We start from the raw sequence: 72,089 nt of genomic DNA, 5'->3' as shown, positions 1-72,089 counted from the left end.
GGAAAGGAAAGAGAAAGAAAAAGGAAAGAGTTTATAAAAGTGAAGAAACAAATGACTAACAGAATAATAGAAAATGCCTTTTTGTGGAAAATTTTTGAGAAGGCATGAATGTAGACCAAATAACTCACTACATTTGAGTCTGGATTAGTGAGTAAAGACCCACTAGACATAAAAAGGCATACTTTCTATACTGTAAGGATAAAGAGAAAAGCTTTTAGGTTAAAAGGGTAAGTTATCTAAAAATAAAAATGACATTGGACATCTCTTTTGTAATGTTGGAAGCTAAAAAATGTTCAATAGCAGTATAGACTAGTAGGCTAAAGGGGCTTCAATACATCAGCCAAAATATCATTTCTCCCTAATGTAGTGAAAGAAAGGTTTAAGGATTTTCAAGAATTCAGAGCCTGTATCACTCAGATGTCCCCCGAGTTAACAATTCAAGAAAGTACTCCAAATAAATAACAAACCCAAAACAGAAATACCCCACAAAAAATTATAGACAAGGAAACAGAGAAAGCTATGATATAAAATAAATAATAAACCAAAAGTTGCATGTATAAAGAATGCAATAAATTATTAGTCATTGTACTAAATGTGAATGGACTGAATTTTTCAATAGAAAGAAACTCTCAGAGTCACTCAAGTAAAAAAATCCAACCATATGCTGTTTTCGAGAAACATCTGTGAAGTAAGTAAAAAAAGATACCAGGCAAATGAGCAAAAATTTCAAATAATCGAAAGTTAATTTAAGAACTAAATAAAGAGATTGACCTTATATTTTGATAAAAGATACAATTTATGAAGAAGTATAATGCCATCAAACCCGCTAAATACATGGAGCAAAAATGCATAAATTTGACTACTTGATTAAAAAAATACAGTTCTATGGGGAAATTCAATATATGTGTTTTAGAATTAGAACTAGGATACAATAAAATAAAGCCATGCACAGTTTGAATCGTGTAATTAATAATCTGAATTTCAAAGGTATATATAGAAATCTTGTAACCTTAGAATTGATGGTATATTTTGTGTCCATAGAACATTTTCAAAACTGATTATGAGTTTTGCCATCTTCATCCTCAACTGTTGAATGTGTTTTTAATTGCTCTGAGAATATAAGCAAAGAGAACTTCCATACCCTTGCCCATCCACACAATGCATTCACACACCTACCTGCATCAGTGCCCCTTTTCAGCTAGAAGCCTGTTCATGTAGTGACTAGTTTCTATCCATTCTTGCTCACATGACCTAACTCCAGTAATTCCCCTCCCTTGCAATGTCAATTTTTCCCTCTATACTATATCCTTCCCATTATCAAGTATGCTGTCATTTCTCCAAAACAAAACAATAAAATTTTCTATGGCCCTGTTTTAGTTAGTGTGGGCTGTTATAACAAAATACCATAAACTAGATGATTGACAACAACAGAAACTTATTGCTCACAGTTCTGGGGGTTGGAAGTCCAAGATCAAGGCACTAACAGATTCAGTTTAGTGAGGGGCTATTTCCCAGTTCATTTATGGCTGTCTTCTTGTGGAGACCTCACATGGCAGAAGGGACCAGGGAGCTTTCTAGAACCTCTTTCATAAGGGCACCAATTCCATTCATGAAGGCTCTGCCCTCACAACCCAATCATGTCCCAAAGTCTCCACCTCCTAATACCATCAGACTGAGGATTAGGTTTCAGCGTATGATTTTGGGAGGACACATTTAGTCTATAGCAGGCCCACTTCTCCCTCAGCTACTGTATCATTTCTGTCCTTCCTTTTGAGCCAAACATCTTAGAAAGTAGTCTATTGTCTTCCATTTTTTCTCCTTCCAGTCTTTTTTGGCCTTATTTCAATTAGGGTTTCACCCTACCGTCTCACTGAAACTACTCTTCTCAAAATCACTGATGGTCTCAATGTTGCTAAATTCAATGGTTAGTTTTCAGTCTCATCTCATTCTATCAGCAGAGATTGGCACAATTGATTTCAAGAATTTGGTACAATTAATCTCTCTTTCTACCTTGAAACATTTTCTTCACTTGGAGATTTAGATAGCACACTCTTCAGGTTTTCCTCTCCGGATGTTCTTTTCCATGCTTTTTTGAAAACAATTGTATTGCCGCCTCCCAGGTCTGCTCCCTCTCTGTGACTTCTAAACAGTAGAGCGATTCCTCAGGGATCAGTCTTTGAATGTTCTATTCTCACTCCCTGAATGATCTTCCATGGCTTTAAATTCCACCTATAAGCTAGTGACTTATAGTTTATATCTCCTGCTCAGACTTTGAATTCTAATTCCAAACTCCTTCTTTGTCAATTTGACTTCAATGTTTAATAGGCATCCCAAATTTACCAAAAATGTACTCCTGAAATGCCTCACAAACTTGCTTTTTTATTTTTTTGCAATCTTCAATTTCTCTTCCAAATTCCCAAGTCAGTATCTTAGATTTCCCTTTGACCCCTTTCTTTTCTCTTACCTCCCAATCTGTTCTGTCAGCAAATCTTTGCAGTTCTATCTTAAATACTCAGAATACGACTACTTTCACTACCACGACTGCTACCAGCCTCGCCCTAGCCATCATTTTCTCTCATCTGGATTATTATAATAGCCTCTTAATTGGTCTGCTTGCTTCTGTCATTACTCTGCTCCAGGATACTTCATATAGAACCAGGATGATTATCTTAAAACATAATAGTTATTATTCACTTTGCCCCAAACCCTCAGTTGGCTTCCTAGTTTACTCAGAGTGAAAGCCAAGGTATTACAGTGGCTTATAGGGCACTACATGATATCTCTCTTCTTACCTTTCTCATTTCCCCCCTGTTTTTCTGATTCGTATTCCACTATTTTGCTCCCTTATCCCATATTAGCCATTCTGGACTAATTGTTATTTCTTAAACTTGCCATTCTTGTTTTCACTTTACTCTCTTCTTTCATTAATGAAGTGCTGTTGATTGATTCATTCACTGCTTTAAGTGCTGAGAATAAAAAACAGAATGAAATAAATAAAAATCTTTCTTTTATGGATCCATTCTCTAGGTGGGGAGGTGTGGAGTAAGGAAAGATCAATAGCCAGTAAATAAATAAGTAAAATTATTTATTGGATGAGAGTAAAAATACAAACAAAAGAGTAATTCAAATTTTGTTATTCATTGTATTTGTGTATGTGACTGTTAATTTAATTATGCAGCATGAAAAAAAAAATGTAAAAGGATACATACCAGAGAATTGATATGTTTAATGTGTATTGTTTATTGGGAGGGCTTGATGTAAGTACAGACAGGAAGAAATTAGGGGCCTATAAGGCAATCTCTCAAACTCTTAGTAAAAATGGAATACTACCACTTTTATTTTGCCTTTATGCTTGTGATAGAGAAGCAAAGTGACAAGTTCTTTCAATTTGACAAAGAAATCCTACAAGCATTTTTACCTTTTTACAACACAGAGATGTCATTTAAAGTATATTAAGAGCAATGAATGAACAAGTACTACAGTCACTCATATTTGCAGACCTTTTAGATATTAAAGATCACTTTCACAAGGCATTGCAATAATTTCAAAAGTCCAGGTTTCTTATAAGATCCCTCTGAAGAAATAACACTTCCAAATATAAGTTTACATATAAACGCCTCTATCCTCTTCCACACATTTACCACAGAAGATATAGTGTTCAATATAGGATCCTCTGTGCTCAGCAAACCTGTGGGCGCACGTCCTTCTGAAACGAAAATAGAACAAGATAATAACAGTATGAATATTTATACAGATATCCTTCATGGGACAGCAAAAATGTTCTATTTCGTGGTTTTCTGTGCATGTTAGAAACAATTTCAAAACCAAACCTTCTAGAATTTATAGTTTCTCTTCAGATGTACATATTCGTGAATGTAATATTCAGCACATTAGCACATTATAGCAATTTAACATAGTATGTTGGAACCAAACTAAAAAGAGTTTGCCTTTTCTCTCACCCTACACTTGGCTATCCTTTTGAGGTAGTTTTTGTATGAATACTTATAATCTAAACCTCTGATTTCTGGCTGTTATTGAGGTTGTTGGACCTGTCTTGCTAACTAGCATGCCTGAGTCCTTAGTATCAGTTGCCTAGAGTGCATATTTTCTTAATGCCAACGAATACTGGCTCCTCCTTTGTCAATAAAGCTTGAAGTTCTCCATGAAGAGTCCAGCTGGAAAAATGCTACCTTAAATAAGGATAAATCACCCAAATCTTGCTGCTATATGAATATGAAAACTTGTTCCAAATGGGTAATCCTTAGAAAAAGGAAGCCATCCGAACAGAGCATCCATTTACCCATGCGATCCAGAGGTTTCTCATCTGAGAGGCAATTCTCAATCCTGAAGCTCCTAGATCTATTAGCTTCTAAGACCGTCTTCAGGGTCCAAGGCCATGAATTCATCTTAGAACAGTTCTAGTCATGTGGAATTTGAATGAAATTGCACTATCCATAAATCAACACAGAGCCTTGGTGACTACTGTGGTCAATTTGACTCAGATGTTCCTTAAATATGTCGAGTAGGCTCTTAACTGAGGGTCTCTGCGCTTGCTATTTCTTCCTCCTGGAATGCTCCATCTCCCAGATATCTGCATTGCTCACACTTTCACGTTTTGCAAATATCACCTTAGTAGTGTCTTCTCTTCCTATTCAAAGAGAAATAGGACCCATCTCCCACTTCTCACCCCCAGCGCTGTATTCCTTGCCCATTCTGATTTTCTCCACAGCAATGATCACCACCTGGTATACTACAATTCATTATCTGCGCCCCTTCAACAGAATGTAAGCTCCATGGAGGTAAGGGCTAGATGAGCAAGACTTTGGATATTTTATTCACTGCTAGACAGGGCCCAGAAAACTGACAGGCACAAATAAGATGCTCAATAATTGTACGGATATTAGATGGACGAATAAAGGGACACTGCTTATTGGGAGTCAGCCAGTCTGGGAAAGGTCCTTCAAAGCTAGGGTTCAATTCCCCGACTTCCTCTTCCCCACATCGGTAAGGCAAGGAGGAAGGACGTGCGTCCACAGGTTTGCTGAGCGCAGAGGATTCTATATTGAACGCTGAATCTTCTGCGGTAAATGCGGGGAAGAGCATAGAGGTGGAGAGTGAGAGCAGCGTTCCCTTGGCCCCTCCAGCCAATGGGAAGAGAGATTCGCTAGGTCAGGCGGTGGGGTCCAACCACCCAGGCTGGCCCGCAGCCCTCTTAAAGGGTTTGCTCCTCTCGCAGGGGAGAAGGGAGATGAGGCATTAAGGGCCAGAGTGCGTTCCCCTTTGTCGTGGAACAACAAGTGCCTGTTGATACTTTCCTGTCCCTCTGAGGCCTGGCTTTCGGCGCTTTTACCCTTTGACACCAACGCCTGGTGAGACCGAGGTATGGAATGACTCTCCTCTTCTCTGGATGCGTACTTTGTCCACTTTAAAATGGGAAGTTGGGTTCTCTGTGAGTCCATCCAGCGCCCACATTCTGCGTGGAAAATGAAAGGAATGTGGACTCAGGGCCCAAGAGGATGAGTTGCCAGGACATCCCAGGGTGGGACACTTTGGGGCATGGCGCCGGACACGACCAGAGTGGAAAAGCGACCTTGAGGGTGCGAGTCCACGGTCACCTGCAAGTAGCCTTTGGCTGGAGACCTAGTGTGGCCTGTATCCATTTGTCAAATTCCAAAGAGATAAAGAAATGAATGCCTGCCAACTGTACTGGAATTTGGCAGGCACTGCCTGCGGTGCCCACTTCTAGAATCTCCTGGATTAAAACGATATGAATAGTCCCACTTTCACCAGGCTTGACGAATGCAGGCAAGCCCCTCGCCTCTCTACCCAGGAGCAGGTGTTCGTCCTTCAGTCTGAAGCTATTCCCGCCACCTGTGTTCTGCCGTCTTTCATTCACTCTGGGTCTCCTCCTAGCCCCTCTCCCTACTGAAAACGAAACAAACCACCTAAAAACTGCTCTGCAGGTGCACCAGGTTATCAGTATCTGTCTCTCCACCTCTCCCTAGCAAAGTTCAAGAAATATTAGTAAGGTAGTACATGCTTGCTCCCTGCGTTGGTATTCCTCTAGCCTATAGTGCTTTAGTGCTTTAACACCCCCACTCCCTCCACTCCAGCAGTGACTCAAAATTGCTCTTTCTATGCAAGTTAGCAATTATTGTCAACACGCCAAATTCAAGTAGAGATGCCAGGCATTCATTTCTTTAACTCTTTGGAATTTAACAAATGGATATTGCCTTTTTACCTTTTTATTTCTCCACTTATTTAAGGAATGTATTCTGATGAAAGATAATTGTCACAAATTGTCCTAAACTCTGTTGTGTTTTGAGTTAGGACAATTTGTGACAATTATTTTAAGTACTTTTTTATGTAGAGGTTTTGATTGCTTAGTTGTAATCTTCATATAATTGCCATCTGTTTTGCTGTATGATGAGGACATTTTAATGACTAAAAAATCAAGTGTGTGCTATATTTTTATACATTTATTATAATTGAATCCTTATTGTCAATTATTTACTATTCTAAACAAACACTCTTATGCACAAAACTTTCTTTTCTGTATTTAGGATTTTTTTTTCCCAGTGGATAATTTACCAAAGAAGATACTGCTTGAAAACTCATGCATGTTTGTAAAATTCTCAGTAGACATGCAGTTTTTCAAGAGTGTAGCAATAACATATTAACTCCTTACTTTTATATGGTACTGTTTTTTAAAGCTTATTTTTGTCATTTTGAACTTTGAGAAGGGCTGTTTCCTGGTTTGCATTAGTTGTGCTAAATGCTTAAGTTTGAAAATTTTCTGAAATACTTGTTAGCCATTTGCTTTTTGCTTTTTCCCCCTTCTATGAATAGGCTATTCACAATAAATTTGCCTTATTGCTATTCTGATCTATTTGTATCATGTCATTTTAGGGATATGAACCTTTTTAAAACAATATTTTAATGTGAACTGTAATTCATAAAAGACTGCACTAAGTATAAACAAGCACCTTAGTAAATGATTACCAAGTGATCACTCATGTAAACCATCTGCAGGTCAAGGAATAGGACATTAATTACCAGGACCTAAGGCCCCCTTCATCCTCCTCCACCTCATCTCCACAGGGGTATTAGGAAACCGACTTTTATGATAGCTACTTCATAATCTTGTTTGATTTGGCTTCTTTCACTAATTACGAGATTTATTCTAGTGGCATACAGCTGCAATAATATATTTTCTTTGCTGTTTAGGATTTTGTTGTATGAATTTACCACAGTGTATTGATTGGTTCTACTATAGATGAACTCTTGGATCTTTTCAAGTGCTTAGGAATTACAAGCAGTGCTGCTGTAGTTATTGCATATCTCCTGCTATACCTACACACATATTTCTATTGGATGTTTTCTAAGAACTTTAATTGCTATTTCATAGTGTATGTATATTTCCAGTTTTAAGGAATAACCATTTAGAATAGTATTTATTAGAATTACAGAAATTTCTTGTGTACCTGTCACCCAATTTCCCCAATTTTTAATATTGTGCATTACAATGGTATATTTGTCACAATGAAGACAATAAGGCAATTAAGTTGCACTTAATTTGAATTTCACTAATTTTTCCATATTGTTCTTTTTCTATTCCTGAATATTACATTTAGTCATTTTGTCTCTGTAGATTCCTCTGGTCTGTGAAAGTTTCTCAGTCTTTCCTTGTTTTCTGATGACCTTGACAGTTCTGAGAAGTACTCGTCTGGTAATTTGTAGTTTGTCCCTCACTTTAATTTTTTCTTATGGCTAGACTAGGATGCTGGGTTTGGGGAAGGAATATCACAGTGGTAACATGCCATTCACAGTGTCAATAGTACATGCTATCACAGTGACTTATGGCTGATAATAGTAGTCTTGATCTTGGGAGAGTGTTTGTCAGGCTTCTCACTAAAAAGTTTCTCCACTCTCCCCACCTACTCCCATACTCCTCTCTTTGGGAGGAAATCAATAAGCACACTCAGTGCTCTGGAAGGTGGGGTGCAGTTGGGTTAAGAGCCATTTCCTGGAGGGGAGAATATCCTACATAAAGTATTTGGAAATCTTCTCTAAGAGAGATTTGTCTCTTTTCTCTCATATATTGGGACATTTATCTATATCTATATGGACTCATGGATACTTGCTTTGTACTTTGGGCTATAATCCAATACTGTTGTTTATTTTGGCCATTGGGAACTCTTTCCAGTTGTATCTTCAGTCTCTTTGCATACCCCATTATTTTCCTTTCCTTATTTCTGGCACTATGAGATGCTATAAGCTCATCGTATCTATTCCCTATCCTAGCCCTAGAATCAGCAGTTTCTCAGAGGATCCCTGATTCCTTTTATTGGCAAATGGTACAGGTTAGAAACCAAAATTTGGACCTGGGTGGACATCTCCAATTTTAGTACTTAATACAAACAGTTTTAAAGTGGTTTTATTAATTTACACTTCAACTGCTTATTTGCCATATTCCCTGTAAACATTTTGCTGTTTTTGTTTGGCCATTTGTGTTTGAATTTTAAGGACAAGAGGTTTTAATTTCAGCATCGTTAACAATATGTCTTCAAATATTCATTGTGGTTCTTGGTCAGTTCCCTTATTGTGTCCAAACTGGTAAGTCCCATCTTTCCTAAGTTGTGATGAATGTTCTTTGCTGTTTTCTCCTCCCTGGTTTGAAGTATTAATGATACTTTCCAGATATAATTATACCTGGGATGATTTAAGAGGATACTAATTAATTGTCAAAATGGTTTACAAGTTGTCCTAATGAATGACACTGAATTCTTTCCTCCCAATTTTGGTATCTCTTCTATAATATATTGAAATCCAATGAGAATGTATTTTCTTGGCTGTCTACTCTTTTTCTTTGATTTAATTATTATGATAGAATTAAATCATTTGTACATTTAGGCCAGGCACCATGGCTCATGCCTGTCACTGTAATTCCAGCACTTTGGGAGGCCTAGGTGGGCAGATCACTTAAGGTCAGGAGTTGGAGACCAGTGTGGCCAACATGGTGAAACCCTGTCTCTACTAAAAACCCAAAAATAAATAAATAAAAAATTAAATTAGCCAGGCATGGTGGCAGGCACCTGAAGTCCAAGTTATTTGGGAGGCTGAGGCATGAGAATTGCTTGAACCCAGGAGGGAAGGCAGAGGTTGTAGTGAGCAGAGATCCACCACTACACTCCAGCCTGGGTGACAAAGCGAGACTCCATCTCCAAAAAAAAAAAAAGAAGTTGTACACTTAGCAGTAGTGGTTAGACTCTTGAATTTTTTTCAACTGGGGGGCAGTTTGCTGCCCTGGGGTCCTTTGTCAATATATAGAGACATTTCTTGTTTGTCACAACTGTAGAAGATCCAGGGTTCTAATTGGCATCGAATAGGTAGAAGCCATGAATACTGCTCAACATCATATAATGCACATATAGTGTCCCCCAAGGAAGTATCCAGCCTAAAATTTCAGTATTACTGAGGTTGCTATAGGAGATTTAGTTAGAGCGACCGAGAAAGGAAATCAATCCAGACTGTATGAAAAGGGTGGAAACACCCGACTTCCTAGGTCAAATCTTACTTCCCTGAGACCTCCATATTTCTACCCTCTCTAGATAAGAATCCCTTGTCCCTTTGTGTTCTCCTAGAACTACTCTGGCCCAAATGATAGTCATGCTGTATTTAGAGGTCTTCCTCTTCCAGTCGTGTTCAGCACAGGGTCTGCTATCACAGAGCATGGCCACACAGATTTTGTATAACTCTGAATTTCCAGTGCCTAGGAAACTGAAGTGAAATTAAAAGGCAATGCTATGTAGTAGAAAGAGAGTAAGCTTTGTAGTATGATAGGCCATTTGTCAACTTTATGACCTGGGCAAATTTCTTAATTTCTGAGACTCCGTATCTGTAAATGTGGATAAAATCTAACTTTCAGGTCTGTTTTAAAGTCTAGAGAAAATTTTTATAAAGAACCTATACACACTAGGTCCTCACAAATGTAGTCATTAATATGAGCTAATTATTTTGAACAAATATGTTTTGTTATAGGCAAAAATTTACATCAATTTGCAAATTGAAATCCTTGTAGACCATGGGTTCCCATTTTAGTTCAGGGCATTTTTGAATGAATGAATGAATGCCTTCCTATAAGAGAAACAGCGCCAAACATGTGTTCCTTTTTCTAAAAAGGTAAAAAGACAAAACAAAACAAATTTCTTCAAGAACAGCATAAAACCTTTGGGAAGGAGACTACAGTATATTGTACTCTATTATAATTGTAGATATCATATAGTAGAAAGCTAATAGGATTCAGACTCGTATAGATCTCGGCTCAAAGGGACACCCAGAAAGGAGGAGGAAAATGAAAAAAGTGTGGGATTACAACAGCAAAGAGGCAAGTAAATATCAAGATGTAAGGCTTTGTTAAAATAGTATTATTGACGTATGGCACCTTGTTGAAGTTAGGTGCATGCATTAGCTTTTTCAATCCTTGCAGAGGTAGGTACTCTTGCTACTCCTGCTTACAGATGGGAAAATTGAATCCCAAAATGCCCCTTGAATTTTGTAACAGGGAAGTTATTGGTATGAGTTATTTCAGTGGAATTGTGGTGGCAAAAGTTCTATCGCAGTGGATTGAGGAGGTATAATAGGTGATAGAGTATAGAAGACTGAAGGAGTTTGACTATGAAGATGAAAGGGATTTGGAGTAAAGGGAAAGTTTGTAAAAGACTAAGTTAAATTTGGGCACATTTAAGTGCTAATGAGTAGGACTTAGTGGACAGGGAGAAGTTGAAGATCAAGAAGATAGATTTCTTTTTTTTTTTTTTTTTTGAGACGGAGTCTCGCGCTGTCACCCAGGCTGGAGTGCAGTGGCCGGATCTCAGCTCACTGCAAGCTCCGCCTCCCGGGTTCACGCCATTCTCCTGCCTCCGCCTCCCGAGTAGCTGGGACTACAGGCGTCCGCCACCTCGGCCGGCTAGTTTTTTGTATTTTTTAGTAGAGACGGGGTTTCACCGTGTTAACCAGGATGGTCTCGATCTCTTGACCTCGTGATCCGCCCGTCTCGGCCTCCCAAAGTGCTGGGATTACAGGCTTGAGCCACCGCGCCCGGCCTAAGAAGATAGATTTCTAATGGATTAAATCCCTTTGGGAACAATTGCTTATGAGATTTAGATAAGAGGTGGAGAAATAAGCTATAGAAAAGGGAAGAGAGCTCCCCTCATTTGTTACAGGAAAGACAAAGATAAAAATGAACCCACATGCAGTGATATCTGTAGATTTCTAGATAGGAAGTAGAAGATGTGTTCTGTGCCTTGCTTTCCCTCACCTACCATATTCTGTATGTCCTGGAGAAATTTCAGAGTTCTTTTTTGAAGTTTCCTCAAATCTTTTCCTTTTCACTTTTTAGAAAATTACTATAGGACTTGTTTTGTCAGATTTATCTGTAATCTAGATTGTTTGTACCATGTAGTTAAACAAACAACTTTAAAACAGCTGATAGCTCACCAATTACTGTAGGATAAAATCCAGATTTACTATATAAGTTTGGAGATAATTCACCTTCTGTTGAAAAGGAAAACTCTCCCTTCTATCTACTTTTATTTCCCCCATCCATCTTTCTTTTCCAATCATATTAGCAAGAATCGGGGGAGACATTATGAAAGACTGGAAAGGGCAGGAATTTTAGTGAAAGATCTAAGTTGAGTTCCAGCTGCACCCTTTACTAGCTCTATCTCTTCAGGCAAATCACCAAAAAAGATTAAGAAAACTTGATGGTGCTTTGGAGAATATGGATTAAGTGATTAACTGGAGCACCCATGTTGACTAAGAAATTGAATAAGCTGATGAGGGGAAAACACAGGGCTCAAAAGGATTTGATGGTGTTTGAAGAACTGTCACCGAGTAAGGGCATGAAACCACTCAATTAACCAGAAGATATTAATAGAAAATGGGTTATAGGAGTTTGCAATTTAAAAGTCTGAGTAGTCATTGATAAAGCCTAGGGTGAGAGCATCAGAGTAAATTGCTGGAGAGCAGTAAGGTCATGGGAGTTGATGTCAAAGACATGAGATGAGGATGTTTTGGATGAGCTTTAACACTGAACTCACCCAGAACAGCTGTGGTGTTGGGGAAAGTATACTAAAGGAGCTTGTGTGCTAGGGAAGACTATTAATAATTATGTATGAATTTATGACCAGAGATGACATGACAAGAAGAGGTAGATGGTAGCATATTCTATTGCATGTGTTTGATGAATAATAATGTGTTGGCAGGGGTGCAATAACAATGTTTTATGGACTGAGATATATATTAGATGTTGGTGGGGGATAGAAGGGATGAGGAAGGGCAGTTAGCAATACTTAGGAGGAGCCAGTTCTGTGCCAAGTGATATATGAACCCTACCTTATTTGATCCACATGAAAATTAGAGGTTGGCTCTGTTTTCTCCACTTAGTAGAAGAGTAAATTGAGGTTCAAAGAGAGGAATTACCTTTATTTATATCGCTCATAAGTGGTAGGACTGGGAATAAATCCTAAGAAGATGGAATAAATATACAGTATAGTGGTCTATATTAGAGGAATGGTTTGTGAAAGAAGATGTATTACAGAGGACACTAGGTCAGTACCAAGCCTAATACAGTGGGCTTCTGCACATGTTTGTTAAATTAATCTATGTAAGTATTTCATTTTCAAATCTTTTTCATGTGTCCCATTTATTCCATGTGCTTTTGGTTATTTTTTTCCCCCACAGAGGCCTGAATATTTGGACAAGATGGCAGATTCATCATCATCTTCCTTCTTTCCTGATTTTGGGCTGCTATTGTATTTGGAGGAGCTAAACAAAGAGGAATTAAATACATTCAAGTTATTCCTAAAGGAGACCATGGAACCTGAGCATGGCCTGATACCCTGGAATGAAGTGAAGAAGGCCAGGCGGGACGACCTGGCCAATTTGATGAAGAAGTATTATCCAGGAGAGAAAGCCTGGAGTGTGACTCTCAAAATCTTTGGCAAGATGAACCTGAAGGATCTGTGTCAGAGAGCAAAAGAAGAGATCAACTGTGAGTGATGCTGGGGCAGATCTGGGGCTAGGCAAGAAGGAAGTGTTTCCTGGAGTCCAATGGAATGTTTCTGTAAGAGGGATTTAGGCATTAAACCATGTTGGGGGACATAAGCTCCATGGTGGTCTTGTGCATGGGGAGCTTGTTGGATTATCTGAGGAAGGAAAGGCAGATGGGTTTTGAGTACTGTTACTCAGCCTAGCTCCTTAATCGGGGGCAATTCATCCATCTTGTACCAGTTGAAATGATCAAAGGAATTGAGTGATAGGAATTGTCCCATAAAGTGCCTTCACCTAAACTACAAGTTATAAGTTAGGCAACATTTTGAGAAATCAAATATGATTTAATGTATTTGCTGAAATATGAGGAATGGGCTGAAAATTATTATTGGACATAATCCAAGCCAGTATTTATAGTCATTCTCAGGTATGAAATGTAAACATCTAGAATTCCTTACTCATATACAAGGCTTTAGATATATATGTATATATCTCAGGAAACTGAGGCTTACACTACACTATTTGCCCTGGAGCTACAGGGTGGGGGCCATGGCAAGAGGTCTCCTACTTCAGTGTTGTCTGTATCACATTGTTTCTTCTCTCAACTAAGCTTATGGAGCCTGAGGCTCTGGCAGCTTTAGTTTTCTTAAACCCAGATAGTCATAGAATTGGACCACTGATGAGAATGCTGGCCTCTGTTCTAGGCATCGTGAAAGCTCACTTTGTTTTCATTAAATATCATGATCCTATTGGAACCTGTTGCAGGGTCAGCCCAGAGTATAGGACCAGATGATGCCAAAGTTGGAGTGACACAAGACCAGGAGGCAGTGCTGGGTGAGTAGTTAGGCCTTTCATCAGATTTGGGAGGCATTCAAAGTTTTGATACAGGATGGGGATTTATCTCCCAGAGGACTTTTGTTCAAATCTTGTTAACTTCTTCTAATACCCCACCTGTTCCCTGAATGTCACCCAAAAAGAATTAGCAAAACACTCTCTGGCCAAAGTCAGGATCAGGGCCTTGTTAATTCGGGTCCTCAAGAGAACAGTGTTTAGAATGCCTGCTAAAAGAAGGGCTGATGCACAAAGGTATATTAATGTTTATATTTTATGTACTAAAAGTCACTGAGTTGGCAGGAAACTTTTCATTTATCACACCTACTTTCTTTAAAGATGGTACCGTAATTAAATTCTAGGAGTGGTGACCAACTGGTTCATATAAAAACTCATGTCTAGAACTGAGTCTTCTCAGTCATAGTTAACACAGGGGTCCCCAACTCCTAGGCCACAGACCCCTACTGATCAACAGCCCCTCAGGAACCAGGTCACATAGCAGGAGGTGAGTGGTAGGCCAAGCGAGCCTTACCACCTGAGCTCCGCCTCCTATCAAATCAGCAGCTGCATTAGAGTCTTATAGGAGCACAAAGCCTATTGTGAATTGTGCATTCAAGGGATTTAGGTTGTATGCTCCTTATGAGAATCTAATGATAAATGTAATGCAATTGAATCATCCTGATTCACCCCTGCCCCCTACATCCATGGAAAAATTGTCTTCCACGAAACTGGCCCCTGGTGCCCAAAAGGTTGGGAATTTCAGACCACTGGCTTATTAACACCATTTCCCTACTTTGTTTTGAATTCTACATAATTTAATTCCAATTTATATAAGTGGAATTACAGTAGAAAGAAAATTAGATCAAGTGAGAAACCTTTATTCTTAACCCAGCCACATTCTAACAAGCCACATTATTTCATTCAAGAAATAATTGAAAACTTCATCCCAAGCACTAAAATATAAAAATTGCTTGTTATATTAAATGACCTTCAATATAACTTCCCACTGTGACTTTCATTTCTGATTCAATATAAAGAAGTTTATCTTTGTGGTATGAGAAAAAAACTCACGGGCTAATAATTTTTGTTTTATTATTTCAAACCTAATGGCTATTTCCCTCTTATGTGCAGATAATTGCACACAGATAGCTAATAAATGCCTTCAAATTATTATTTGGAAATTGTGATAAAAGTAAACTATTCATTATAGGAACTTTGGAAAATACTGTAAGTACAAAATAGAAAATAAGAAGTACAGCAATGATTTACTGATTATTTTCTCTGTGAGTGTACCAACATTATGCTGTTTGAATTACTATAGTTTCATGGTAGGTTTTAGTTCTGGGTAAAGAGTGTTTTTCTTCTCTCTGCCTGGCCAATCATTAGTTTTGCTTTTTGGAATTTCTTAGTTATCATTTGTTTATGTTTTATCTTTGTTTTTAAACTTCACATAAGCAAAATGAGCTATTTTTTTAAAAAAAGATTCAAATACTGTAAAAGTACATAAAGTGAGTTTCTCACTCTGTCCCACTCCCCATCCCCAATCCTACTATTCAGAAATAACCAGTATTAATGTATTGGTGTATATGGTATAGGTTTTCAGATACATAAAGTTTGTTCATTTTATTTCCAGGAGAGGATCATATTTTACATAATTCCTAGAAACTTCATATCTTTTCTTGTTATTATTTGGGGGATATTAGTACCTATAATTATACCTTATTCAAAAGTTGTAAAGTACTCAATTATATGATTGTATTCTCTCGTTTTTTTATTGCACAAATGTATTTGACACTTCTTATGTGCAAGGAGATGTGTTAGACACTGAACATGCAGTGATGAAGCTGCCAGCCAAGTGCATCATTTATTTAAACAATAAAGTAATTATAGCTAGTGACATGTACTGTGAATGAAAAATATACTGTTTTGAGAATATATAAAAAGCGGAAATACTCTAGCGATGAGGTTCAGAGAGGTCTTGCCTGAGATCCTGTATTTTTAATAGAGATCTGAAAGAGAGATCCGACTGAAACAGGTAAAGATTAACTATATTTTCATTCTATTTCACTTAGGATGTTTTTCTTTTTTTCAAAATATTATTTGAGCCATGATTCAATGTTTATTTCTATTAACTTTTTACTTGTACAGAGAAAATTATTTTGATCTGTAGATTCAAATCTGTCTTGGGGTCTTCCCTATTATTGCTAATGGTTGCCTCTGCTCTTTTTTTATCTGGATGACACTTCTGTTCTCCACGTCTGTCATCTTTTTTCTCTGTAGAAGGAAAAGTACAAAGAAGAAAAAAATATCTCTAAAGTATATCCAGTTTTATTTCCCATCACAAATTAATTTTTCTGCATCAATTCTGGTTTATATTACAGTATCTAATATAGGTTTTAAATCTATAGGAATATTTTTATTTGATTTATATTATTTAAAAAAAATCAAAACCAGCTCTGATTTCAGCCTACATTCTTTCTTGTTCCTAACTGCAAGTTCGGTATTCTTGACATTACATTTCATAGAATTTGTTTTGATTATGTGGTTTTTTTGTTTTTGTTTTTGTTCTGTTTTTACCTTTGCCATTCTGACTTAGGTGATGGAACAGAATACAGAATTAGAATAAAGGAAAAATTTTGCATCACTTGGGACAAGAAGTCTTTGGCTGGAAAGCATGAAGATTTCCATCATGGAATTGCGGAGAAAGATAGAAAACTATTGGAACACTTATTTGATGTGGATGTCAAAACTGGTGAACAGCCACAGACCGTGGTGCTTCAGGGAGCTGCTGGAGTTGGGAAAACAACCTTGGTGAGAAAGGCAATGTTAGATTGGGCAGAGGGCAATCTCTACCAGCAGAGGTTTATGTATGTCTTTTATCTCAATGGGAGAGAAATTAACCAGCTGAGAGAGAGAAGCTTTGCTCAATTGATATCAAAGGACTGGCCCAGCACAGAAGGCCCCATTGAAGAGATCATATCCCAGCCAAGTAGCCTCCTGTTTATTATTGACAGTTTTGATGAACTGAATTTTGCCTTTGAAGAACCTGAATTTGCACTGTGCGAAGACTGGACCCAAGAACACCCAGTGTCCTTCCTCATGAGTAGTTTGTTGAGGAAAGTGATGCTCCCTGAGGCATCCTTATTGGTGACAACAAGACTCACAACTTCTAAGAGACTAAAGCAGTTGTTGAAGAATCACCGTTATGTAGAGCTACTAGGAATGTCTGAGGGTGCAAGAGAGGAGTATATTTACCAGTTTTTTGAAGATAAGAGGTGGGCCATGAAAGCATTCAGTTCACTAAAAAGCAATGAGATGCTGTTTAGCATGTGCCAAGTCCCCCTAGTGTGCTGGGCCACTTGTACTTGTCTGAAGCAGCAAATGGAGAAGGGTGGTGATGTCACATTGACCTGCCAAACAACCACGGCTCTGTTTACCTCCTATATTTCTAGCTTGTTCACACCAGTAGATGGATGCTCTCCTAGACTACCCAACCAAGTCCAGCTCAGAAGGCTGTGCCATGTCGCTGCCAAAGGAATATGGACTATGACTTACGTGTTTTACAGAGAAAATCTCAGAAGGTTTGGGTTAACTAAATCTGATGTCTCAAGTTTTCTGAGCAACAATATTATTCAAAAGGACACAGAGTATGAAAACTGCTATGTGTTCACCCACCTTCATGTTCAGGAGTTTTTTGCAGCTATGTTCTATATGTTGAAAGGCAATTGGGAAGCTGGGAACCCTTCCTGCCAGCCTTTTGAAGACTTGAAGTCATTACTTCAAAGCACAAGTTATAAAGACCCCCAACTGAGACAGATGAAGTGCTTTTTGTTTGGCCTTTTGAATGAAGATCGAGTAAAACAACTGGAGAGGACTTTTAACTGTAAAATGTCACTGAAGATAAAATCAAAGTTACTTCAGTGTATGGAAGTATTAGGAAACAGTGACTATTCTCCATCACAGCTGGGGTTTCTGGAGCTGTTTCACTATCTGTATGAGACTCAAGATAAAGCCTTTATAAGCCAGGCAATGAGATATTTCTCAAAGGTTGCCATTAATATTTGTGAGAAAATACATTTGCTTGTATCTTCCTTCTGCCTTAAGCACTGCCGGTGTTTGCGGACCATCAGGCTGTCTGTAACTACAGTATTTGAGAAGAAGACATTGAAAACAAGCCTCCCAACTAACACTTGGTAAGTGTATTAGGGCCATTCCCTGGAAGTGCCCTGTAAGGCAGAGAAGAAGTAGATTTTGTCAGAGGGAGGAGTTGTTTAGCTGAGGTCCCAGAGCTGAGATAATCCTTCAGAGTTGTCCCATCTTGAGGCAGGGAGGCTAAGCATTTAAACCCCTTACTGACCAATCATGGCTACTGGTGAGGAGTGGGCAAAAACTTTCCTGAGATGGCTTTTTTGGCCTGAAGGCAATACCAGGAGAGGGACTGGGCTGAGGACTCTCAATTGTTGACAATCCCAACAACTCAGGGGGAATGAGCACTTCAGTCTTCAAGGAGGAATGTGGCACGGCACAAACTTGCATCCATGATAATAAGTATGTTTAATTTATAAAGATAATGTCATCCAGAATAATAAGGGACCAGAAATTTCCTTCTGAACCTGGTAAACACAGGTTATTTCTCTGTATTACATTCCTCTGCACTCTACTGACCTAGCTTACTTTCCCCATTGCCCAGACAATGATTTTGGCCTTTGTTTTGTAGTTTGTGAAAGGTCTCAGCCCTTTAACGCCTATCTGAAGACATTGGAGGTTAGTAAGAAAGAGTAGGTGCTAAATAAACATTTTTGAAAAAGGAAATGAACCTTAAGTATTTTATGTATATTCTACTCTACCTCCTTTCTCAAGTTGCCTTTTCTGACTACCTGTCTAAATCTGAGGAAAGAATTGAACTATGGAATTCATTCCCAGATGTATATAAAATTAATTGAGGACTTTCCATGTGCTATATAGTTGTATAGTGAATTGGATATTTAACATAATATCCAATTTAATGTTGTTGGCAACCATCTCTATGTATTTTTAAGATTACGAAACTCAGAGACATATACCTAGAAAATTTCTTGATTCAAACACACGTCAAATAATAATTAAGTTGCTGAGTGCTTGTCACATAACCTGACAGTTTTCTAAGTCCTTGATCTCGTTTAGTCTTCTGATAGTCCTATTAGGTAGGTGCTATTTCCATTTTACTTAGGACACACAAAATTGTGGTACCAAGAAGGCATATAACTTGACTGAGTTCACACATCTGATTGTAATTTCTTGGTTTGCTAACTTTATCCAAGCTGTTTCAGTACCATTATATACAATTCAGAAGCACTCATTTCTTATAAGAGCATACATTTCATTTATTTGCAAACTGTGGGAGTAGAAATTGTGGGCCCTGATGCTATGACCTTTACCTACCTTGGAAAATTGTGAGTAATCTTCAGTCAATTTTCTTAATTCTGACTTCAGAGTTCTGTTTAAAGAATATGTGATTTAACAGAGCATTAAAACGTCTTTTATGCCTAATAGTAAATGTTAGAACAGTATTCTGGCCACTAGATTGCCAGTTCTCCTGCTAGCTTTCCTTACCTATGTTGTAGAGTTATCCAGTACTAGAGTTGGCATTGTTGCTAAAATAAGGAGCCAGAGAACCCAATGTTTTGAAAGAAAAACTGTAGGTGACCTCAATCTCTTCTATAATATAACTACATCGTAAGCTTTATGAGAGCAGGAGCTCTGTTTGGTTCACCATTTTATCTAGTGTTCGCACAGAGGAAACACTTGAATGCTTGAATGAATAATTTATGATCTTGTTTTTATAAATTTAAGACCTCAGGTGATATAGAACATCACTATGAATTGTCATTCATTCCTACTTAAGATATGGGAATGAATATTTACTGAGTAGCTATTATATATAAGGCAACATACTAGACTTTTATATATTTTAATATATATTATACTTAATATATACACATATATGTATATAACAGTTACTGATTACTAGGAACACTTACAGCATGAGACATTTGCTAAGCATTTTCTATATATTGCCTTATTGAATCTTCACAGTAATCCTAAAAAATAGATACTGTTACCTTCATTTATCAAGATGATGAAGCTGAGGCTCACATGGGTTAGTAAATTTTCCAGAATAACTCAGTTTAGTGAGTGGCCGAGCTGAATTGGGACTCAGAGCTGCTCCATTGTTGAGCTTATAATCACCAGGTTGTCCCCTGTTTTATTACCCTTTATTTGTTCATGAGTTTATTGACAATATTTCTAATAATTAAATCATAAAGTATTTAAAGTTTACAGTGTGCTTTTGTGTACCCTTTAAAATGCACTATTAAATTTCCACAACTCTGTGAAAGGAGATAACATTTCCATTTTATAGATGATGAAAACTTGTAACTTAAAGAATTGATGCAACTCTCTTAATATGGCTAGTAAGTGGTAGACCTGTGTCTCAGGCCTGTGGTTTTTAATCTATACCACTTTACACCTAATGTCTACCCACTAATCCTAATCATATTCTTTGTGACCGAATTTTATTTTTCTTTTTGATATTGGCTCTTCAAGTATTTGAATACTTCTCTCTTATCCCTCCTGAGTTGCTTCATCTAAAGTAAAGCCTCTCTGGTTTTTATTTTGTGTGTGTTGAGGGGAGTGGATGGGAAGTGGGAGAGCTGTTGGACAAATAAGGCCTCTAGAGTGCCCAGAGGAAGACTTCCTTATGGACTGTGCCCATGGTGGAGCTGCACTGTATGCTCTTGCCTTTCCAAAATACACTTACTTTTACCCCAATACTATCTTCTGAGAGTTGCCTAGGCTGAAATAAAATCAGCATTGTTTTTCTTTTTTTAATTATTTATGCAAAGGGATGGTGATCGCATTACTCACTGGTGGCAAGATCTCTGTTCTGTGCTTCATACAAATGAACATTTGAGAGAACTGGACCTGTGCCATAGCAACCTTGATAAATCAGCAATGAATATCCTGCATCAAGAACTAAGGCACCCAAACTGTAAACTACAAAAGCTACTGTAAGTCTGGTATGAGAAAATTTAATGGAGTAATTCTAATTTCTTTGTGTTCCACCTTCCACTCATACTCGTTAGGGGAAGCCAATGCTAGCAAATACTTACAAGCCACTGTGTAAAATACTCAAACAGGAACAACAGAATCCTCTGGGGACATGAGATCATTACTAACTTGTTCTCAGAGTGATTCCACAGGGCATAGGAGCTGTTTACATGGGTTTTTCAGGCTTGATTAAGAACTTTCTAAGTGAAGAGCACAGAGCTAAAACATTCTAGGCAGGTCACCAATGCACTTTCAAGGACATGTTCTGGAACTTACTATCTTCTTAAATTTTTTCTGTTGAGGAAAAATTTGCATTTAATAAAGTGCACAAATAATGTTCAGTTTGTTGAGTTTTGACAAATGTAAACATCTTTGTAATCAACACATCCAAAACGATAGAAAATATTTTCATTTATCTCAGAAAGTTCCCTTATACCCCTTTTCTTTTTTTTTTCTTGAGACAGGATCTTACTCTGTTGCCCAGACTGGAATGCAACAATGCCATCACAGTTGGAACTCCTGGGCTCAAGCAATCCTGCCACCTCAGCCTCCCAAGTAACTGGGATTACAGGCATGTACCACCATGCCAGGCGATTTTTTTTTTTATTTTATTTCATAGAGATAGGATCTCACTGTGTTGCCCAGGCTGGTCTGAAACTTCTGGGCTGAGGAGATCCTCCTGCCTCAGCCTCCTAAAGTGCTGGGATTACAGGCATGAGCCGCAATGCCCAGCCTATCCCTTTCTGTTCAATTTTCTCACCCCATCCAGTCCCAGAGACAATAATTTGTGTCTTTTTGGAATCATTTTGATTGATTCCACAGCATGTATTTTTTTTTAAATTTATCTTCTTTCTTTTTCTTTTCTCTTTTTTTTTTTTTTTTTGTGACAGTCTTGCTCTGTTGCCAGGCTGGAGTATAGTGGTGCAATCTCAGCTCACTGCAACCTCCGCCTCCCAGGTTCAAGCCATTCTCCTGCCTCAGCCTCCCGAGCAGGTGGGACTACAGGCACGTGCCACCACACCTGGCTAATTTTTGTATTTTTAGTAGAGACGGGGTTTCACCATCTTGGCCAAGCTGGTCTCGAACTTCTGACCTCAAGTGATCTGCCCACCTTGGCCTCCTAAAATGCTGGGATTACAGGCATGAGTCACCACACCTGGCTGTATCCATCTTCTTGTGCTCAACAAAACATCTTCTAAAATTTATCCATGTTGTTGCAACTTTCAGTAGTTTCTTTTTTACTGCTGATTAGTATTCCATTGTATAACAATACTATAATTTGTTTATTCATTCTCTTGTTAAAAGACCCCTGGCGGTTTCCAGTTTTTAACCTATTAAGAATAAGGGTAATCTTTGCCAACATTTGCTGCTGTCAGTCTTTTTAAAATTTTATCTTAATTTGATTCTAGATACTCAATCACTTTAAAACGTTGAATGTTCACATGTCTCTTACCCTTTTCTGTAAGGACTCCACTAGGAGCTGAAACTGATCCTAATCTCTGTATTTTGTGTCTGTAAATGTGTGCAAGGTACATTTGTCGTTTGGTATGAACTGAATGCTGAACAAATGATAGATCTTTGTTTCCATTAGTACTAAAAATAGATGTTATTTTGGGCGGGGGGTGGGGACAGGCTTCTCATCAAATATTTTCCTCCCAATCTCAGTGTTTTTAGTGAGTTCTGACCTTGGATTTCAAGCATCTAGAGTAGGTCTGGCCTTCCATATAGATGTAGTAAGGCAACTAGATGTATGTTATGATTAAGGGGTTCCTGGAAGTCCTTTCCACTCATCCCTAAACATTTACCCCATATTGTCCCTTCACAGGATGTCATCAATTCAGATCTTCACCATAGACAATCCCTTCTGGGTTAATTGACTTCCTTTCTTAGAATGGGAGGGTTGCATCAGTGGGAGGATGCCATGATGACTGTTCTCTGTCTGCCACCTTAATGTGGTCTTACTGTGGTCTCTTTTCCCTAATAAGTGAGATGGTGCCATTTATATTTACTGAGTGCCTTAGGCACTTTTATTAGATGAGGATGGTTAGTGCTGTAAATGGGTAAAATCTTTATTTTCCTGTGTGTACTTGCCTGGGGTGAGGGGAGTGAGGGTGGGTGGGGGGCAGAAGGGAGGAAAGGTGGTGTTACAAAGCAAGGTTTTGGACAGTGAACAGAAGGGCATTGGGGACTAGCAGAGACACTATAGAAGAATCAGAAATATCTGACATTGACTGAGTTAGTAGGTAGAAAGTAGGACAAAAATTGGCAGATTTAACTTCATTATTTTGCTTGGGCTGCCTCTGTACACCTGCCTCCTAAAACTAGCAAAGTCCCCAAGATGACATAGTATGTTTTGCAACAGTGTTTTGTTATTACTGCACATCAAACAGTTGATGCTAATTGTGAATTAACCTTGGATTATTTAAAGATTTGGCTATTGTGAATTAATGTTATTTTAGTACTTGGAATGGCCCTGATAATTTTTGATAGTCATTCCTGGGATTACAGGTTTAAGAGGCTCCTCTTCTGCTTTTCATGATGTTATCACCTTCTTTTGCCTTAAGGTAAAAAAAACTTGGGAGTGTCAATTATCAGGACATAAATAGAAACTGAAGTTATAACCCAATTGTTTTAGATGAAAATAAGATAAAAGAATATTCATGTAATATCCAAGAATTAGATTGAAAAGAAAGAGATCCTGTAACCAAGGAGAGAAATGATTTTGTAATACCTCCTGCATGCTTTTCTTCTGAAGGTTGAAATGTATCACTTTCCCTGATGGTTGTCAGGATATCTCTACTTCTTTGATTCATAACCAGAATCTGATGCATCTTGACCTAAAAGGGAGTGATATAGGGGATAATGGAGTAAAGTCATTATGTGAAGCCTTGAAACACCCAGAGTGTAAACTACAGACTCTCAGGTAAGCTTTGAGTTGTTTTCTCTTGTTTTGTTTTTATAATTGAGGTTTTTGTCTATCCAAGTAGACTCTTACAGCCTGGATTTGCTATTCATAAGACTGGCTTAAATCTACTTTCATGATATGGGGTAGCAAGCATCAGTAGAATCAAGCTGATTTCGTTCTGGTAGGACTTTCACTCCTCCTATCTCCCCAGGAAGATTTCTCATTGTGTGGTTCTCTGTGTCTCCTAAATCTGCTGGTGGAGGGAATAAGAGCACATTCAGAATTTATAAACATTTAACACCTCTAATATTTAAGTGCTGGAATAGATTTGTTGTATCTTTGAACTCTCATAGAAAATAACACACTGGGGGATGTTCTTTAAGTAACTGGGGGCAGTGCTGGGACAGACTCACTTTTATTTGATTTTTGATGGTGACTCCCCCTCAATTTAGAACTGCAACTCAGTGACCAGCCCAGAAGGCTGAGAAAGAACAGCGTGGAAATGGTTCTCTTTCGAGGTGTTTGCTGGCTACCACACACTATTGATCTTAGTGGTGACTCTTCTTTGGCTGATGAAAGCGAGAGGATTAGCAATCATACTGTTCTCCACATTGTGTGACAGGTTCTAAGAAATATTTTATTTTCCAATGAAAGGCAATGAAATAGGTTTCTGACAAAACCAGACAAAACAAATAGTTACAGTAAGTTTTACATTAGAAGTTTTTATAAGCCCTGGACTCAGTTCAAGGTGGCCAAGACTGAAGCTTGATGCATGAAGGGCCAAAGTAGATCTGTATTTGTAGGAAGCTAATTACAATCCAGGTGTAGGAAAAGTAAGTGAAGTCTGGAATAAGACTTTCTTTGACATTTTTAAAACTCTTATCAGTTTTTGTAAGATGGAATTCACTTACAGCATATCTGGAAAGTTGTTGGATAATTCTCAAACATAGGTTGAGTTCAGTTGTTAGCAAGACAGGTCAGAGTAAAGGTTTTACCTACTAAGTAGTTTTAAGATATTATGAGGAATTTTCTGTAATCTACATCTCTGGTCTGAAACTCAGGTGAGAAGTATGTCACTGATTCCTATGTCTAAAAATAAAATGTATTAGTAGCAAAAAGCTGTTAAATTGAGGAAAAGAGGAAAGATGTTTTCTTACAGTGGGAGCTGTGGATCCAAGACAAAAAAAGCTTGGCGCTTGACAGACCAGTGGGACTTGATAAGGTCCCTTCCATTTGAGGTTTGAGTAATGTTGTCTGCTGGTAAGCCTTGATACAGACCAAGTTGCCAGGATTTCAAATAGAAAACCATCTTTCTGAGTCAACTAGTAGGGCTCCTTGCAACAGTGAATACAATGCTTTGGCAAAAGTCATCAGAGCTTTGTAATAATCTAATACTCCATTATGTGGGACTGCATGTTCCCCCAGTGTGGGTGGCCACTGAGGAGTAATCAGTGGCCTTACTAACATTTCCTGTGGGAGAAGGTCCAGTTTTCTGTTTGCTTCGTATCTCATGTTATAAGAGTCACAGGTAGTATGAATATCCTCATTAGTTTGGTTTGTGTATAGACCATGCACAAGTTTCTAGAATTGCATTTTGGTGTTATACTCTCTCTGTTTCTAGATGATGTAAGCAATGTTGATACATCAGTAGTGTTGATACATCAGTAGGACTTTGCCAGCCTGTCTTGCAACATATGATCCCCAGTTATTATTAGAACTTGGCTAATTTATAAATAAAATATCTTTTAAAACTTTAAATTGCTCACATGAGCCCCTGTACATGAACATACCGAAAGGATACATAATCGCTAATTTTCTTCTTTCTTTTTTTGAAACAGAGTCTCGCTCTGTCACCCAGGCTGGAGTGCAGTGGTGTGATCTCTGCTCACTGCAGCCTCCACCTCTGCCTCCTGGGTTCAAGCGATTCTCCTGCCTCAGCTTCCTGAGTAGCTGGGACTACAGGCCCACGCCACCACGCCCGGCTAATTTTTGTATTTTTAGTAGAGATGGGGTTTCATCATGTTGGCCAGGATGGTCTCAATCTCCTGAACTTGTGATCTGCCTGCCTTGGCCTCCGGAAGTGTTGGGATTACAGGTGTGAGCCACCGCACCTGACCCATAATCACTAATTTTCATGAGAATACCTTACTATAATATTTACCAAAGGCTTCCCTCAAGAAGAGGAGAAAGATCTATTCTCTTTGTCTTGATAGATTTTTCCACAGTATAGGCCTTATAATGGGTCTTAAAATATGCTTTAAGGTGAGTTCTTAAAATTTGCTGAGCAAGGAGAGGCCAAAAACAAAAACAGAAACCTTGGCATAGTCCAATAATTTCTAATTGTGACCAGAATCTCTTCTTAGTTTGCATATGCTCTGCCACTGGGGCTTCGTAAGCAAGGTAAGGGAACGATTGTTGCTTCCACAGCACAGCCACCTGAAGGGTACCAAAATGGCATATAAATGCAGAGCACTCTCTATATCTTCATAGACTTTGAATTAGAAGACTAATATTTCAGAAAGGGGGCATCTAGAAGAGTTAGATAAGGCCAGGTGTGGTGTCTCACGCCTGTAATCCCAGCATTTTGGGAGGCTGGCCACTCTGGATCACTTGAGGCTAGGAGTTCAAGACCAGCCTGGCCAACATGGCAAAACCCCATCTCTACTAAAAATATAAAAACTAGCCGGTCATGATGATGCACACCTGTAATCCCAGCTACTCAGGAGGCTGAGACAGGAGAATTGCTTGAAACCTGGGAGGCGGAAGTTGTAGTGAGGCAAGATGGCACCACCGCACTCCAGTCTGGGCAACAGAGCAAGACTCTGTGTTAAAAAAAATGTCAAAAAGAAGGAAGAAAGAAAAAAAAATAAGCTGGCTAAGAGGAACTTGCCTGAGAATGGCAAATATCCACAGCTGTGTCTCATTATCAACTAGCGTGAAATATTACTTAACAGGTAGATAGCATATGGACCAATAGAAATTTTTGCTTTTTCGGGAGTGAGGAACCTTTGTGACTCATTACAGTTGTTTATAATCATGAAGTGTCTAATGAGTCATCATAAATGTAAACAGAATTTGGAGAAATGAGAATACACACTTTAAAACCGAGGTTCTGCCACCTGGGCAGACTACCCAGCAAGCAGAGATTAAACTAACAGTCTTCTTCTCCATTCAAAATGTTTCTTTTATTCATTAATAAACCATGATATATATAGTATACACAGCTTCATAATCATACCAAATAAAGTTTAAGTGAAATATCCTTTAAAGGTTGAGATCATAACATTTTGAACAGAAATAATATGGATTATAAGGCAATATATTGATTTTTGCTGTCTTTATTTTAATATGAAGAACAAATTGTGTGGTAAGACAGTAATTTATTTTCCCACTTTGAAATTAAACCTCTCTAGAAACATTTAGATAAACTGTGAACTAATCTTTAAAATACTATATTACTTCAACATTTCAAAATCAGTAAGTTTGGAAACTGTATTTAAGTTAATATTAGGAATAATATAACCACTGTTGATAACTAACAATATAGCCAAACAATGCGATACCTCAAAACTTGACCACTTGACCCAGATAGTATAAAATATTTATAATCTTGGCTGATTCCCAGATTTATAAGCTTCTGGTTTATAAGATGCTGGTCATTTATTTAACTCATTTAACTCATATCTATATCTATATCTATAGTTATAGCTATATATATATAGCTATATATATACACTTTAAAATATAAGTGTAAGTAATATGTCTACAGGAGAATTGTAGGATACTTAGGAAATGCTTTAATTTAGATTTCTCATTAAAGAAATGTAGAACATTTTGTGATCTCAAAAGCTATCATTTGTATTTATTTCTGAGAGGATTTTGCATTTTTTTACTTTCACTTTTGTATTTTCAATTTTTGTAGATACATAGTAGGTGTGTATACTTATGGGTCACATGCAATATTTTGATACAAGCATGCAATGCATAATAATCACATCAAGGTAAATGGGGTATCTATCACCTCAAGCATTTATCCTTTGTATTAAATAATCCAAGTATACTCTTTTAGTTATTTTAAAATGTACAATTATTTTTTACTATAGTCACCCTGTTGTCCTAGCAAATACTCAGTCTTATTCATTATTTCTAACTATTTTTTGTACCCATTAACCATCCCCTCTTCCCCTCTTTCCCCCACTACCCTTCCTAGCCTCTAATAACCACCATTCTACTCTCTGTCTCCATGAGTTCAATTATTTTCATTTTTCACTCTCACAAATAAGAACATGGAAAGTTTGTCTTTCTGTGCCTGGCTTATTTTGCTTAATATAATGATCTTCAGTTCTATCCATGTTGTTGCAAATGACAGTATCTCATTCTTTTTTATGGCTGAATAGTACTCCATTGTGTATATGTACCACATTTGCTTTATCCATTCACCTTTTGATGGACATTTAGGTTGCTTCCAAATCTTGGCTATTGTGAATAGTGCTGCAGTAAACGTGGGAGTGCAGATATCTCTTCAATACACTGATTTTCTTTCTTTTGGGTATATACTCCACAGTGGAATTGTTGGATCATACGGTAGCTCTAGTTTTTTTTTTTTGTTTTTTTTTTTTTTTTTTTTTTTTTTTTTTTTTTGAGGAACCTCCAAATTGTTCTCCTTAATAGCTGTGTCAATTTGCACTGCTACTAACAGTGTAAGAGGGTTCCCTTTTCTCCACAACCTCACCAGTATTTGTTATTGACTGACTTTTGGATAGGTCATTTTTACTGGAGTGAAGTAATTTCTTGTAGTTTTGATTTACATTTCTCTGATGATTAATGATGGTGAGCACCTTCGCAGATGCCATTTGTATGTCTTCTTTTGAGAAATGTCGATTCAGATCTTTTGCGCATTTTTAATTGGATAATTAGATTTTTTTCCTGTAGTGTTGTTTGAGCTCCTTGTATAATATATTCTCATTATTAACCCTTTGTCAAATGGGTAGTTTGCACATATTTTCTTCCATTTTGTGGGTTGTCCGTTCACTTTGTTGGTTGTTTCTTTTGCTGTGCAGAAGCTTTTTAACCTGATATTATCCCATTTGTCCATTTTTGCTTTGGTTGCCTATGCTTGTGGGGTATTACTCAAGAAATCATTGACCAATCCAATGTCCTGGAGCATTTCCCCTATGTTTTATTTTAATAGTTAAATAGTTTGAAGTCTTAGATTGAAGTCTTTAATCTATTTTGGTTTGATTTTTGTATATGTTGATAGAAGTCTAGTGTCCTTCTTTTACATATGAATATCCAGTTTTCCCAGCACCATTTACTAAAGAGACTGTCCTTTCTGCCATGTATGTTCTTGGCACCTTTGTCAAAAACGACTCCACTGTAGATGTGTAGGTTTATCTCTGCATGTTGTATTTTTATTTCTCATTGTGGTAAAATCAAAATCTCAAATTACAGAGCCAATCAGTTTATCTAATGATTCACCTTGATTTAGAATAGGCACATGAAGCCTATCCTGTTAGTGGAAATGGTCCTTCTCTTGGAAATATCATTCCTCTGTCACCTGCAGTACATTTATATTGATCCTTAGAAACAAACAGGTCCTGAAACCATATAGCTTCAGCAATAACTCTCCTGTTATCTCTTAATTTCTAATACATATCAGAAAAATAATCTCATACTCAAAAAACAAAAATAAATTATGAAGTTCTTGAGAAACCTGGAAATTACACAGCAAACATTTTCAGAAGGGAAAAATACATTTACATGGCTTCTCTGAGTTCCTGGGAGTTCATCTTCAGGAGTAGCAGTTCCTCTTTACTGAGGAATGGCCCCTTTTTCAGGTAATGGCAGTTTTCTGATTCTTGTTTGCTAGCAGGACAGGAGAACTTACTCCAACAGGGCTCAACTCATAAAGAAAGCTCCAGTGTCTTGCATCATTTAAAATCCTACCCTGGCCAACTCTCAAACTAAGAGCATATTCCAGGTAGATGGAACATGGGTTCTCTAAGTCGACAGCATCCGTACCATCTTATGGACCTATACCCAATAACAGCCGGTCAGTGCTACAGACAGCAAGCAATAAGGACAACAAAAACATTCATAACTTGCTTACTTTTAAGGAGCTTTGGGCTTTGGAAATTTTTAGCCAAGGGTGTCATTTTGGTAGCACTATTAAGAGGAAGTTGTGCAGGCTCCTAAGAAGGACCTAAATATAAGTGATAAACTAATTTGTCTCCCATTTTGCTGGCTTATATTTAGGGGTCAGTTTGGAGCCATAATCCTCAGCTTTTGGCTTCCCTTTTGATTGAATCACTGGTGATTGATGTTACATATTAATACAGGTGAGAAAAAAACCTCCAAACTCTAGAAAATTAGGAAAGGGTTATATTTTTTATTACTTTATACATGTGAGAGGAGAATGTTAATGATTTTTTTCTGATTTGAAAAAATCTTTTCAATATTTGTAAAATTTAGGAATTCAGAAATATCAATGTGAATATTACACCAGTGACACAAAGTAAGACAAATGATAAAAAGTACAGACTTAATAGTAGGTAAGGGTTGTTTTCACAAGGCATAGCAATAATTTCTAAAGTCCAGGTCTCTTATAAGATTTCATTATTACAATAAAACAAAATTATCCTTATAAAAGATTTTCTGATTTATAATACTCTCTGCTTTTCTTTGCAGCTGCAGGGGAAACAGGGCACATTTTGTTTTAATGAGGCTAATATTTCATACATAAAGAGTTAGGCAGTCCCATAGCTGAAATTCTATTACCACTAATACAAAAAAAAAAAAAAAACCTCAAGAAACTCATAACATGGGAAGGATAACAGAAAATGAACTACCAACTATTTAATAATTGTATCTACAGTTAGAAACTTTTTGTTTTGTTTTGTTTTTTATTATTATACTTTAAGTTCTAGGGTACATGTGCATAACGTGCAGGTTTGTTACATATGTATACTTGTGCCATGTAGGCGTGCTGCACCCATCAACTCATCAGCACCCATCAACTCGTCATTTACATCAGGTATAACTCCCAATGCAATACCTCCCCTCTCCCCCCTCCCCATGATAGGCCCCGGTGTATGATGTTCCCCTTCCCGAGTCCAAGTGACCTCATTGTTCAGTTCCCACCTATGAGTGAGAACATGCGGTGTTTGGTTTTCTGTTCTTGCGATAGTTTGCTGAGAATGATGATTTCCAGCTGCATCCATGTCCCTACAAAGGACACAAACTCATCCTTTTTGATGGCTGCATAGTATTCCATGGTGTATATGTGCCACATTTTCTTCATCCAGTCTGTCACTGATGGACATTTGGGTTGATTCCAAGTCTTTGCTATTGTGAATAGTGCCACAATAAACATACGTGTGCATGTGTCTTTATAGCAGCATGATTTATAATCCTTTGGGTATATAATGGGATGGCTGGGTCATATGGTACTTCTAGTTCTAGATCCTTGAGGAATCACCATACTGTTTTCCATAATGGTTGAACTAGTTTACAATCCCACCAACAGTGTAAAAGTGTTCCTATTTCTCCACATCCTCTCCAGCACCTGTTGCTTCCTGACTTTTTAATGATTGCCATTCTAACTGGTGTGAGATGGTATCTCATTGTGGTTTTGATTTGCATTTCTCTGATGGCAAGTGATGATGAGCATTTTTTCATGTGTCTGTTGGCTGTGTGAATGTCTTCTTTTGAGAAGTGTCTGTTCATATCCTTTGCCTACTTTTTGAATAGGGTTGTTTGTTTTTTTCTTGTAAATTTGAGTTCTTTGTAGGTTCTGGATATTAGCCCTTTGTCAGATGAGTAGATTGCAAAAATTTTCTCCCATTCTGTAGGTTGCCTGTTCACTCTGATGGTAGTTTCTTTTGCTGTGGAGAAGCTGTTTAGTTTAATTAGATCCCATTTGTCAATTTTGGCTTTTGTTGCCGTTGCTTTTGGTGTTTTAGACATGAAGTCCTTGCCCACGCCTATGTCCTGAATGGTATTACCTAGGTTTTCTTCTAGGGTTTATATGGTATTAGGTCTAACATTTAAGTCTCTAATCCATCTTGAATTAATTTTCGTATAAGGAGTAAGGAAAGGATCCAGTTTCAGCTTTCTACTTATGGCTAGCCAATTTTCCCAACACCATTTATTAAATAGAGAATCCTTTCCCCATTTCTTGTTTTTCTGAGGTTTGTCAAAGATCAGGTGGCTGTAGATGTGTGGTATTATTTCTGAGGACTCTGTTCTGTTCCATTGGTCTATATCTGTGTTTTGGTACCAGTACCATGCTGTTTTGGTTACTGTAGCCTTGTAGTATAGTATGAAGTCAGGCAGCATGATGCCTCCAGCTTTATTCTTTTGACTTAGGATTGTCTTGGCAATGCGGGCTCTTTTTTGGTTCCATATGAACTTTAAAGCAGTTTTTTCCAATTCTGTGAAGAACCTCATTGGTAGCTTGATGGGGATGGCACTGAATCTATAAATTACCTTGGGCAGTATGGCCATTTTCACGATATTAATTCTTCCTATCCATGAGCATGGTATGTTCTTCCATTTGTTTGTGTCTTCTTTTATTTCACTGAGCAGTGGTTTGTAGTTCTCCTTGAAGAGGTCCTTTACATCCCTTGTAAGTTGGATTCCTAGGTATTTTATTCTCTTTGAAGCAATTGTGAATGGAAGTTCATTCATGATTTGGCTCTCTGTTTGTCTGTTACTGGTGTATAAGAATGATATTCAATCGCCGATCCTCTTTCTTCCAGTTGATCGAGTCGGTTACTGAAGCTTGTGCATTTGTCACGTATTTCTCGTGTCATGGTTTTCATCTCTGTCAGTTCGTTTATGGCCTTCTCTGCATTAATTATTCTAGTTATCAATTCTTCCACTCTTTTTTCAAGATTTTTAGTTTCTTTGCGCTGGGTACATAATTCCTCCTTTAGCTCTGAGAAGTTTGATGGACTGGAGGCTTCTTCTCTCACCTCGTCAAAGTCATTCTCCGTCCAGCTTTGATCCATTGCTGGCGATGAGCTGCGTTCCTTTGCAGGGGGAAATGCGCTCTTATTTTTTGAATTTCCAGGTTTTCTGCCCTGCTTTTTCCCCATCTTTGTGGTTTTATCTGCCTCTGGTCTTTGATGTTGGTGACATACTGATGGGGTTTTGGTGTGGGTGTCCTTCCTGTTTGTTAGTTTTCCCTCTAACAGTCAGGACCCTCAGCTGTAGGTCTGTTGGAGATTTCTTGAGGTCCACTCCAGACCCTGTTTGCCTGGGTATCAGCAGCAGAGGCTGCAGAAGATAGAATATTGCTGAACAGCGAGTGTACCTGTCTGATTCTTGCTTTGGAAGTTTCCTCTCAGGGGTGTACTCCACCATGTGAGGTGTGGGGTGTCGGTCTGCCCCAGTGGGGGATGTCTCCCAGTTAGGCTACTCAGGGGTCATGGACCCACTTAAGCAGGCAGTCTGTCCATTCTCAGAACTCAACCTCCATGTTGGGAGATCCACTGCTCTCTTCAAAGCTGTCAGACAGAGTCGTTTGTGTCTGCAGAGGTTTCAGCTGCTTTTTTGTTGTTGTTGTTGTTGTTTAGCTGTGCCCTGTCCCCAGAGGTGGAGTCTACAGAGACAGGCAGGACTCCTTGAGCTGCTGTGAGCTCCACCCAGTTCGAGCTTCCCAGTGGCTTTATCTACTTAAGCCTCAGCAATGGCGGGCGCCCCTCCCCCAGCCTCGCTGCTGCCTTGCAGTTAGATGGCAGACTGCTGTGCTAGCAATGAGGGAGGCTCCGTGGGGGTGGGACCCTCTTGGCCAGGTGTGGGATATAATCTCCTGGTGTGTCCGTTTGCTAAGATCCTTGGTAGAGCACAGAATTGGGGTGGGAGTTACCCGATTTTCCAGGTGTTGTGTGTCTCAGTTCCCCTGGCTAGGAAAAGGGATTCCCTTCCCCCTGGCGCTTCCCAGGTGAGGCGATGCCTCGCCCTGCTTCAGCTCTGGCTGGTCAGGCTGCAGCAGCTGACCAGCATGGACTGTCCTGCACTCCCTAGTGAGATGAACCCAGTACCTCAGTTGAAAATGCAGAAATCACCTGTGTTGTGTGTCACTCGCGCTGGGAGTTGGAGACTGGAGCTGTTCCTATTTGGCCATCTTACTCCGTGTCTAGAAACTTTTAAAAATGTTTTCGGTACCATTTTTGCTTCATAAGTGGTATATATTTTCTTTCATTTTTCTTTCTGTACATTTATGTCCAGAAACTTCCAAGTACTATTGCCTGTTTTTAACTTAAGGTGATTATTAGTTATGGGTTGGTGCAAAAGTAATTGTGGTTTTTGAGCAAGCTGAGCTTTTTCAGCCTTAGGCTATGTTCTAGGTCATCCATTAAGATCTAATTCTGGGCTTAGGAGGAAGCTTCTCCTGTTCCTTCCTCTATATATCCTGATTTTGATGAAAAGAAACAATTCTTGAGTGACTCAAGTTGGTAAGTCCTTGATTAAAGGGAATACCCAGAGAAATTCCAAATATCAGAAATGCTGCTGCTGCTGCCTGACTCATTACAATGGGTTAGTATTACTCCCAACCATGTACAAGGCACAAGCTGTCTCTAAATATGAGTCTCTCTACATGTGCTTTTTCTGTTTCTCTTAATCTTTAGAAATAGTTTTGTTTTATTTATGATTTACGTATTGTTTTTCACTCTTAAGGACTGGATTCCTCAGAAAACATGGGCTCATGGATAAATGAGCTCACGGGAGACACAGCTTTTGCTCCCAACTTCCTATCTATTTCTGTTCTGTTTCAGAAGTCAGAGTATAGAAGAATACACTCATCCTTCAAGCCATATCTTCCAAGTTGTAGTTAGAGGAAATTCCTCCCAGACTAAAAACTATTATCATTTAAAGATATTTTTGAATGCTCTCAAATATATTTTTATAGGGAATTAAGGGGGTGGGAATGTGATAAACAATCTCTTTCCCTTCCCTCCTTAACTCTGTCAGAGCCTTATGCTTTAGTTAAACAACTTTTTTCCATGTAGAGAAGTTGGATTTTCAGGTAAGATCCCAAAGATTAGGAAACTTCCTACCTTTGGGCTCGGTGGGTGTTGGTTGTACTACTTCTCTAAGGATGGTCATTCTTGTCTTTCTGTGTTGTTTTCCAGGTTGGAATCCTGCAACCTAACTGTATTTTGTTGTCTAAGTATATTTAATGTTCTCATCAGAAGCCAGAGCCTGATATTTCTGAATCTGTCAACCAATAATCTGTTGGACGATGGAGTACAGCTTTTGTGTGAGGCCTTAAGACATCCAAAGTGTTATCTAGAGAGACTGTCGTGAGTGTTTCTGTTTTGTTTTCTGTAGAGTCATTTTGCTTGGTTCTGTGTAGCTTAATTATGATCTGATGGGGGAACTGCTTGGGTCTTGACACTAACTGACTCATTTGTCAATCCTGAATAAGCTCTACATGTATCCCCCTTCTCTTCTTCTACTTCCCTCTCTTTTACTTCACTTTTAGACCTATCTTTTTTTCTGATTGAGCTCTTTACTTTCATTCTTTTCTAAGCTTCCCCTCTCCCCTTCCATGTTTTATATCCTGCAAACAGCTGCAATGGAATTCATAATTTAAATAGGTTTGTTGAGGTTAATTTTATAGTCAAGATATGAGGGTTACAAGCACCACTGATTTCCCTGTGAAGGAGAAGAGAAGCATGAGCTTTGGGAATTGACGGATCCCTTCTCATCTCTGTTTCTTTTTCAGCTTAGAAAGCTGTGGTCTCACAGAGGCTGCCTGTGAGGATCTTTCTTTGGCTCTCATCAGCAATAAAAGACTGACACATTTGTGCTTGGCAGACAATGTCTTAGGAGATGGTGGAGTAAAGCTTATGAGTGATGCCCTGCAACATGCACAGTGTACTCTGCAGAGCCTTGTGTAAGTGTCTTCAAGTTTTATCCTTAATATATATTGTACATTTTGAAATATGTTTAAAATAGTAAAATGTTATGAGCACATTCTGTTCCTTGCTTTTTCCCTGTTACCCTTAATGAAGAAGAAGGTGAAAATGATATTAATAATTGACATTTATTGTGTCCTAACTCTACCCTGGATCTTGTGTTAAACATGCTTATTGTGCAAAATAGTATCTAATGCTGTCAAATTGGCCACCCTATTTTGAGGGGCCTCCCTCTACAGATGAGGAATGTGAGCCTTAGGAAGATAATACACCTTGTTTAATATCTCACAAGAAAATGATGAATTCAGAACTAAAGCCTACCACCTATCCTACTCTAGAATCTGAGCTCAGAACAGAAATATAGCACTCTGTTGTATGTCTGAATCACATTGTGATTATTCTGTTCATTTTTGTTAGATAATTTTCTAAACATTGAATTAATAAGCCAAGGTTTTAATTTGATCAAATATGGTTAAGTTGCCTTCCAGATAGATTGTTTATATTTCCAGCAGCAGTCTAGGGACCTGCACTTTAACACCCTCATTGGACATCTATAATCTTTTTGACCTATATTAATTAAAAAGTTGAAAAGTAACTTTTAAAGTAATTTAAATGTTGAGCATCTTTTCAAGTTGTTTTGATCTTTTATATTTAGGAATTTCCTCTTCATAGGCTGTTTATTCCTGATGTTTTCTATTATATATGTTATATATTATAGTTATTAATATCACATATACAATATTATTTTATATATATTGCAAACAATTTTCTCAGCATGTTGCTTTATTTCTAACTTTATGGTCATTTTTAGATTAGATAAGTTTAAAATTTTTTGTGATGTCAAATTCTGCCTCACGACTTCAAGAAGTTTTGTCGTAATTGGAAGTACATTTCTTTTTTTTAAAAAAATACACATATATCGTCTCATACTCTTTATGGTTTACTTTTAACATTTACATGTTAAATTATTCCAGATTTATTTTGTTATAAGGCTTAAACTTATTTTTCCCCATATATCAGATCTATTGCACAAAAGCAATAATGGCATAATACGGATTTTCCTTGCTGTTTGAAAATGCCGCTTCTATTACGTACAAAGAGTACTTACCTTATTATGACTACTCTTATTCTACTCCATCTGTCTGTTCTTCTAGTCCATGGAGATACTTCTGCAGTAGAGTACTATGTATATGTGTAATGTAATGAGATTAGCATTTGATTTATTGTAAGAAAAATGCTGAAGAATACGAGTCTAGTTTGTAGCCCAATTTGATGTAAATCTGTTTCCCAAGTGAGACAGGCTGACAGTGAGGGTGTTTCATCTGAAATGGAATGTTGACAAATAGATAAGGGATCAAATCATGAAATCTTTTCAAAGAGAGAAATCTCTGGACAGTACTGCAGTAATTCCATCTTTCTTCACATTGTCCTTCCTGTAGGCTGAGGCATTGCCATTTCACTTCACTTAGCAGTGAATATCTGTCAACTTCCCTTCTACACAACAAGAGCCTGACGCATCTGGATCTAGGATCAAACTGGCTACAAGACAATGGAATGAAGCTTCTGTGTGATGTCTTTCGGCATCCAAGCTGTAATCTTCAGGACTTGGAGTAGGTTTTCTGTTGCTTTCCTTTTGTGTAGTTTCAACAACAGTGTCTGGGAGATACTGAAAGAAAGGCTGAGAACCGAGTATCTGTCAGAGAAAAGAATATACAGCTGATTTTCCCTCTCTCTTCTGCCTGAGACAAGCTGGGGAAATCTGCTCATCAGATTTGTAAAAATAATTACCATAGTAATTCTAATAAACTTTCCTCAGGTAATAAGGACCAGAGGCATCAGGCTGAACAGTGGCCATTTTATTCTTTCCTTGGTTGTGCCCCAGTGAATCTACTGTGTGTCTTCTACTTTTAATCCAGAAGCTGAAATTGTTCTCTACTAGTTTTTCTCTTAGATTTATGTTTAAACTCAGGTTTATAATTAGGTCGACTTCCAAATAAATTGGGAAGGGGATTTTTACAACATCCTACATTCCACTGCTGAACAGCAGCCATTTTATTCTTTCCTTGGTTGTGCCCTAGTGAATCTACTGTGTGTCCTTTACTTTTAATCCAGAGCTGAAATTGTTCTCTACTAGTTTTTCTCTTAGATTTATATTTAAACTCAGGTTTATAATTAGGTCAACTTCCAAAGAAATTGGGAAGGGGATTTTTACAACATCCTACATTCCACTGCTGAACAGTAGCCATTTTATTCTTTCCTTGGTTGTGCCCCAGTGAATCTACTGTGTGTCCTCTACTTTTATCCATGAAGTTGAAATTGTGATCTACTAGTTTTTCTTTTAGATTTATATTTAAACTCAGGTTATAATTAAGTAAACTTGCAAATAAATGGAAAGGGGATTTTTAACAATGTCCTACACATTTTTAAACTCCAACTATTTTCATTAATATTATATTTTCTCAGTCTGTGAGCAGGTATACATACATATGAATTGCATGTGTATACATAATTTTGATTGCTGTATGGATATGATTTGGGGTTTCCTTTTCACTTGACAGTATTTCAGAAATACATTTATCAAGGTGTGCATGCTGAGAATAAAGAAGAAATACATTTAAATACTTATTTCAAATTATCTTCTTGATTATTTTAATGACTGTATGGTATTTTGTATTTCATTGCATAAATACTTTGGCCGGCATGAATCAAGAAAGAGGCATCACTTAGCAATCTCAGCTCCCTTTTCTACCAGGGCCTCCCAAGTGACCAGTAACTTTTGTGAGTCATTAAGGGTCTAACCCCAGCATAGTTTTTCAGATCTGTAAAGTCAAGCTCTTTGGTAGACCAAGAAGTATTTGTCTTGACCAGACTGACTCATGATAACTAAACTTCCAAATGAGTTTAATAGTTTAATGTGACAACTCTAAACACAAAGGCAATTACACCATAGGGTCCAATCAATACCTTTACTTACTTTAGGAAAGTGTAGATGATATGGGTTATTTTGTGATTCTCTGATTCTCTGGAATTTCGTTCATCATTATTCAACTGGAAGACAAAGATTTACTTAATGGATGTTGTGAAATCCAATGTCTTCATTTAACTACAGAGATACAATTTCTAAGTGACCTATATACTCAAGGTCTTTGCTAGCCAACTTTCTCTCCTTAGCAATGCTGTAAACAATGCTGTACTTGCTTAGTTACCTTCCAAAGCCTCTATGCAGACCATGTCAATTCTCTTAACCAATATTTTCAACCAATATGAACTAGATGCTAAGGAAACTAAAAGTCACTGAGGTGATGCTTTTGTCCCCAAATAACATAAAATGCTGATTACAGGGAAATAAATATAAAGCAAATTACAATATATTCCATACATTGTTATAAGGATATGACAACAGTCTCAGGGATTAAGGTTGGGACTTCTCAGTGGAGACAGAGTTACTTTAGGCTAGAAAAATGACGAAGATTCTGTTATGTGGGGATATGCTAAACAGAAGGAAAGGAGAGAGAATAGAAGAGAAACAACAACAAATATGGTTTAGTTGGAGAAAAATTCATGTGCGTGGTTAGAAAATACTGTGGGGACAAAGTATGGAAAGAGAAAGCTTGAGGTCAGATTGTGAGTGCTCTTGAATACCACGCAAAGGACCTGGAATAAATATCTTTTTATATGTAGCTTTCTTCTTTGAAGATAATACTTTGAGATGGATTCCAGGAAACTTTTTTCACTTAAAGATATATTAAAAACTGAAAGCACAGAGATCTATTGGTTCCTTGGGAAGGCTTATATTTATTTTTTTTTAACTATTGGTAAAAATAAATGTTTATACCCTTGATTTTTAAAGCTCTGTAGATAACAACCTGTTTGTGGAAGACAACAGTTTTACCTGCTGGTTTCTTCTGCTCATTAAGAAATCCCATCTGTTTTTACTAATAAATTAGACTCTCCCATGTATGTCCTGGATTGTAGATAGAAAAGAGGTTCAAATACCTGGGTGTATCTCCTGGGAGGAAACTTATTAAGCCTCACAACGGAAGGATTCACTTTTCCTATTGTAATTCTTACAGATTGATGGGCTGTGTTCTCACTAATGCATGTTGTCTGGATCTCGCTTCTGTTATTGTATACAACCCAAACCTGAGGAGCCTGGACCTTGGGAACAACAATTTGCAGGATGATGGAGTGAAAATTCTATGTGACGCTTTGAGATATCCAAACTGTAACATTCAGAGGCTCGGGTGAGTTCATAGTTTTCCTTTAAGAAAATGATGCCTATTTGGTAGCTAGTATAGCTAGAAGATAATTAGTGTATGGAGAGAGAATACAAACTAAATGGGGCTAGAAGGTAAGTTACTCTCAGAACAAAGAATCTAAATTTCAAATAAGTGGATCAATGTACTGCATGTTCTTTACTATAGAAGCCATATTTCACATTTCTTTGTGTCCCCTTTAGTACTTTGGACAGATGCTTAGTACCCAAGTGGTACCTGGTTTGGGTCTTCCATGTTCTATCATTCGTCAGATAGTCCACTTGTCTTTGAATTAATTTTTTATTAAATTGAAGATTTTTACTAATTATCTTCTATCTGTAAAATGCTATGTTCTTAAAGAGCTTGTAATCTAATAAAATCACATTCTGTGTTGTGGACATTTCTTATGTTCAATTCTGTATTTAGATTTTTGTTTAATTTTGAACTGATACTGGCTAGTACATTTTCACTTATACAACATGAATTATTGACCTCAGGGTCAAGAATTGTGCTCTGTGTGTGGGAAGCTCAGACATAATGACATATGTCATCCTTTAGAAATTTAACAGTCTTCCAGAGATATCTCCCCTGACTCTTCCAAGAAAATGAAGCTTTTATGTTTTCATTGACTATATATTTTTATAATAGCAATGATGATGATGTAACTGTTAGGTCTGAGATTTAATTTTATCCTACTTACAACCTAATAAATTCACCTGTTACTGTTTCATGGATGCTGGCCAAAAAACAAAACCAAACTCACAAGACTCTTATCAGAGACAAAGGACTTTATTGCTTGTAGCAGAGCAAAGCATGAGTATTAGCATGTTTGTGTCAGTTCCTTTTGTCTCCCAAGTCTCACAGGGCTGATGAAGAGGGTCCAGATGGAAGAGGGTCCAGATGGAGATTGAGAGACCCAGGATTTTACAGGAGGCAGTAATAAGCCTGCTCTTTGTCCCTCAAGGTTGCTCATTACAAACACAACCCTGGAAAATGGCCGAGGTAAACAGTTGTCAGGGCCTTCCATTTTTGTTAGCAAACATGTAGGGGAGAGAAAGACCTATGGAAGAATATCTCCCCAAAATGTCTACCCCTTGTTTCTACACAGTAAAATCTTGGCTTCTGGTGAATTTTCACATGAATATGCTACTCCACTGGCCACTCTGATTAACAGAGATTGGGACCAAATCTGTTCAATTAATCTCATCTACCATTTAATTAAGGCCACTAATAACAAAACTCCAAGCATGGGATGAGGCCAATGTGTAGTATTGATTTCAAACATTCCCACAGGGGTCTGACTCAGTCAACTGAGTAAGTTCCAGGAAGGACTACTAGGTCTTTTATGCATTAGAACTCATACAAGGGAGTCGAAAATGACCTACCATTCTTTGATGTCACTGGCAATAAATAAATAAAGATTGGCCAAAAGCAGTCCTCCTCCCCAGTAAAGAGACAGTTAGCAGTCCGCTCTTCCCCACAAGCAAACACGTAACTGAAAGTAGAGGTCACTCTAATTTTCGATTTGCTGTTATATTTTATTTGGTTAGCCATTGCACTAGTTTGATTAAGCCAGGTGAGCAGTCTCACTGGTAGTTGTAGCTGTCTCATTCTCATACATGGTATATTCCAAGGCTGTTCTGGCAATAAGAGAAGCTTGCAGATTTGTATTGAATTGAAACAAGGTTGTGCTAGTGATTGTATTTGTATACATATGATAAGGCTCCATATTGGGAGGCTGCTATTGATGGCATCAGGCACAGCAAAGTAGTTCAGGACCTGCTATGTCTATATTAGATTTTCTGTTTTCGTAGTGTATAGACAGGCATAACAAACCAGGTTGTGGGTCAGTCTGTTAGCTGCAGTTGCTGCATAGACTCCATGGACCACATAATTATTTTGCCAGGCTGAAGTTTTGGATCTAGGTGAAAAAATAGAGCATGAATTGTTCTCCTCAATCGCCACACCTCCAGGTTCTAAGGTGTTCCATTCCAAATATTGTTGCTGCTCTTCCCCTACACCGATGAAATCAGTTTGTCCCGTCCTAGTGGCTAGAACTTCATCTGTTCTCCAATTATCCTTTACTTGCATGGAGACCTTCGGTCTGGAGGAATCATACAAATGGGAGAGAAAAACATCTTTACAATATTTACAGAAACCCATTATATCTTATACATTATATTCTAATTCTATATTATCTCTGAAATATCAAAGGCAAATTATGAAGCTTTGGAGCCTCTAATCTACCTTTTAAAAATATAGGTAGATGTAACGTTCTATTTTATAATTTTCCTATATACTCATTTTTTTTTCCAGCAAAAGGTATTGAAATTTTTCTCCCCTCTGCTTGGTAGGGACATCTTTGTTATAAACCACATTTTCATTGGTGCATGGATCTGTTCCTGGGTTCTGTTTTCTCTTCCACTGACCTGTTTGTAATTCCCAGTTCTAACAATGCTGTCTTAATTAATATAGCTCTATAATAAGCCCTGGTACCTACTACAGCAAGTATTCCCATCTTCCTAAAGAGAATTTTGGCTCTCCTTCCCCTTTACATTGGCAAATAAATTGGAAATATCAACTTATCAAGTTACATACATATGCACTGCCCCCCAACCTACCTATATGTTGGTGTCTTGAATCAAATTGCATTTATTCTATCAGTGAGTCTCCTGATACACCAAAAAGACATATCTCATTTATTTAGGTCTGTAATAAAGCTTAGTAATTTTTTCTTGAGTGGTCTTGTATTTTGTTGCTGGTTAACTTTATTCCAAAGTGCTTGTATTTCATGCTGTTGTAAATGATTGTTTTAGTTATTTTTTTCATTGTGTTTATACATAGAAACATAGGATTTTTTAAAAAGTTGGTTTCTTATCCAATAGCCTGCCACATTCTCTTGCTTATTCTAGTTGCTAATTTGTAGATACTTTTGTATTTTCTAGGTATACAATCACATCATTTAGGAATAATACAATATAGTTATTTTTTCCTTTTCTGTTCTTACATTCTTTTTTTTTCGTTTTTTATATGCCTTAGTAACTGTTAATATATGTGATATAATGTTAACATGTCTGGGGATAATGAACTATCATATGTTGTTCCCAATGTTTAAAGCACAATTTCAGTGGTTCACCAATTTATCAATTTAAGGAAATTGCCTTCTACACCTAGTTTGCTAGGAATATTCTTTTTCTTTTTTTAAATTATACTTTAAGTTCTGGGATACATGTGCAGAATGTGCAGGTTTGTTACATAGGTATACACGTGCCATGGTGGTTTGCTACACCCATCAACCCATCATCTATATTAGGTATTTCTCCTAATGTTATCCCTCCCCTAGCCTCTCATCCCCCAACAGGCCCTGTTGTGTGATGTTCCCCTCCGTGTGTCCGTGTGGTCTCATTGTTGAACTCCCACCTACAAGTGAGAAGATGGGATGTTGGATTTTCTGTTCCTGTGTTAGTTTGCTGAGAATGATGGTTTCCAGCTTCATCCATGTCCCTGCAAAGGACATTAACTCATCCTTTTCTATGGCTGCATAGTATTCTATGGTGTATATGTGCCACATTTCCTTTATCCAGTCTATCACTGATGGACATTTGAGTTGGCTCCAAGTTTTGGATATTGTGAATAGTGCTGCAATAAACGTATGTGTGCATGTGTCTTTACAGTAGAATGATTTCTAATCCTTTGGGTGTATACCCAGTAATGGGATTGCTGGATCAAATGTTATTTCTGGTTCTAGATGCTTGAGGAATCGCTACACTGTCTTCCACAGTGGTTGAACAAATTTACACTCTCACCAACAGTGTAAAAGTGTTCCTGTTTCTCCACATCCTCTCAAACATCTGTTGTTTCCTGACTTTTTAATGATCACCATTCTAACTGACATGAGATGGTATCTCACTGTGGCTTTGATTTGCATTTCCCTAATGGCCAGTGACAATGAGCTATTTTTCATGTGTTTGTTGGTCACATAAATGTCTTCTTTTAAGAAATATCTGTTCATATCCTTTGCCCACTTTTTTATGGGATTTTTTTTTCTTGTCAATTTGTTTAAATTCCTTGTAGATTTTGAATATTAGCCCTTTGTCAGATGGATAGATTGCAAAAACTTTCTCCCGTTATGCAGGTTGCCTGTTCACTCTGATGACAGTTTCTTTTGCTGTACAGAAGTTCTTTAGTTTAATTAGATCCCATTTGTCAATTTTGGCTTTTGTTGCCATTGCTTTTTGTGTTTTAGTCCTGAAGTCTTTGTCCATGCCTATGTCCTGAATGGATTGCCTAGATTTTCTTGTAGGGTTTTCATGGTTTTAGGTTTTACGTTTAAGTCTTTAATCCATCTTGAGTTAATTTTTGTATAATGTGTAAGGAAGGGGTCCAGAGCCTGTTTTCCCAACACCATTTATTTAATAGGGAATCCTTTCCCCATTGCTTGTTTTTGTCAGGTTTGTCAAAGATCGGATAGTTGTACGTGTGTGGTGATATTTCTGAGGCCTCTGTTCTGTTCCATTGGTCTATATATCTGTTTTGGTACCAGTACCTTGCTGTTTTGGTTACTGTAGCCTTGTAGTATAGTTTGAAGTCAGGTAGCATGATGGCTCCAGCTTTGTTCTTTTTGCTTAAGATCGTCTTGACTATACGGGCTCTTTTTTGGTTCCACATGAAATTTAAAGTAGTTTTTTCTAATTCTGTGAAGAAAGTCAATGGTAACTTGATGGGGATAGCACTGAATCCATAAATTTGAGCAGTGTGGCCATTTTCATGATATTCTTTCTTCCTATCCATAAGCATGGAATGTTTTTCCATTTGTTTGTGTCCTCTGTTATTTCCTTGAGCAGTGGTTTGTAGTTCTCCTTGAAGAGGTCCTTCACATCCCTTGTAAGTTGTATTCCTAGATATTTTATTCTCTTTGTAGCAATTGTGAATGGGAGATCACTCATGATTTGGCTCTCTGTTATTGGTGTATAGGAATGCTTGTGATTTTTGCACATTGATTTTGTATCCTGAGACTTTGCTAAAGTTGCTTAGCCCTGAAGAATTTTGTCAAATGTGATGAATCACATTGATGTATGCATTATATGAACTTTGCATTTTTGGAATCAAACCAACTTGGACATATCTCCTATGTACATTGTGTAATTTACTTTATTAATGTCAATATTAGTGACAGCATTTAACAATTTTGTTCATAATGGACATAGGTTATAATTTCTTTTGCAGTCTTCATCAAGTTTTTGCATCAAAATTACCGTATTTTCATGAGTTCAGGAGTGTTCCTTCTCTTTTAGTTTCCTGAGAGAATTTTTGTAAGATTGGAATTACTTCTTCCTTGAATTTTGTAAAAATTTCTGGTAAAGCTGTCTAACCTGGAGTTTCTTTGTGTGTAAAATTTTTGACTTCTGATTCAATTTTTTAAATAATTAGGTTTTCTCTTTCTCATAGAGTACTTTTGTTAAGTATATACTGTTGATTTTATCTATTTCATCTAAATTTTAAAACTTATTGGCAAGCATCTAATATTTTATTATTTGCTTAACTTCTTAATCATCTATAGTGATATGTTTTTTCTCATTTCTGATATTGAATTTGACCCTTTCTTTATTTTTGTATTCAAAGAACACAACGTTGATCCACTCTGTTGTACATCTGCATTCTGTTTCATTAATTTCTGTTTTTATCTTATTTTTTCTTGTACTTTTGTTGGGTTTGTTTTACCATTTGCTAAATTCTCGAGTTGGATGCTTAGACATACATAGTCCCTTTCTTCTTCTCCAACAAAGATATTTAAGGTTACAACTTCCCTTCAAATGACTGCATTAACTTAATCATAAAATTTTGATATTGTATGCAGTATTTTTGTTATTTTTGAGTCCACAACATTTGTAAACTTACCTAGAACTTTTTTCTTCAGCTAACAGGTTATTTTTAAACATACTCCTTAATTTTCAAATACGAGGCTTTTCTTTTTATATTCAGTCTGTAGAATTGTTTTCTGAGAACATACTGTGCATGAGTACAGTTCTTTGAAGTTTGTTGTCATTTGCTACATGACTTTTTAAACATACTTAAGAACATGAAAAATTGTTATTTCTAATTTAGTTTTTAGTTTTTCTAAGTACAAGGGGTTTTTCTGTCATGTCTGGCTTTTTTTTTTTTCTTTTTTGGGCTGGGGGCAGGGGGCGGGGACGGAGTGATGAGGTCTTACTCTGTTACCCAAGCTGGTCTTGAATTTCTGGCCTCAAGCTACTCTGTTTCCTTGGCCTCCCAAAGTGCTGGGATTACAGGTGCCAGCTACTGTGCCCAGGCAGTTGCAGTATTCTGTATCAGTGGATTAAGATTATTAATTCTGTTTAAACTATCTAAATTTTAGTCACCTTTTTTCCCAGATAACTCAGTTACTGTGAAAAATGTTAAAATTTTCATTAAAATTCTAGATTTGAGTCTTTCACTTTGCAGTTCTGTTCGTTTCTGTCTTCTATATTTTGAGACTGTAATTTGTGACTGAAAATATAAAATGATTATATTTCCTGATGAATTCATGATAACACTTTATGTTTTATGATGCTTTTTCCACTAAGAAAGATTTTGTGTGATATTTACATACCCTGTCTCATAATTAGTGGGACCATCTCTTCATCACATAAATGTGATCACTTAACAAAAAAAAGTTTCATATGCTCAGCATCTGTATAGGCACTCAGTTGTTCAATGGCCAGGTAAACATAAGGTAAAAATTAGATTCAAATTGTTTAGGAGAATGTTAGATGCAGAAGGTTGAGTTTGACATGCTTCCTCAGTTCATGTATATACTATTATCGGCTTGTGCAGAGGCCCTTGACTGACAGATGGGTGGGTTGGTTAATTTATCTCAATTAGCCATTTTCTTTCCCACCTATAGGCAGCTGACCTAATGTATTCAAAATATGCCATAGAATTGCATTTTTATTTGCATCAATGGCATGATGCTAGAGACCTTATTATGTTTCTTGCTTATTTTATTTTATTTTATTTTTTTGATACTGAGTCTCATTCTGTAGCTCAGGCTGGAGTGCAGTGGTACGATCTCAGCTCACTGCAACCTCCACCTCCTGGGTTCAAGCGACTCTCCTCCCTCAGCTTCCCAAGCAGCTGGGATTACAAGTTCATACCACCACCCCCAGCTAATTTTTGTATCTTTAGTAGAGACGAGGTTTCACCATGTTGGCCTTGTCGAACTCCTGACCCCAGGTGATCTGCCCGCCTCAGCCTCCCAAAATGCTGGGATTACAGGCATGAGCCACCATGCCTGGCCTATTCCTTGCTTTTTAAACACTCACTACCAAAATTCCTATATCTAGTTATAGTGATGTATTTTTAGTGATGTTCAAGGATTCAACTGCTTCATAGTATTTTGTAACATGAGTGTATGTTTTATTTATTCCTTAATAATTACGAATTTGTAATTCATGATTTTGGAAGGGATAAGTTCAGCCTGGAAATATCTGGTAATAATGAATATTATAGGTGCTTATAGTCCTTGAATTTATACTGTGCTCATTTTTTAAAGTTTCTGGAATTATCCTCCATTCTGAGTTCACAGATCTCTTGTGGGCTTTGTTGTGTCATCGAATAAATTCATTTTTGTCTTTTGTCTCTCTTCTCTACAGGTTGGAATACTGTGGTTTGACATCTCTCTGCTGTCAAGATCTCTCCTCTGCTCTTATCTGCAACCAAAGACTGATAAAAATGAATCTGACACAGAATACCTTAGGGTATGAAGGAATTATGAAGTTATATAAAGTCCTGAAGTCTCCTAAGTGTAAACTACAAGTTCTAGGGTAAGTCTCCATTAGTTTCTCAGGGGGAGCATTTCCTGTAATGAAGGATTTGGGGAGCCACTCATTTACTACAGGCCTCAGAATCAACCTAATTATGTATCCTTGGGTATTTTCTAGACACTTATTTGTTTTTCTCTCATAGAACACTGAATTTTGAGAGATATAATATAGCACAGTAGTTGAATATTGAGCACCCTGAAACCAGCCTAGATGAGTTTGAATTCTGTCCCTACCACTTACTAAATGTTTAATTAAAGCTAGTCCCCCATTGCTCTTTGTTTTGATTTGCTTATCAGTAAAATGGGTGAAATGATAAAATCTACCTGTAAGGTTATTATGAGCATCTGAGTCAATATAGACCAAGTACTTAGAATGGTGCCTAGCATAACAATAAACAATAAATGTGTTAGTTGTTTTCATTATTATCAGTAGTAGTATTAATTTTGCTTGGATAGCAAAAGGCTCTTGGAGGATCCTTTTTAATTTTAATTGGTTTCTCTTTCTCTTCTGTTAATTTCTTCTATTTTCCTTCAACTGCTGTATCTCCCTCACTATATCTCTCAGTTCCCTTCCCCACTCCTCACCCATGTTATAATATTCTCTCTCTATTTTAACAGAACAGTTTTTTTTTCTCTTGAAATAAATCCTTTACAGAGAAAGTGGAGGGCTGTAGGGAAATTGAATACAGGAAAAGAGATGTTCCCTTGTTTTCTCAGGTTGTGCAAAGAGGCATTTGATGAGGAAGCCCAGAAGCTGCTGGAAGCTGTGGGAGTTAGCAATCCACACTTAATCATTAAGCCAGATTGTAACTATCATAATGAAGAAAATGGGTCTTGGTGGCGGTGTTTCTGATTTGAAGAAACTGACATTCCTTTAAAAATATAAATATAAATACATACATACATAGATACATACCCAGACTTGGGTGCTTAACTTCAGATACTCTATGCCCAGAAATTGTGCACTTGGCAGCTGTCAGATACCCACTTCTCTGTAAAATATCTGTTCTACTTCACACAGTGGTTGAGAGGCTAAAATAAAATAAAAAGCATAAAACTCTCTGAAAAGTATGTTTTTAATTGGATACAGAGCTTAAGAATGCGGATAAGGGAATCCTGGATATGAGGCTGGAGGACACGGACAGGGAAGATCAGTTAAAGTGCCTTGTTTTTTCCTTACTTCCACTGACATGGCTTAGCTCACAGCCTCACTGTCTCTGGCACCTTTTATTAAAATGTGTCTCCATGTGTGTTCTTGGGATCACCAGTGTCAAGATCACTTGGGTATCTGTCTTAAAATGGAGATTCCTGAACCCCACACTAGACTTACCAAATCAGAATGTCTGGGTAAGGGTCCTTGGAAACCAGCATTTTGATAATTTCCCAGGCAAATTATTAAGTATACTAATAGTTGAGAATCACTAATTTCAATAGAAATAGGAGTCTACTTCTACAATGAACACTTTCTATAGCTTATTGTAAAGATAAGGAGGATTAATTTCCTTTAAGGGATTATAAGGTTATTTGGGCTAGAGCTAGAAAGAGAGTCTTTCATTTGGCAAAAACATGACACAATAAAATTTTTGTGTGTGTGAAAGACTGTTCTGGTTATTTATTGGTTGTATAACAAACTATCCCAAAACTTGGTGGCTTAAAACAATAATGATTTTATTAAATCTCATAACTTGGATTGGAATTCAGAAAGGGCCCAGCTGAGCATTTCTTATACTCCATAAGGTATCACTTGGGGTCCCTTGGTGGTATTCACCTGGCAACCCGATTGCTCTGGAGGTCCCAGATAACTTTTATACGTCTGCTGCCTTGGCAGGGAGGGCTGAAAGGCTGGGTTGAGCCAGACCCCTCTTCCTGTTATCAGCCAGAAGACTAGTGATTCTCAGCAGTTTTGGTCTTTGCCCCCTCAGAGGAAACAATTCAACTGAGAGGCAGAAGTAGGTTTAAAGCAGAGGCAAAGTTTATTTAAAAAAAGCAAAGTACACTTTAAAGAAATCAAGCAGGCCACTTGAGAGATTCAAGTGCCTCTCTTGATCCTTGGTTTGAGACTTTATACATTGACTCGTCTTCCAGGCTCTTCTCCCCTGCTGATCCTTCCCTTGGGCAGGTTGTTGCTTGATTACCCGTGTGCAGTGGCCTGCCAGCACTTGTGAGGGGTCCCGTGCACAGCGTGTTTACTGAAGTTGTATGCATGCTCCTTTGGGACGACTTTTCCTTACTGGTCATATACAGGAAGGTCATATACAGGTCAAAGTCCACCATCTTGCTCCCCTTTGCACACACTTGATACTTTATCAGGGATTGTGGTTCGCTGGCTCCAGGTGTTTTCTATCTGTTGGAGGACTCCTTTCCCTTCTGGTGGCAGTTGTGGCCACTTATTGTCTCAGAGGGATAGTTTTATGCTCACCTGTCCTTCACCTGATGAGAGCCAGACATTTCTGGGGGCCCTCCCTTGTCCTGTTCATTATCTCAGAGGAAAAGGTTTATGATTGCTTGACTATGGCTCAACCATTGCTTGGCATTCCTGGGGGGCCTCTCTCCTACCCTGCTCTCATATCTGTCTACTTACTCTAGCATTGCCTCTAGTCTTAGGACCTCTCCATGTGGTTTCCGCAGGGTAGGGATTCAGGATTTCAAAGGGCCAAGAGGAAGCTGTCAGTTATTTTAAAAGCTAGGCCCAGAACTGGCATGAAGTCACTTCCATAATCCTCTATTGGTGAAAATAGTACAGGCCAGCTCAGATTCTAGGGCAAACAATTGTTGATGGGAGTAGTGTCAAATAATTTGTGGCCTTCCTTAGTTCACCACAAACTTAATGTTTTTCTCCTTGTGTGTGGGAGAAAATAAAGCCTCTTAGCTTATTGTAAGGCAAAAACCAACACTTTTTCTTTGATAACACTGTCAATTCCTGCACAGTTCTGGTCACCAAAATATGTGGGTTTATACCACACCAAGCAATTTTCCAAAACCAGCTGGGTGTCCTATAATTCAATTCCATTCTGACATTATCATCCTGGAGGTAGCATCATGTCCCACAGGTGAAGATCTCAGTCCCACAAGACTCTGCCCTATTTGAAGTACCAATTGCAAGTTCCAGGTTGTGACCTGTACTTCTGACAAACTGGCCATAAGTCAGGGTTCCCACAACTCTCTTTTCCCTAGGTTCCATAATTTGCTAGGATGGCTCACAAAACTCAGGGAAATACTTTACTTATGTTTACCCATTTATTATAAGAGAATATTTCAAATGATACAAATGAACAGCCATATGAAAGAGACACATAGGGCGAGGTTTGGAAGGTTCTATCCCTGTGCATTTGGCTTGTGCCACCTTCTCAGCACATGGATGTGTTTAGCAACCAGGGAGCTCTCTGAATCCCATCTTTTAGTGGAAGCTTCATTAGGTAGGCATGATTGATTAAGTCAGTGGCCATTGTCATAAACTCAACCTTCAGCACCCCCTTGCTTCTTTGGAGGCTGGTATGGGGAGTGCTGAAAGTTCCAACCCTTTAATCACATAGTTGGTTCTCCTAGCAACCAGCCCCCATCCTGAGACTATCCAGGAGCCTCCAGCTACCAGCCATCTCATTAGCATACAAAAACACTTATTGCTTCAAATATTCCCAACGTTTTGGAACCTGTGTGCCTTGAAAGGGGCCAGGAAATCACACTGTATAATATCCCGTGGGTCAATGTGGAGGACTGGAGAACAGACCTTGGCAGTCAGAGGGGGCAAATGGTTTTCGTAAAAATTTGCAAGTAATGTTACTGGGGCTTTTATCCACACAGAATAGTAATACTGCTGCTGACATTTGGCATAGGTGATACATAGAGAGGTGGCTTCACTGAGATTGATTCCCAGTGAGGACAGTCTTGCTAGTTAGAGAAAGCTAACCGGCGCTATTATAACAAACACAGAAAAGAAAGTATATACCAAAGTGGCGACTTCTTTCACGTGATAGCCTTGGGCCAGTCACCATCTCATCCTTCACAGACAACAGGATTTCCAAGCTGCCCAAAGAAAAATTCAACAAAAGTAAATGTTTCTTAAGATAATTTCTACCAGACTGTCAGAAAAAGGAAAATTCTTATATTTCTGAAACCATTTCAGGGCATTATAGAGGAAGACAGCTTTTCTAATTGATTTTTTAAAGATGAAAACTATTGATAATAGAGCCTGACAACCAAAATGAGTGATTGAGGCATAAGTCTCAAATGGTCAAGATTTATTGAGCCAGCTTGAGAATGCATCTGGGAAAAATAGGGGTCACAGGTGCATCTGTGGCTGTTTTTTCTTTAGAGGGTCTCAAAAGGTTTAGTATTTATATATTTTCCTTTAAAAAGGGGATGTGGCAGTGAGATTAATGATTATATAGTTTTCAGACTTTAGTACCCAGTAAATCTACATTTTATATAAGGTAAACATTTGAAGAAAAAAGGAATACAGGAAGCAGATGTCTCAGGAGTGAAGGAATAATTAATCTATGTCTTTTTGGCGTACCTGGGAAGATAAACTAGTCATTGACATTTTCAGTGTGGAGTCTTTTGAAAGGGCTGGTTTCTGTTTAGACTGTAGGGAAGAAAGCCTAATGTTAGTTAGCTAAGGGAAGGGAATAATGTGGTGTGTCTGACCTCCCATCTCTCCTGACATGAATGGGAACTCAGGTCTGAGGTTTTTCCAGAGTTCCCTTGGCCAACTGGGGGTCCATTCAGTCAGTTGGGGGCTTTGGATTTTATTATTTCTCAAGCCTAATGGCACTATCAAGAAATTTAAAGATGAATGTCACTTATGACTATGCAAAGACCCAGTATTAAAATTTTTGAACATTTCAACATTTAATTAAAATATACTATGATTAATGTGACTTAGAAGTGCAAGAGTGGGCTGATGTTAGGAATATTATAATTTATCACATTAATTGGATGGTGCAGAAAAACCAATTACCACAATTTATGTTGAAAAGGTGTTTAATAAAATTCAATCTCTTTGTGGGGTAGTTTCATAACATGAGGAATGTTTATCTTAAATTAATAGCAATACACTTAGAAGCATTAGCACTTAAATGTTAAAAACATGCCTGGTGGTATAACTGAGCCTATGTTATAAAAATCATTATGTGTTCATTTTACTTTGTCCTTTTCTTCTTCCATGCAAGCAAGCATGGAGTATAGAGTCATTTTGAGAGAATATAGTCACTAGTAATTGTTTAACTTCATATCCTAAATTCTGGGGGCAACCAGCAGGATTAATGGACTCGTTTTTCTTTTAAAGAACAATGATCCTTAGGTCATGCAGACCTCCTTGATGGCATGCAGAAGTTTGATCACCCTAGAGACGCAGACAACTTTGATCATCGAGGATCTCCCCTCCTGCATATCTACCTTACTCATAAAAGCCCACAGTTATGTTGAAAGGCAGGTCAGATTTGAGAGCTCATCTCTCCTGCCCTCTCACTTTAGCCAAATTGAATAAACTTTTCTCTGCTCCTAAGTGCTGATGTGTCAGTGTTTTACTTACTGCACATCAGATATATGAACCTAAATTTTGGGGTTCTACAACAGTGTCACTGCTGTAGAACAGTGGTGATGGTTAGAATAAGTCAAATGAAAATTTTGATATTTTGATCATTATGGATATTTTTGCACTAACTTTTATCTCCAAAAATAGTATTTCTCTTGATTACTAAGTTTTTTTTATATCTCCTTAAATTTGTGCATCAGGCAAGTCACTCCCCTCATGCTAAAATCAGCTCTGGGGAAGAAAGGGTTTGCAATTTTAAACAGAGTCGAGTTGGATTGTCAAAAAAGCAAATAGAGTCTTCAAAACTAACTTTAGTTTTTTTATTCTTTATGTTTTATCTTTGTTTTCTTTTTAATATTTTGTGAATTGTTACTGCATTATTTCTGCTGTCTTTAAATTTATTCTGTTAATATACTAACTTCTTAAGTTGGATTCTTCTGATTCCCAGCCTTCTCTCTTTTATTATAAGCATTAAGGCTATTAATTTCCCTTTACATAGCTGATCCTCTCTGGCCACTCAGCTCCTCTTCCTGCTCCTTACAGAGCTGGCTCTGGATGATCCCTTAACCAGCAGTTGAAATATCACCTCCTCAGAGAGGTTGAGCACTCCATCTTATATATCACCATCTCCCCCTCCCCTGTCCTACCAAAGCACCGTGTTTCTTTTTTTTCTGCCACTATCACAGATATGTAATTATTTTATTTCCCATCGCTTATCTCCCTCATCACAATGTAAGTTCTATGAGAACAGAAACTATGGGCCTTTTCTTCACTGTTTTATTCCAGCCTACAGCACAGTATCTTCTTGCACATGTGGGCTATGATTCAAGAATGAATGAATGAATGAATGAATAAAAACTGATGAATGAATGAAGAATGAATAGAAGCAAAAGCATCCTACTCTTCCAGGGAACACTTGTATTATTTTCCAACTTCCCAGCAACTCGGTGAAGTAGGTGATCTGGTTATCATGGGAAGCCCCGCAGAGTCCAGCAGCCTGGGAAGTCACTGCCCAAGACACCTAGCTCTCTGGAGACTCCCTAGAATCGCATCCAGTGGGAGTCCTGGGATTCTGTCCCAGGGTGCCCCACATTTCTGGTTGTATTTTTACATTTCTTTGTGTGTGATGAATCAGCTCTCAAGCCCAGACCTTCCACTCCTCCTTCTGTGTCCCTGAGCCAGACGCCCTCAAAACTCAGTGCGGGGCGCCTGGTAGGGGCATGGATGCAGCTGGAAAGGAGGTGACCCCAATTCTGCTCTCCATCACCAGAGAAAGCAGGACCCTGGACAGCGCCAAGCGCCCACAACCACTAGCATTCCTCCCTTTAGTTCTCAGTTCCTTGCCCACAGGGAGCAATTTCGCCAATCTGAGCCGAGGTCCCAGTCTCTGAAGCCACTCTTCTAAAGACAGAAATGAATTCCTGAAAAGTGGATGCTTACCGTTCATTGAAGTAACATAAATATATGTGAATTAAAAGTCAACCACTCTTTTGGTTCATACTGTTTGAATAAATGAGGGTGTATTAGTCGGTTTTCACGCTGCTGATAAAGACATACCTAAAACTGAGCAATTTACAAAAGAAAGAAGTTTAATGGACTTACAGTTCCATGTGGCTGGGGAGGCCTCACAATCATGGCAGAAGGTGAAAGGCATGTCCCACATGGCTACAGAAAAAAAAAGAGAGCTTGTGCAGGAAAGCTCCTCTTCTTAAAACCATTGGATCTTGTGAGACTTATTCACTATCATGAGAATAGCATGGGAGAGACCTGACTATGTGATTCAGTTACCTCCCACTGGGTCCCTCCCACAACATGTGAGAATTCAAGATGAGATTTGGGTGGGGACACAGCTAAACCATATCAGAGGGGGTGCCCAGTAGTCAAATTCATAGAGACAAAAGAATGGTGGTTGCCAGGGTCTGGAGGTGGGGTGGGGGGACACTGGGGTTGTTTAATGGGTATAGAGTTTCAGTTTTGCAAGACAAAGAGTTCTAGAGTGTTTGCACAACAATGTGAATGTACTTTACTGGACTATACATCTAAAAATGAGATGGAAAATTTTATGTGCATTTTTACCACAATTTAAAAAATAAATTGAATTAAATTAAGTTTAAAAATTGAATTAGGCTGGGCGTGATGCCTCACGCCTGTAATCCCAGCACTTTGGGAGGCCAAGGCGGGCAGATCATGAGGTCAGGAGATCGAGACCACCCTGGCTAACACAGTGAAACCCTGTCTCTACTAAAAATACAAAAAATTAGCCGGGCATGGTGTCGGGCATCTGTAGTCCCAGCTACTCGGGAGGCTGAGGCAGGAGAATGGTGTGAACCCAGGAGATGGAGCTTGCAGTGAGCCGAGATCACGCCACTGCACTCCAGCCTGGGCAAAAGAGCGAGACTCTGTCTAAAAAAAAAAAAAAAAAAATGGAAAGAGAGATTAAATTATATTTTAAAGAAATTAGAGGGCTGGGCATGGTGGCTCACACCTGTAATCCCAGCACTTCAGGAGGCCGAGGCGAGTGGATCACCTGAAGTCAGGTATTTGAGACCACCCTGGCTAGCATGGTGAAACCCTGTCTCTACTAAAAACACAAAAGTTAGCCAGGCATGGTGGTGGGTGCTTGTAATCCCAGCTACTTGGGAGGCTGAAGCAGGAGAATTGCTTGAATCCGGGAAGCAGAGATCGCATCATTGCACTCCAGCCTGGGTGATGAGTGAAACTCCGTCTCAAAAAAACAACAACAAAAAAAAGATTAAAACTTTTAAAAACTAGTAGGTATCCAAATTGGGAGTCCCCCTCCCTACTACCGAAGAATTGTGGGGTGGTATAGAGCCATGGGGTTGCTCCTCGTGTCTGGACCATTGAACCAGAACTCAATCCCTGAAGATAGTGGAAACAAAGTAAGGGTCCCAGGCCACAGGCACTTGGCTCTGCTGCAGGGAAATTTCCCTGACGTTTCTAGTTGGAAAGAGTCTCCTTTAATTGTCTTAGGGACTTATAGCCTGAGGAGATAGGGATTTGCAAGACAATTCTTTGCATTCTCCAACTTTTCCTTGTCAGGACATAGCCCTATGCAGATTTTCTGGGGGGGGGCCAGGGGAAGGTGATTCCTCTTTCTCTATGGTGGATACACTTATCTTCCTCATCTTGGAGCTTCTCTGCCCCCTAAATTCCCATCTAGAGTTACCTGTTCCAGTTACTCTCTTGGAGGATACTGAGTCCAATGTAGCCACTAAGATACTCTGTAGAGAATGCCCCCTCTTTGCCTGGTTCTCGTTCCTTTGGTGTACTCTTCTTTGTTCACCGATATTCACACCTTCACTCATCATTCATATCTACCACAATTCTCTGCCATTAGTTTGTCATGGTCACACAGAGAACAGTGTATAAACACATAAAATATTCATCGATTATATTTTTGCAATTTCAAGTATTATAAGTATACATTAAATTATTAATTTTTCAAAATAAGTGGTCTAGACCATGGGTGTTAGAATTTATGAAGCCCATATATGTTAGAACCTCTTCATTGCAGTTGACTTGTGTTGGAAGCAAATGCTCAGTGCCACAAAGAAGAACTAGCACTGAGACAAAGGACAAAGGGCCTCTCAGCAAGGCAAATTTACTTCTGCAGAAGGGTATATCTCATGTATGGAGCAAGGGCGAGAGCACATAGAACAAATGAAAGCAGGGGTTTTTATTATCTCTAATGCAGCTTCTGTTTCTGTGTCTTTCCCCTATTGGCTAGGGTTGGACCCCACAATCTAAGCTGAACCCGGTTGGCTAATTTGAAAAGTGCAGGAATACAGTTACACTGGTGGGAAGGCAGGAAGATCAGTGTCAGTGTGAGAAGCCATTGCGATGGGAGGGGTAATTCATAGCATGGGTAGCAGATGTGGAATGTGGGCTCTATAGAATAGGACTGGCAGGAAGGTTGTTTACCAGGGAAGGGGGAACACAGAGAGTAAGGAAGTCTGGCTTTGAAGGCAGGAAACAAAGGACAAGGAAACTTCAGCAAGCTAAACCTTTGAAGAAGAATTTCTTACTGTATCTAACAACTTGCCAACTGTTTAGGTATCCTGGGGACCCCATTTGCAGCTGGCATCTGAAGTGAGGGCAGCCTTATTGGGACTAAACCCTTAAAGTGTGGGTCTACACTAATTCCTGGTACTTAGTGTCAGAATAGAATTGTAGGACACATGGTTGGTGTTGGAAAATTAAGAATTGCTGTTGGAAAATGATATACTATCTATCCTTGATTACTACAGTAGTCTCCCAGCCAACTTGGGGGCTCCTACAATCCCCTCAGATTCAATAATTCACTAGAACCATTCACAGGACTCAAGAAAGTACTATACATTTTGTCATGAGCAATGCAAGGTTAGAAATGACCAGGTCCATGCATGTGTGTGTGTTTCCACAATATCAGACTTTTATTGATGCTATTTCAATCACAAATGCCACCTGGAGTTCCACGGAGACAATTCTCCATAGCACTTCCTGTTTACTCCCTAGCCAGAGCTATGGTCACACAGGTTCAAGTCACTCCACAAGTCAGCCAATATGGCAAACCATACATAGTAGTGTGCTTAACCAATATTTAAATGTTATATGTTAAACATTTCACAAAAGCAAAATAATATTTATCACCAAGAGGAAACAGAGAAATGTAAGAGTTAAAGAGGAAAGAAACATGAAATATGGCTTGGCAGTCAAAGACAGGTTTTCTTTAGTTAAAACATGAAAGGTGCTCCTGGCTGATTGTGGTCAGGAGCACTTTCTCTTACAGACTAAGAGTATATATTGGTTTTAGGGTGAGGGGGCTTATCACAAGCTTGGAATGTTTATGTGTGTGGAGAAGTTTATGGCGGTGTTGGAATCTCTCAGGGAGGAGGGGAGGTTGTCTTGCGGCAGAAATCTTTCTGGCCCGGAGAGGGGTTATCTCAAGGCTGGAATCTTCCTGGTTGGAGGGGTCTTATCTAGGGGCTAGCATGTCTTTGGTTGGGGAGGAGTTTGAAATGTTTCTGGTTGGAGATGTTATTTGTGGTTTATGGTCATGCTGACCTTAGCCATTAGGCTGATGCCCTTTGGATTTAGGCAGGTTTTTTTTTGTTTGTTTGTTTGTTTTTAAGGTGAACTTTAGAATTAGGGCCTTGACCAAGATGGTGATGCTCCTGCTCTATCAGATAGGAGAAATGGTTAACGAATCAGTCCAGGGAAAGTGAAGAAGAAAGAGTCCTGGTCTGAGCCAAGTGGTCTGGGTGGTCTGTTGGTCTTGCAAGGCAGAGTCTTTTTTTTTTTTTTTTTTTTTTTTTTTGAGATGGAGTTTCACTCTTGTTGCCCAGGCTAGAGTACAATGGCACGATCTTGGATCACCGCAACCTCTGCCTCCCAGGTTCAAGTGATTCTCCTGCCTCAGCCTTCCTGGTAGCTGGGATTATAGGCATGTGTCACCATGCCCAGCTAATTTTGTATTTTTAGTAGAGACGGGGTTTCTCCATGTTGGTCAGGCTGGTCTCAAACTCCCAACCTCAGGTGATCCACCCGCCTCAGCCTCCCAAAGTGCTGGGATTACAGGCGTGAGCCACCACGCCCAGCCCAAGGCAGACTCTTTGACTGCAAGATAGTATCACCCAAGATGGCCATTTTGAGCTGCTCAAGGGCTAATCTTTTATAGTCACGTTGTCCTTTGATGAGAACTGATAGTGGAAGAGTTCTTGTTTGTGTCTTTATGTGATTGGATGCCATCTTTTTTTTTTTTAATTTGCTTATTAAACAAAACATCCTTGTTGGCAAAGTGTCCTATGAAATATAAAGTGGAGTCTTTTTCTAAGATGGAGTTAGTTATGTCAAGGGTGCTCTATACACTTGTGATTACAGTTTATTATAAAGGATAGGAGGGAACATCCAGATGAGGAGGTGTATAAGGCAGGGAAGGGGGAAAAGTGTACAGTTTCCATGTTCTCTCTGGCATGCCACCCTCCCAGCACATCCATGCGTTTATCAACCTAAAAATTCCCTAAATCCCACTGCTTGGAGTTTTTGTACGAGATCTCATTATATAGATGTAACTGATTAAATGATTGGCCATCAGTGATTAAACACAACCTCTAGTGCCTCTCCTCTCTCTGGAAGTCAGGGTGGGAGGTAGGGCTAAAGTTCTGACCCTCCATTCACAGAGTTCGCTTCTCTGGTGAACTTCTCTGGAGCCCCCATCCTACAGTAATCCAGGGCCCCGACTATAAATCACCTCATTAGCATAAACTCAGGTATGGTCAAAGGGGCTCTTTATGGATAACAAAAGACAGTCCTACCACTCAGGAGTCTCCAAGGGTTTTAGAAGCTCTGTACCAGGAACCAGGATAAAGACCAAATATATATATTTTTATTATATCACAGGATACCCCTTGGTCTTTGAGCATGGGTTCTTTATAGCAAAAGGATCGCCTGTCCGAGCAACATTTTGAGGAAGGAGTGTGGTATAGGAATAGGAGGCTTTTAACTCATTTTTTCCAATTCATTTGACTATTGGTATTGGTATTATAATTTTTATCAACAATGCAAGTGTAAAACAATATTACATTATGGTAGATGTAACTAAAAAATTAAAAGTCAAAAAATGCTGGCATACTAGTAGAGTCCCATTCAGTCCTTAATAATTAGTTCAGTCTATTATCATATTTCATGAAAATGTCTCCTGGGATGAGGTCACTCCAGTTTGCAGGCTTTCATTTGATCCTGCCTAGTTTCAATACCAGGAGTGGTGTCAGCAATAAATGGTTTCACCCTTCGAGGCATCAGATATAACTGAATAAAAGATAATAACATCTTTTGCTCTGAGCCTCTTTCAAGGTGTTAAAGTACTACTGAGTTTCCCTCATTACAGAACCCATTTATTTGTTGCATTATCCTCATCTACTATTTCTCCTTCTCTCCATTTATACAAAATTTTCTACCTTTGGAAGTGACATTAGGTTCAACCACTGTGCTGGTCTAATTGCAGGCAGCAATACTAATCTAGTAAGTACCTCTCCATCAGCCCACTACCATTCATATAGGTAGTGTTAAATAGTTATAGAAATGGGCTATTTTTACCATTAGACAATATAATTGCATTCACAGTCAATCCCATTATTTCTAGATGAGGTGAAGGCACAATCTGCCCCATCAGGCCCACAGAAATTCTGACATAAAGTTTAGAATGCAGCTATACTTTATTGTTTAGGAATCATCACTGCCTTCAGCACTTGCAGTTGCAGCCTTGAACCTGTGGCCATGAAGTAGGAAAAACAAAGTTAAGGTGACATGGGGAAGAAAGTATAGTCATCAGTCACCTTTCCTGTGGGAAAAATTGCATAGTCATACCAGCATCTTCTCCCACTCCCTATCCTGCTGATCTACCAGAAAACCAGGAATCTATCTAGGAGACTCTTGTCTCCTTGTTGAGTGTGAGCACACATTTGCAAAGGCGTGTAAGCCAGCTCTTCATGCTTTTATATTCTCCCATTTTAGGCAACCACTGTTTCAAATGCCCATTCCAATTCTCTATTGAATTATTATATTACTCTGAGGAAAATACCTCTCTGCCCATTCTTGAAATTATAGATTGTGAAACGTGTTTCTCAGTCTGAAGAAATGTTACTTGGTAGTACAAATTGATGCAATATCTTATATTCTGATTCTTTGACTGTTCTCTGAACATTTGCATCTATCACTGGGTAAGGAAAGCCAAGTCCAGTGTCTATTCCTGTCAAGATCCACTCATAGCCAGCATCAATCCCACCTACCAGCTTGTTCAAGGTCTTCTCCCAGGAACTGTTGACACACAGCCATCTGCAGTGTCTATCTCTTATTTTTGGAAGACAAAACAGTTTTTAGTGGTATTTTGTGCTTCAGAGGTGCAAGAGGAATATGTCTAGAGTTAATCCATCTCTACATTGCTGCAGGCCCCCAGTGTCCCCTCATTTCATGGACCCAGGTGGCCACTTCAAGCAAGCATACTGGGATATCTACTGGTCAATTGCAGTCACCTGCTGAACCTACAAATGTATTCTTCTGTTGGGTGTCAACGTGTTCTACCTTAATGCACTCCTCCCCAAATTCCCTTGCTGGTTTTCCTATGGGTATGCCTTTAATAGGCAGTTTTCCATTGCTCTCTGTCTGGCCATATGGTCAGGCCACTGGTCACCATCCACAAAGCAGTAAAAACTCAAGCGGGGGATTTTTATCTTTGTTCAATTCTTCCATCACTATAAGGAAAGTAACACATAATATTTCCCATTAAACTGGTTTGTTTTTATGTTCTTCAAACATAGAGGTGGTCTTCCAAATAGGATGCTGTCCATTTACCTTGAAACTGCTATTTATAAACCAAACAACTTTCTGCTGGTCATTTGAGAACTATTCACAGGGTACTATCCATAGTATAGAATCTGACACCTCCTCACAATATTCCAAGTCAGTCCTGGGGAAAAGAATCTACCTGCTCCCCCAGTAGTGTATTCCTATTGTGACATAAGAAATATGTTTCATTTCTGCTCACAGTTACTGACACAGAGGTCTTAAAACCTTTGGAACTTCCTGGGAGATACGAGTACCCTTTGTTTTATTGAGGTGACCCTTGGCGGGCTCCTGGATAGCTTTGGGATGGCCACTGGTCACCAGAAATACCAAGCCATGATTAGAGGTTGATAATTTTCAGCCTCACACTCCATCCTCCAGGGAGGGGAAATGAGCTATAGATTGACTTAATCAATTGTGTCTGTGTCGTGAAGCCTCCATAAAAATCCCAAAAAGGCTGCCTTTGGAGAGCTTCCAGGGCATAATGTCCTTAAGGTTCATCCATGTTGTAGTATATGTCAGAATTTCCTTCTTTAAGGCTAAATAATATTTCATTATGTGTATATAGAATAGTTTCTTGGTATTTATGGGGAATTGGTTACACGACCACCAAGGATACCAAAATCCAAGGGTGCTAAGTCCCTGATACAAAATGATGTAGTATTTGCACATAACCTGCACATATTCTCTCATATACTTTAAATCATCTTTGGATTACTGATAATACCTAATACAATGTAAATGCTACAGAAATGTTTTTATAAGGTATCATTTATGAAATAGTGACAAGAAAATGAAGTCTGTACATGTTCAGTACGTACACAGTGTTTTGTGAAATATTTTTGATCCTCAGGTGGCTGAATCCATAAATGTGGAACCCACAGATATGGAGGGCTGACTATGCTACATTTTTAAATTAATTAATCTGTCAATGGATACTTTCATTGCTCCTACTTCTTGGCTATTGTGAATACTGTTGCTACATGTGTGGGTGTACAAATATCTAAGAACCTGCTTTCGAATCTTTTGGTTATATATCCACAAATAGGGTTGTTGAATCCTATGGTAATTCTATTCCTAATTTCTTGAAGAACTGTTAACTATTTTTAATAGTGGCTGTACCATTTTATACTCCCACCAGCACTACACAGGGGTTCTAATTTCTCCACATCCTTACCAACACTTATTCTTTTTGTGCTTTTGACAATAACTATCCTAATTGATATAAGATAATAAGATTATTACATTTTCTTCAGTCATGGGGCAGTTTCAATTAATGTCTGAGATTGAGCTAGTAATCGACTCAGATGTAAATTCTCCACTTCAAAGTCCCTGTAGTTGTTGGTTGGAGGCCCTCCAGGCTTTTGCCACAAGCCCTAATCTACCCTCCACACGGGTCCATTGTACACAGAATTTGTGCATCCTAGCACTTCAGGTTTTATTCTACACTGTGTGGGCTTGAACAATCTTGTTCCTTCCTATTTAGCAAATATAATCAATATTGCTTAAAGGTGGAATTTATATGCCTTGTGTTTTATAACACTAGGCAGGGAAGCATTCCCCAGTCAGACACAATATCCATTCCCAAAATACATTCAGGTAAAAGAGACACAATCATTTCACATAAAGCCCATGTAAGCATTCCAGTTTTCGCCCAAACTTTGATATTGATCCTATCATTTTTTTGCAGAGCAGAGACCCTGTTTTAGGGGCCGGTGCAACCCCTCCCCTACAAATATGGAAATAAAGGAAAATCTGGAGTTCCTTTAAGGGAAATTCCATGCACCTAGCTAGCCCTGAGGAATGAAGTGAAGGAACTTCATCAAATTCCTTAAATGAATAAGGAAATTAATAAGCAAGAAAGTAATAGGAACCTAAAACAATAACCATGGAAGTTAGAGTCAGGAGATTTTTTGTTCCCCTATAGACACTAAATATAATGTCTTAACATATGTCCCTGAGTTGTCTTTCCGAAACCCAGATCCCACCAAACAATTCCACAGGCAGGTAGAACTCAGATAAGAGGGAACTGAGGACTAAACTCTGACAATCATTTTTTTGTTCTAAATATCTTCCTGAGGGGCCTGGATGGAGTCACACTCAGGAGCCAAAGCTCATTCTTCTCTGCTGACTGCAAATTCTCTTCCTTCACCAACTGCAAATCAGAAAATCTTTGAATCTACCTATGACCTGTAAGCCCCCCGACTTCAAGAGCTATCTCTCTTTTGGGCCAACACCAATGTGTAACCTCCATGTATTGACTTATGATTTTGCCTGTAACTTCTGTTTTCCTGAAATTTACACTTTCCTTTAAAAATCTTTACCTGTAAGCCATGAGGGAGGTCAGAATTTAAGAGTAGCTGCCTGGTCTTCCTTGCTTGGAGCCCTGCAAATAAATGCCCTCCTTTTTCCTGCTGCACACCTCGGTGTGGATATCTTGTCTTATTGTGCCAGGAGAGCATATCTCAGGTTTGATTAATAAGTGGCACAAGTGAACCATCTGGAGTGATGGAAATGTTATAGATTTTAATGTGGGTCATGGTTACATGGATATACAAATATATAAAAGTTAATCAAGCAGTAACTTATAAAGTATTTACTTATAAAGTAAATTTACTTTATAAGTAAATTTATTTATAAAACTTGATTTTATAAGTAAATTTATAGACAGCATTTTTAAGTTAGCATTCAATAAAAACATTAAGGGCAGTCATTCAAAAAAGTAGAAATAGAAGGCATAACTTCTTCCATAGTAGAGGAAAAAGAAACAAAGACAAATCACTTATTACAAGAAAAGGCATGAAAGATGGAAAAAAAGGAAGAGGAAAAGGCATGCCTGATAGCAAAGATTTAGGAAGAAATCGCAAAAGTACTGAAAGATATAAGCGTCACACAAAATGGACTAAGGAAAAAAGATTTTTACGAATGATGAGGATCATTACATAAAAAAGGTATTCACCAGAATACGTAGCAATTCTCATTTTTTATATATCTCAAAATATAACCTTAAATTACATGAAGCAAAAACCAGACATAAAAACAGAGAAATTTACAAATCCACAATTATGGTAAATTTTAAGAGAGTGCTAGTGTTTGCCAATTCTATCAAATAAAAAATAAGTTAGAAAAGGGAAGATTTAAATACCACAAAATAAGAGAGAACTTTGTCAAACATTTAGAGAATACACTTTCTGCTCAGTATATATGGAACATTAATTACACCATATTAGGTCACAAAGCAAGCCTCAATGAAAAACAATGGATATCGTACTGAGCATATTATAAAATAACCAACAGGTACATATGTTTGAAAATTTACAAACATACTTCTTTAATACATGGTCCAAAAAGGAAATAATAAAAATGAGAAAATATTAGGAACTGAACAGTGAAAACAACATATATAACTGCTCAAGGCATGATATTAACCGGTGCCTAGAGAATAAGTTCTAACCTTAAATATAACAATTAGAAGAAATATTTTTTAAACTCTTAATGTGCTAAGTGCCTTATTTAAAAAATTAGAAGAGAATAATATAAACAATAAATCCAATAAATGTAGAAAGAATAAAGACAATAGCACCAAAGAAAATCAAAACAAGATCGAAAAGGCTAAAAGCTGATTATTTTTAAAAGATCAGTAAAATAAAATTTAAACTTGTAAACTGTTATTACTCTATTTTTCAATAATTGAAAAATGATTTTTAACTTAATAATTTTAGTAATAATTAAAATTTAACTATTTTTTTCTGTTTGAAAATGGTTTGGGTAACTTAGGTTTGGGATCATTATAATTGTTCTCATTAAAAGAAATAGAAAAAAATTTTTTCCACCTAACGGCTTTTCCCTGAGCTTTCAGGAGTCCATTAAAGCCGTTAAGCCCGGGTCAGGTGAATAGGAAGTTAAAGACTAAAAAGGAGACACAGAACTGCCGACTTTCCCGACGGCGAATCTGCCCTCCGCAGACAGCCGACCAATCACAGGCACTAGGGGCGCGCCCTGCAGCAGGCTAAGGCAGCGGTTCCGGGGACTAAGCCACTACGCGCCGCCCGACCGGTAGGAGCCGCCCTAGACGAGCGAGCTCGAAGGCCTCGACTGGCGCCGCCTCATCGCCTCCCACCGCCACTGACCGACCGTTCGACCGGCAGACATGGTTGAAGCGGATCGCCCGGGGAAGCTGTTCATTGGAGGCCTCAACCTCGAAACCGACGAGAAAGCCCTCGAAGCCGAGTTTGGCAAGTATGGCCGCATCGTCGAGGTGCTCCTGATGAAAGACCGAGAAACCAACAAGTCGAGGGGCTTCGCGTTCGTCACCTTCGAAAGCCCCGCAGACGCCAAGGCCGCCGCCAGAGACATGAACGGCAAGTCCCTGGATGGTAAGGCCATCAAGGTGGCCCAGGCCACCAAACCGGCGTTCGAGAGCAGCCGGCGAGGCCCGCCGCCTCCTCGCAGCCGCGGTCGCCCGAGGTTCCTGCGCGGAACCCGCGGAGGTGGCGGCGGCCCGCGGCGTTCCCCCTCCCGGGGCGGGCCCGATGACGACGGCGGCTACGCGGGAGATTTCGACCTGCGGCCCTCCAGGGCCCCGATGCCTATGAAGCGCGGGCCGCCGCCGCCGCCGCGCAGGGCCGGCCCACCCCCGAAGAGGGCCGCGCCGTCGGGTCCGGCTCGCAGCAGCGGCGGTGGAATGCGCGGGAGGGCCCTGGCCGTGCGGGGGCGAGACGGCTACTCAGGACCACCGCGCCGAGAGCCGCCGCCCCCGCGCCGCGACCCCTATCTGGGCCCGCGGGATGAGGGCTACTCGTCCAGAGACGGCTACTCGAGCCGAGACTACCGCGAACCCCGGGGTTTTGCCCCCTCGCCCAGAGAGTACACCCACCGCGAATACGGCCACTCCAGTGTCCGGGACGACTGTCCCTTGAGAGGCTACGGCGACCGAGACGGCTACGGGTGTCGCGACCGTGACTACGGGGATCATCCCAGCAGAGGTTCCTACCGAGAGCCCTTTGAGAGCTACGGAGACCTGCGCGGCGGCGCCCCAGGACGGGGGACACCGCCATCTTACGGAGGAGGAGGCCGCTACGAGGAGTACCGGGGCTGCTCACCGGATGCCTACAGCGGCGGCCGCGACAGTTACAGCAGCAGTTATGGCCGGAGCGACCGCTACTCGAGGGGCCGAGACCGGGTGGGCAGACCAGATCGTGGGCTGTCTCTGTCCATGGAAAGGGGCTGCCCTCCCCAGCGTGATTCTTACAGCCGATCCGGCTGCAGGGTGCCTAGGGGCGGAGGCCGTCTAGGAGGCCGCATGGAGAGAGGAGGAGGCCGGAGCAGATACTAAGCAGGAACAGACTTGGGACCAAAAAGCCCTTTTCAAAGAAACTAACAAAAAGAAGAACCTGTTGTATGGTAACTACCCAAGGACTAGTACAAGGAAGAGTTGTTTTTACCTTTTAAGAATTTCCTGTTAAGATCGTCTCCATTTTTATGCTTTTGGGAGAAAAAAACTTAAAATTCGTTTAATTTAGTTTTGGAATTGTTAACGTTTCTTTCAACAAGGTCATGTTAAAAGTATATGAACCTGAGTACTAGTCTTCTTATATTTACAAGTAGAAATTCGATTAATGGCTTCTTCCCTTGTAAATTTTCCTGATAAATGAGGCAAACAGTCCTAAGATCTTTCATAAACATCTGCTCACCTAAAATGGAAAAATGGATCATTCTGCTCATTTAAACCAACTAGATTTTGGGTAGAGAGTGGGAGGGATTGGTGTATGCTACTCTTAAGATTTCAGGGTATCTTTCAAACTGAATCTCTGTTTCCAGTATTAAAAACCAACCAGCAACAACAACAACAAAAGTGATTTAGATCAAATGTTTATGTAAAGAAAATTATATTCAGTCAGTAAATCTGAAAAGTAAATGGATAATGTTGGCCATGTTTTGCCTTTTTGCCTTTTCTTTGGGAATCTACAGGATCACCTGTCCCCTCAGTCCCAAAAGTACTATTTATGTTTTGAACAACAGTGGAATACTATATAAAAGGTTTGGCCAACCAACCACAAAGCTACAAAACAAGCAAACCCAAAATCCTTCAATTGATAGCATTCATTTTCACCACCAACAAATTATTAAGAAACAAGTAGAAAATAAACCAGTGGTGGATTTGGGGACCATAATGGCTTCCATTCCTAACTCCAAGCTACTTGCCTTTGGCTCTAGAGCCAGCCACTGAGTCCTGTGGAGAGAATTGAGCTTCTTCTCTTAGGGGTGGAGGAATCAAAAGTGAGCAGCTTCAGAGCTCGGGAGCAAAGGTCAGAGAATCCCTGAAAGAGCTTGGCGTTTCAACCTCAGAGGATCTCAAACTGGCATGAAGGGGCTGGTTTTCCTGTCCACAAAAGGCGAGGGGTTGGATGGGTTGTCTCCTAGTTCTAAGGTAGGGAGAAGGGCTTCAACCGAAAAAGATTAGAGTCTTTCTCCAAGGTGTGTCAGGAGGAACATAAGTTTCCTCTTAAACATCTTTTCCATTCAGCACCTGTGGATTCCCCAATTTATCTGTGAGAAAGTTAATTGTATAGTCAAGGGACTGTAGCAACAAGAGAAAGAAGGATCGGGTTAAGGAGTATGACCCATGTTCAGTGTAATAATTGCTGGAGGAAACAGATAAGGGAACAACAACAAAAAGTACTTAAAGGGATCTGAACGCAACACACTCACATACACAACTTTTAAAAACATGATTTTTTTGACAAAATAATAAAGTAGGTGCATTAAAGGAGAGGACACACTAGTGGCTCAGAAGATCAAATGCAAGAAATAGCTAAAACATGATCCAGGAATTAATCTAGCAAAAATAAGATCTTTATGAAAAAATTACTAATCTTTATTAAAGGACATAAAAGAAGAACTATAAGAGATTGATATGCTTATGGTTGGGAAGACTTTATTATAACTATTCTCAACCTCATCAAATTAATTTGGAAAAACAATACAACTTTAAATGAAGTCACTTCACGATTTCTTTCACACAGCTCACCTCCCCTCTTGCCTAATAACACTGTTTATTTGTGTTGATCAATGATGGAATAATAAAAGATTTGGTAAACCAACCACAAAAAATATCAATAGCTTCATTTCACCACCAACAAATTATTAAGAAACAAGTATTTAGAAAAGAGACACTACTGGGAGAGAGAGCTAATCCTCAAATTTGCATGGTGGAATAAAGAACAAGAAAAGCCAAATCAATTCAGATGAACAGTTGTTAGGAAGTACTCATCCTACAGATACCAAGACTTATTACAAAGCTCTAGCAATTTAATGGTATGGTATCAGCAAACAAGGATAGACCAATAGACCAAAACTGTGATCTTAGAAACGAGTCCACTTCTGTCACATTATACAACAGAGGTAATTTTTAAAAAGTCATTGGTGGGAAAATGAACTTCTAAAAAAAAAAAAAAAGACTATCTGTTAAAAGATAAACTGAGATTCCATAACAGCATATACAAAAATACATTCCAGATGGTTTGAAGATTTAAATGTGAAGAGGAAATTTTTAAACACTTAGAAGAAGATGAAGAAATGTGTTCACCACATTGGGGTCGAGAATTCTATTTTAAGACAAAAAGCACAAACTTAGAAGGAAAGTATTGATAATGTTTTCCACATTATTATTAAGGTATTTTAATGATAAAAGTGATGATTAACAAAGTGAAATTTCAAGCCATAAATTGGAAGAATATATTTACATTGAAATGACTTCCAAAAGAATGCTTAAAAATCAGTAAGAAGAAAAAAATACCAAGAAAAAAATGGACAAAGGACTTATATTTTTGATAGATGTGTAAATTGATACAATCATTTTGGAAATACTTTTAGTAACGCCTAGTAAACTTGGAGGGTGCATACTTTAGGACCCAGAAATTCCATTTCAAGGAATGGACTTAGAGAAATTTGCACATGTTCACAAGGAGATATGCACAAGATTGGTCAGTAAGGCACCCTTTGAATGTTTACAACAAAAAATAGTCTACCTGGAGTGGATCAACTGAGATTTACTCTTATGATGAAGCTCAGGGTAGAAGCCAATATGAATCAGCCAGGTCTACATGTATCATTGTGGGTAAATATCAAATTATTAATATTTGGTGGAAAAGGCAAATTGCATAAATATAGGTATAGTAAAAAACAAAATAGAATTTGAATGATAGCATGAAAAGTCAGGATATTTAGAGTTAAGAGGAAAGGAAAAAGATGGGATGAGGAGTGGACTTCAGTAAAAAAATAAAATTTGAATGATAGCATGAAAAATCAGGATATTTAGAGTTAAGAGGAAAGGAAAAAGATGGGATGAGGAGTGGACTTTAGCTGAATGTTTTATGTCTTTAAAAGTGATGGCTCTTAAGCAAAACTGACAAGTTTAACATCTTAAGTTTCTGTGGTCTGTACATTGGCATCTCTTAATCCATAAGTTCAAAATATTTTATAATACAAATTTTAATATTAAAAAATAGAGCTTAGCATACCACCCAGCATGTAACTACTGAAAAACGTTTGTTATTAATATGCTGAAACTCAGCTGCAACACTCTTGGCAATCATTATTTCTCCTGGCTTTGTTCTTTCATCAATATGGATGATGCCTTATTCTATTTTAATGAGTTCTTAAAACCTTTCTATCCTGGACTGTGCCCACAGCTTGTTTACCATAATCTCAAGGGTAGAACCTGCAATACCTGAGAACCAGATCTTAGAGGAAGGTGCAATTTTTCCCTCTGTCGTCTGTTTTGAAGTGTAATAGCGATGAAAAACATTTTCCAATCAACAAATAAGCTGTTTCTGAGGAGTAATCTCCTGAATATTGAAACTATTAATAAAAACAAAGTATTAACATTAGGAAACTAAAGATTCACTGGAGTTCAATGAGTTAATTTAAGAGATTGTAGCATACAAAGGTTGTAGAGCTCTCATAATACAACAGTCTCAGTATTTACTGAAAATTAATTTATTAGAGCTATCTTTGTAGGAAAATATGCCAGAGGTCTTGTCAATTGAGAACTCTTTATAATCACTTTCATAGTGATGAGAGAGAGAGAGAGAGAGCTTATCACATGTTTTCCAGAACTCACCCACTGAGTAAGATGTAAAGAATTTGTATCTCAGTGAAAAACCTTTATATTTTCTATCATGTACTTTTCTCCGATTACTCCTGAAACCCCATCTCCTCCATATTCCCTTCCAAAATGGTTTCAGGAGCATTCAAATTGTCCACGTGGCAACTGACAGCATTACTGAATCCCCCACAAGGTGAAGCTTGAACATCTGTTTCTGATCACAACCTGAATCCTACTGTGGCTCCTGGGACTATCTTGGAGTGCTAGAGGTAGAATTTTTTTTTTTCCCCATAGGGCAATAGTTTCCTTTTCCCCCTTACCTCAGGCCAAGTGAGATAGAGAACGCTTTTCTGCTAGTGTTCCTCCTAACTGGGGCCTCTAACATTTTCAACCTTTATGTGGTTTCCATGCCTCCTCCCTTTTAGCCTTTATTTTAAAAGTGATATAACTTTCCTTCTTTTCCTCCATATAAATGTTCTCTCTGGGGATAGTTACTATGTTCTCATAAATGTTTTCCTCTTTAGAATGTGTTTAAGAACTCACCAAGCAAAATGAGGCTATATTGCTGTTGCTGTGCACACATGATATCCAATGCTCGTGGAAATTTCTTTCAGAACCTACATGTTCTATTTGTGGTGAAGTTTATTCTGAAGCTAATTACTCTTACAGTGTAGCACATCTAAGAATGATTTAAAATGATTTTGATAAATATTTTATTAGTAATATTGAATAAAAATATCAAGCACAGAAAATTAGAGGAACTACATAGCAATTATGTCCTTGTTGAATGTATCTCACTATCATATTTATTGAATTGCTCAAGGGGAATAAAAAATATGAGGACCTATTATGAAAGTTTTAGAGAAAACTTTAGGAAGAAATAGTAAAGCTTTCTCAGGTTTGAAGGCTGCTTGTTATAGTAGAGAGATAATCTTTTGGTCATATACATAAGCTCTCATTCTGTTATTCATATAACTTGGACAACTTTCTTAAAACTTTGGACCTTCCTTTTTTTTCATGTGTGGGGATAATACAGTTTCATAATATTTGTGGAAGTTTTAAATAAGATGACTCATATACAACACCCAGCACAATGCCTGGAATGCAATGGGGCTCATTATGTGGTAGTATTACAGCATTCTACAAAGTAGTAGCACAGACTTTCCTTTGGAATTTATCATTTATATTCCTCGTAAAATTGCTTCTGTACTCAAAAGTCTTAAG

The 72,089-nt window shown here is 38.5% G+C and overlaps 2 protein-coding genes across 2 annotated transcripts; both read left to right on the top strand.

The window, feature by feature from the left end:
* Positions 1 to 12,748: 12,748 nt before the first annotated feature.
* NLRP14 (NLR family pyrin domain containing 14) lies at positions 12,749 to 48,932 on the top strand. Its single transcript, XM_028833744.2, has 11 exons — positions 12,749 to 13,054; positions 13,819 to 13,887; positions 16,481 to 18,077; positions 20,769 to 20,933; positions 23,729 to 23,896; positions 35,017 to 35,187; positions 35,613 to 35,783; positions 37,245 to 37,415; positions 39,879 to 40,049; positions 47,714 to 47,884; positions 48,601 to 48,932. Exons 1-11 carry the CDS (start codon positions 12,766 to 12,768, stop codon positions 48,734 to 48,736), a joined length of 3,279 nt encoding a protein of 1,092 aa, XP_028689577.2. The 5' UTR covers positions 12,749 to 12,765; the 3' UTR covers positions 48,737 to 48,932.
* Positions 48,933 to 65,783: 16,851 nt separating this feature from the next.
* Positions 65,784 to 67,686, top strand: RBMXL2 (RBMX like 2). The gene has a single exon (XM_015115009.3). It carries the CDS (start codon positions 65,907 to 65,909, stop codon positions 67,089 to 67,091), a length of 1,185 nt encoding a protein of 394 aa, XP_014970495.1. The 5' UTR covers positions 65,784 to 65,906; the 3' UTR covers positions 67,092 to 67,686.
* The last annotated feature ends 4,403 nt before the right edge of the window (positions 67,687 to 72,089 follow it).

This window comes from Macaca mulatta, chromosome 14 (genome assembly GCF_049350105.2).
Source record: "Macaca mulatta isolate MMU2019108-1 chromosome 14, T2T-MMU8v2.0, whole genome shotgun sequence".
In the NCBI taxonomy this organism is placed as follows: domain Eukaryota; kingdom Metazoa; phylum Chordata; class Mammalia; order Primates; family Cercopithecidae; genus Macaca; species Macaca mulatta.
The sequence above is the reverse complement of the archived record's forward strand: the minus strand, read 5'-3'. Positions and strand labels throughout refer to the sequence as shown.

Coding starts and splice junctions, on each gene's coding strand:
- NLRP14 (XM_028833744.2), top strand. CDS start 12,766: ATGGCAGATTCATCATCATCTTCCTTCTTTCCTGATTTTGGGCTGCTA. Junction 20,934..23,728: donor TGTAAACTACAAAAGCTACT/GTAAGTCTGGTA, acceptor TTTCTTCTGAAG/GTTGAAATGTATCACTTTCC. Junction 35,188..35,612: donor TGTTATCTAGAGAGACTGTC/GTGAGTGTTTCT, acceptor TTTCTTTTTCAG/CTTAGAAAGCTGTGGTCTCA.
- RBMXL2 (XM_015115009.3), top strand. CDS start 65,907: ATGGTTGAAGCGGATCGCCCGGGGAAGCTGTTCATTGGAGGCCTCAAC.